Source organism: Festucalex cinctus, chromosome 18 (genome assembly GCF_051991245.1).
Source record: "Festucalex cinctus isolate MCC-2025b chromosome 18, RoL_Fcin_1.0, whole genome shotgun sequence".
NCBI classification, from domain to species: domain Eukaryota; kingdom Metazoa; phylum Chordata; class Actinopteri; order Syngnathiformes; family Syngnathidae; genus Festucalex; species Festucalex cinctus.
This window is the reverse complement of record NC_135428.1, coordinates 9249549-9317082: the sequence shown is the minus strand read 5'-3', so window position 1 is coordinate 9317082 and position 67534 is coordinate 9249549. Positions and strand designations below refer to the sequence as shown.

General features: G+C 38.9%; 2 protein-coding genes across 3 annotated transcripts; one reads left to right on the top strand and one right to left on the bottom strand.

Moving 5' to 3' along the window:
• Positions 1 to 32843: 32843 nt before the first annotated feature.
• LOC144006566 (SCAN domain-containing protein 3-like) lies at positions 32844 to 48690 on the top strand. Its single transcript, XM_077505466.1, has 2 exons — positions 32844 to 33480; positions 47236 to 48690. Exon 1 carries the CDS (start codon positions 33066 to 33068, stop codon positions 33477 to 33479), a length of 414 nt encoding a protein of 137 aa, XP_077361592.1. The 5' UTR covers positions 32844 to 33065; the 3' UTR covers position 33480; positions 47236 to 48690.
• gfra3 (GDNF family receptor alpha 3) lies at positions 38786 to 66617 on the bottom strand. 2 transcript variants are annotated; one of them, XM_077505464.1, is made up of 8 exons: positions 66095 to 66614; positions 49263 to 49529; positions 47679 to 47771; positions 47228 to 47597; positions 45879 to 45988; positions 45030 to 45164; positions 42853 to 42986; positions 38786 to 40586 (listed from the first exon to the last, which is right to left on the bottom strand). In XM_077505464.1, exons 1-8 carry the CDS (start codon positions 66513 to 66515, stop codon positions 40383 to 40385), a joined length of 1734 nt encoding a protein of 577 aa, XP_077361590.1. In that variant the 5' UTR covers positions 66516 to 66614; the 3' UTR covers positions 38786 to 40382. The 2 variants fall into 2 exon arrangements, with proteins under 2 accessions (XP_077361590.1, XP_077361591.1); XM_077505465.1 differs by lacking the exons at positions 38786 to 40586; positions 42853 to 42986 and adding an exon at positions 44321 to 44587 and having other exon boundaries at positions 66095 to 66617.
• Positions 66618 to 67534: the final 917 nt, after the last annotated feature.

Here is a 67534-nt window from a genome sequence, read left to right as displayed (position 1 = left end):
TTAGCTTTAGCTATTGCTCAACAATCTCGCTAACTCAAACAAAACAAAACAAAGGATCATTTCAATTTTATAAAATAACATAAATGAAGGAAAATTCAGCCACAAGAAATAATTTTACATTAACTTTTTTCGCTCACCCTTGTGAAACGGCACATCAGGTTCACCAGGCTGAGGCAGAGGCCATTTCTCAAGTTCCAAGTAAAGAAAGTTTTTGTAATTTCAGCCAACAACATTTTTAGGCAAAGATGACATCACTTTGTAGTCCAACAATTCATTTTATTTACCCCACAAGGTAAATATAAATTTCTGCCAGCTTTTACATAATATAATATAATATAATATAATATAATATAATATAATATAATATAATATAATATAATATAATATAATATAATATAATATAATTAGGGATGTTCGATACCACTTTTTTTCAGACCGATACCAATACCGATACGCACCGATACCGATACCAACTGCCGATACCAGTAGTACATTTTGACAAATAAAAAATAATCACTAAAAGATATTTTTAAACAAATATATTTCCTTTAATTTTGACAAAAAAAAACAAAAACAAAAAAAACGGCACAGTCACTCTTCAATAGACTTAAATTAACGTCTTCCCCCTCTGCCATCGGTCGCTTGTACTCGTCTGCATCACGAGTACACGAGTACTTGAAAAAAGGCTGGTATCGGCCCGATACCGATACCTGGTATCGGTACTCGCCCATCCCTAAATATAATATAATATCTCTAAATAAAAATATAAGTAGCTGTGAAATGTAGCTCAGTGTAAGAGAGTAAAAGTAACATTTATTCTCAAAATTATTAGTCAAAATATTACCAAAAATTGCATTTAAACCAGTCTGACAACTTGACAAGTATAATTTATGCAAAAAGTTATTTATGTAATGGAGTGTGTGAATGTAGCTTATTAATACCCAACTATGTTTGGTGGTAATTATGGTTAACTTATGTACTTACATGACAGATAAGAATATTAAAAAGTTATCTGTAAAGACTGTATTATGGCAACTATTATTTTACAAGGTTCATTTTTATTCTGAATTTAAATGAGAGCTTGGCCAGAATTGTGTTCAACCTGTTCCATTGTACTTCTGTTGGCCCACTTACATAAAAAAATAAAAAAATAAAAATAATAAAAAAATACAGGTTGTCACCTGTGGGTTCGTGTGACATTTCTTCGCTCGCACGTTTTTGCCTGCAAAGATAATATTTGATTGAGGTTAAACGGGGAGAAAGGGGCACAACAAACAGCAACATCCGCTGCAATGTGCATCCCCAGTGTCAAGGTGGCGTGTGATGTATACCAGAAAAGACGGCGGGCCGCGGGTGAGCGCTCAGACAGATGTGTCTCGTCTGTACACACTGCAAGGGGAGGGGAGGCAGAGATGGTTTGGCTACGGGATTAATTTGCCCTTTGAGACAGGTGCTGAGAGGAGCGCGAGCAGACACAATGAATCTAATGTTACGTGACCCCCTCCCCGCGCTCCACTTTAAGTCCATGGGACACTGGGAGCATAAAGCCAACTAATTCATATGGAAAATCTCTGTCAGCGATATGCTTTTACACCAGCACAATTATCTCCTGTAATGTGAGAGCCCTCTCCTTTGAGTAATAAGGATTTTCCTCTGCATTATAATAAGCTGTTATAGCATTCATGGCAACAGCTTGAAAACATCATCGTCTCATGCTAAGACCAATTCAATAAAAAACATGCATCTGCTACTACTAAAAAAAAATAAAATAAAAAAAATAATAATAATAATAATAATAATAATTAGGAATGGGTGAGTACCAATTCCGCCTTATTTTAAGGTTATCAGGATGCTGCTGATACCATCCACCAATGCTTTTTTTTGTTTTTTTTTAGACAAAAAAAAAAAAAAAAAAAATCTGACATCAAGTAAGTCCTCCTCAGCAGTAGTTGGCGCTATACTGAAGCAGTTTGACACAGAAAATCTTCATCTACGTCAGAAAAAAAAGGGTCTTTGTTCACATTTTTGTTATTGTGTTTATTGATTACATTTTATATCCCAAAATTAGAGGTATCAGTGAGTGAATGTGGAAGAGCAAATCACTCAAAAGATATGTAATCATAAAATAAGAGTCATAAGGAATGAAAAACAATTTGTGGCATGTTTAACTGTGACATCAACAGCAAAAGATGAAAATAATTTCTCCCTACCTTTTAGTTTCATGAATATTTGTTGATTCTATTCTTTGATGCTACCAAGAAATAGCAATGACCATTTGGCTGACAAATGCATCCTTTTCAACATCGCAAAAAAAAAAAAAAAAAAAGAAGAAAAAAAAGATATTTTGAATAGAATTGGGCACACTAGATGTAACTATTACTGCATCAAAAGCTATATAAATATATTATTCAGTGTTTTAAATGACAAAAATGATTTCCATTCTTTGTCTTCAGATGAGATGTAGCTAATTTCCAGCTGGACTTCATGCTCTTTGTTGGCAACTTCCATTCATACGTTAATGAATAGAAGCTATTGGCACCTTTTCCAGGTGGCGTTTTAATTAGAGTATTACTTTTTTATGAGACGGCTCCCAAAAAGAAAAAAAAAATAGACTCAAAAAAGCTGCTCTGCAGGAACAAAAGTCGAACATGACGGCGGAGAAAAGAATATAATGCATCTACTAGAAGACTAAAACTCAACAGTGGTTGAAATATTTGACCTTTGAAAAGATGCTATCTCTTTTTAACATCATGTATACAGTTGAATTGTAATCATTTTGCTGTCTAAAAAGCACACATCATGTGAGCAAATTAGTGTAGGCAGGCACAATGTATTTTTCATTCATTTTGTACTTGTGTACAGTGTGTCTATACCAGGGCTGCTGTCGGGAACTGTATGAACTGTATACACTCACAAGCCACATCATTAGGTACACCTCTTCCAAATATGTAAATAGGTCTACAAAATACTTGTCATTTTGCAGTGCTATTCCAAACCACTGAAAACAACCACAAATTGAAACATCAAACAGAGCCATATTAACCTTATATTGCAGTGATTCGGAGCCCATAAAGTTGCTTTATTTAAAAAAATAAATAAATACAGGTGACAAGATATGTTAATAATCAAAAGTGATCCATATATGTAGTGAATATAAACGTTTTAAATCACGTTGCATTGGTTTATTTCAGTACTCTGTTAGAATCACCCCCTATAAAAAATGGCTACTCCTAAAAAAAAACAAAAAAACAAAAGTCGCAGCGTGTATCACGGTTTATTGAAACTAAATTGGATACGCATTCTCAGCAAAACTGCAGGATTAAGTATGGAAGACCTCCACTGACACGTCTGTCAATTTGTGAAGGGAGGAAAGGACCAGCATTTTGTAATTTACATAAATTCAACATGGTACCTGAAATACACAAATGGAATGTGATTAAAAACCTTGATAACCACTGAGTGTACAAAGCAGATCAGATTAACATATTTCATCAATTTTTGGTGTATTAAATTAACAAAGAATTAAAGAGATATGGACTACAGGTGTATTACCATTTGGATGGCATGCTACAGGTGTCAAAAACAATCAATAGACACTTGAACAAGCTGACTCGAAATGTATATATCTTTGAATAAAAGAGGATGATGCATACATTTGTGGACACTGGGGTCAAGTTGTATTTTACAATTTTTAAAATGTGCAGAATTTCACTTCATGTTAAAGATTAGATAGCTCTTAATATGAAAAGGAAAATGCACTGAGCTGGCACCAATGTCTTACAAATGCAATTATGCCATCTAGTGGCAGAAAAATGACCTCAACACAAATCAATATCACACTCGTTTTTTGTTTTGTTTTTTTTAAATCAATTTTTTTGAATTGTTATGAAATTAGTGTATCAATGACTCAACGATGCAGCCATATTTCTATTACTTTAACATTTTTTTCCACGTTGTGTTAACAAGAGTATGAAAAAAAAAAATTGTACATTTTATTGTACATTTAGAATAAATTTACATTAACTACTGAAGCCATGTGATTAATTACGAAAACAAAAAAAAAAATAATCATCTGACACCCCTAATATTAAAGGGATACTTGACTCATTGACCAATTTTGTCCAGAATTAATTTGATAACTTGATGATTTTTCATGTACAATGAATACTTTTAAAAACTTTTTTTCCCCTCTTGCTGTCGACTGATGATGACATCACATGGCTCAGTTTGCAGACCAACCCCATAAAACAGGTGAGCCATGATTGGTCGTTACCTACTTCCTCAGCACGGGTGATGTCATCATCAGTCGACAGCAAGTAGAAATATTACATTTTAAAGGTATTCATTGTATAGTTACCACATTAATTATAAACAAAATATTAACTTTTTACTGCTAAAAATTGTTCAATGAGTCAAGTATCCCTTTAAGAGATAAAATGTTCAAGTATACAGAGCAGTAATGTGTGCTCATGGTGGAATAATCCATTAAATGACCCTTGAAGTGAACTACTATTATTTATTTTTACAATTTTCTTATTTGACAAATTTGCTGTGCACATTCCCCGTGCTGTTTTCCATTCCCGTGTAAGGTTCCCATGTCCAGCGCTGTTATTGTTTGGTAACATGTAGCACACACACAAATTTGCCCCCCGAGCGGCCTGTCGACAGGCAACAGTTGACCCGACCCCGCTGAAGTAACACGACACTCCAGCCTCATGTCGAACGTTGACGCTCGCCGCCTGTTCCCGCCGCCTCCGCGGGGACGGCCGCCACGCAAACTGTTCCCTCCACCTCCAGACACTTTAGATGAACTCGCTGACACCGAGATGACACGCAACGGACGCTCGAGTGTGCGAGGATAGAACGCGGACTGCTCTGCTCGAGATCAAGGCCTCGAAAGAAGCAACACGCTGGAAATCACATAAAGGCTTGAAGAAAAGCGAAACATCATTTGAGTCCCCATTGTGCCACGTTTTATCCTTTCCATTCAGACTGCTTCACACATTATTCATGCTTGTACATGCCAAACACAAAGCTTCCAAAGAGAAAGAAGCTATATTCGTTTGGAGAAATTAAAAAAAAAAAAGAAACACCTCTCCCTCGGTCTCTCTGATTTACTTTTAAACACAGTTGCCTTTTTAAACACAGTTAATTAAAACGAAAGCAGAGTAATCAAGTGGACGACGACAAAGGAGCCGTCAGGAGCTGATGTCAAAACAGACTCGACGCTTTGTGACTTTTATCTACATTTGCGAGTTACAAAGAGAAATTTGACTGACGTTTTTAAAACACGCGAGGTAAATTCTAAGTATAGCCACCAAGGTATACTTCACAGTCGAAGAGGAGAGATGTCAATTCTCATGTCTGTATTTCCTGTCAGGATCTATTGTGGTTAACCAAGCTCAAACAACAGCACACGGGCCAGCCTTTTGTTTTAAATCCTGATTTAATTATTGTACATTAGACATTTGCAGGCTCTGGATATGGATGGAGCGAGAGGCGGTGATTGAATTAAAGAGTTGAAGGGACTCGCCTGTCAATCAAAGAGGACGACGCGACAAAGGGAGAGCAAAACGCACTCTCCATTTATTCAGTACTGCATATTCAGGGTTGACATTGATATTATGCTGATATTTTTTACAGTTTGAAGGTTGGGGGTTTGAATGCTTGTGTTGCTTTGTGGAGTTTGCGTGTTTGCTCCAGCCTTCCTACCAACGGTCACGGACAAAACTGGACTTAATGAGAAACTGTTCTTTTTGCTCAGTGAAACAGAGTCTCCCATTCAGTGAAAGGAAATACCATTTTTTTCATAAAGAGGAAGTCAACCCAAAACATCTTTTAACACATTCACTGCCAGCCCAGCAAAAATGTATCATTTGACGTCTTTTTCCGTCAATGGCAGTGAATGAGTTAATATGTTCTATGCAGCCCCACTAATCTAAATATGGTATTCTGTTTATCTCAGGGGGCGGCCATTTTGCTCAGGTCTCAGACAACAACCAATCGCAGCACAGCTTCAGAATACAGGTGAGCTGTGATTGGTCGTTGCCTGAGCCCTGAACAATGAGTGTGCAAAATGGCTGCCCCCTGATATGGATATAAAAAAAAAAACAGCTTTGTAACGTTCCGACTACTGTCGGTGGAAAAGTGGATCCCAAAAACGTAGGCCCAGACAGGAAAATACAATTTTGATGTGGTTTATTGACAAACCCACACTACGCAAAACGCTGGCTCAGATGCCAGGACAAAAAACAACATAAAGCGCGAGTACAATACTCGGAAAAGTTGATAACAAAAAACACTTGCAAAAGGCAAGGAGAAACAGGGGTTAACAAAAAATACAACGCAAGGTAGTTCTATCTAATCACAATAACACACACTACAATCTAACTATATACAAAACAGAAAGCGCCGTGGCAGATACACGTGGAAAAATACTAATTTATCAAATCAAAACAAGACTATACAAGAAACACGAGACTAAGATTCAGGAACAAAAGGTCTAGATAATGACTTGAGCAAGGGCTGCGCACAAGAAATAATCCGACAGTGATCTGTCGCTCCGGGAGTCCTTTTAAAGACCTCTTGATTGTGGAAATGCGCTTCAGGTGTGGCGCAGGTGGACACTCCCCCTTCACTTGCCCACTGGAAAAACACCAGACACACAGACTGAGAGCAGGATCATGACAAGCTTGATTTTACTTCATAATTCATATTCCACAAATGTAATATTAATCAGAATGTCATGTTTAGACTAGTGAGGTCACATCTAACTTAATATTGTCAAAAAATGTTTACTTCCACTTTAAAACCCCAGGGGCATAAAAAATACAATGAAAACAGCAGGGGCCCCAAAATTGAACCTTGTGGAACGCCACAGTTGAGCAGAGCAGAACTCAGAGCAACTTAGGCTCACACAAGAAGTTATGTGCCATAGAAAATGGACGGATTGGATTTTGAGAAGTTGCTATCAATATATTAAAATAAAATATTAACACTTTAGCCTAGCATGTTAAAACAGTGATGAAATCTTACTACATACTAACATATATTTCCTCATAATTGTACAATAATGGTCTGTTTAAATGCTGCTGTGTTCAATATAAAAATTTGTTTTTTTCCAGTATAAAGTACATGATCTTGTTAAAGTATTTCCGATGTTTATTTTAGATTAAATTTAGCATAACTGCATGTTTAATCACACATTTTCACACGCAATTTTGACCTGGTGCTCAGTTCAGCAAAATTATATTTTAATTATTTATATATTTATGTGTTATTTTTTGGTCACTATTTTAAATTAGTTGTTTATTAAATCTAAATGACAAAGGTCAAATTCATTCCAGTGGAACTATCAAATCCGCCCTTATTTCAATTTTGCATACTATCCATTTGTGAGATAATATCAATAAGCCTACAGTGGGACAAAAAAAACAAACAAAAAAAACATTTGGCCAGTTTCCCATAGAGTTCCTATTGGATTTTGGCCAAATACGTTTTTACCCCACTGTATGCAGAAACATTAATCACTGAAAGGTCATTACATGTATAGCACACGATGAAGTCACATGATGTCATTCTACGAGGCAACTGTGATATAATTACAATATCTTTCTAATGCGCAGCAAAACACAAGACGTATCCTCCAGCTATAAATACATTACCGGAGCCAAACTGAGCTGCAGGCCTCATGAAGCTGATGTAATTATCATTCAATTATATTTCCAAGATTTAGAATAGCTCTGAGTGAGATGTCGCAAATAAATCAAAGACAAACTTGTTAAAATGTATATTATGCGAAAGGTGAAAGGAAGGGGAACGCGAAGTCCGCGTTGCGCTGAATGCTTAACAAGCTGAGCACAGCTCGGCTTGAAATGGCAAAAATGTAAATTATGTAATGAACCATCCTTTTCCTTAATATCCCGTCTCCAGTCAAAGGTAGGCCAAAGGACATTTCCTGTCATCTCCTGATTACACAGATATACGGATCAATTTTGGACTTCATCCCCCTAAAGCCTTTTTCGCTAACTCAAAGCAAATAGAGAAGAATTTGCCAAAGATGTCTTCTGTCTTATTCCGAGCTTACCACATGATCTCGTCTGCCTTTGTTGAACGAGTCCCTGAAAGACTGCTCAAATAAAAGAGCAGGCATCTGGAGTCGCCTGATTGAAATAGCAAATGACATAATCGTGGCTGATATGTAAAGTTATGCACGAGCCAAAGCACTGGCTGCCTGTCAACGTTCTCTACTGTCAAAGCCATCTTAATTGAGAAAGTCTCCCACTTATTTAATTGGCCTCGAAACACAAGATGCTTGACTTCTTCTTGGCTGACTCTTTAAATGTTTACTATATGATCATCAAATTTAACTGTGCGTTAGATTTATACAGCAAACGCAGTATATATTTGCATTTCTAATCAAACTTGATTTTGACGCCATACAGTAACAAGGCTGACTGCGTTTCCACTCGCATGTAAAACCAACATGTAGAAACGTTCACAAATGTCGTGTACAAGGGCGCACTTTGTTGCTAAGAATGCTTTATTTGATCTTTATTCATCGCTTCAAGGCTTTGGGTTCAAGGACGACGTTGCGACTGGCTCGCCTTCATCGTAATGCCGCTGGAATGCATCGCGCTAAATCGTCTTCATTGTGCACTGGGAATTTTGTTGCTTGAGCCAAAAAAAAAAACATCGGAGCAACTTCTAAGTGAGCATGACTAGCCTTGGACCGACAATACCTTCAAGGGGTTGAGAATGACAACAAACTCAGTTTTCTTCAAAGTGTATCAAAAAGTGAATCAATTGAAAAGGAGTTCGCTCTTTGTTTGCAAAAACACGGGTTGTTATACGTGATAACAGGACCAAAATAACCATCACAAACCTACATTTGCTTGTATAGACTTGAATCGAATTCTTCCTAACGTGTTTTGTTGTGGGAATGCTGAAGCATTCCCACATATGTTATTGTGATTTTTATTCTCCACACTCTTTTGCCACATAACAACTCCCACATAATACTTCCAATTTACACTGTTCAAATTTCAACTAGCTTCAAAAATTCCCGTCTGCCGGGGTATATATCATCTGATTCCACATTACTTACAGTATTTGCACAGTTTAACTTGTAATATCAACTTTTCCCCATTCATTTTCAATGGGACAGACATTGAACTTTTTCTAAGTATCACTTTCCACCCCCACTTCCATACATATAATTTATCATCATTACCAGGTGTGTGATACTGTTCGGTGGCACAGTTGGAAAAGTACATTGCCCAGTAACCAGGAGGTCATAATTTCATATTTTACCTCTCAATTTACCTGCGATTGGCTGGCAACCAGTTCAGGGTGTACCCCGCCTACTGCCCATAGCCAGCTGAAATAGGCTCCAGCACCCCCCGCAACCCTTGTGAGGAGCAAGCGGTTAAGAAAATGGATGGATGGCTCTTTCAATTTACTTCATAAGCATTCCACATGCATTCAAATCTTAGCATTCAGCTTTCAGATATTCCCATGCAATTTCTCCAGAAATTGCACTTAGTCTAGTTAGATATGTTATGACTCAACTAATAAACAATCCTGATTAGGACATTCTAAAAACAAACCTCTTAAAAAATGGACCGATCCACTACTCAGATCAATGGGTATATGCCACGGATTATTACCTTGGTTCCTCTGTGCATCGACACAGCCTAAGGGGGCTTGGCGTCTCATGATTCTCGATGAATTCTCATTGTTTCTCGGCTAGTCAAGTTTGTTCTACGCCTCTCGATGTTATGCGAAAAAAAAGAGTTAAAATCTTATTTGTGTCTGCGCTTTTGGGACCTCAGATCATAACAATTGTATCTCGACAAAATCAAATGTCATCATCGGATCATGAATCATTCAGAAAAGGGTAAATAATGCACAACGGATAAGATGTCACAGCAAAGATTCCATTAGAATAACTAATTATGAACCACGTCTCAAGTTTTAATCAATGATTTCAATCTGGAGAAGAGACAACAAACAAAGGTGAATGGAACTGAGTTGAGCTGAGCCGAGTGGAGTTTATATTTTGCAATGTTTCTCCACTATTTTCCTCGTATAAAAACAAGAAGACTCAGTTCCAGTTACAGAAGTGACAAGGCAGGTAACTTCAGCACGGCTCCGCTGGGATCCACGGGCCATTATTTCCTCTTTTTAATGATCTATGCAGCTCCTCGCTTTCACCGTTGTTTTGATTTACGCGGGTGGTGTTGAGTGGGTTGACGAGTGTGCATGCCGTAGATTATGGAATTTCATTGACAATCACTCAGCGGGATTACAATTCCTTTCAATATGGTATAGCTCAGTTCCCAAAAGATTTGATGCAATGACATTGTTGTTGTCATTTATATTTGAATGAACTTATCAGCACTATAAAATGTGCCGTTTCCTTCTAAGATATCGTTCCAATTAAAAAAAATTATTTGATACGTACCTTGATATGTTTCAAAATGGAACGATTCAATTTGGTTCGATTCGATGTACCTTTTCAATCAAAAAATGATTTTCTGATTGAAATTGTTTGTTTTTTTTGTGACACTCCGAGTCCTAATATAAATGTATTGTATTTTCTGATAGTAATTAACTATATTGGTAATTTCAAACATATATGTGACTATAAAGCAAAGCGTGGGGAGTCTGGTGGTGAAAATTGCCAACAACCTCTTAAAACATCAACACTTTTATTCTCTCTCGTTGTCTGTTTTTGTGGCAATCTGCCATGTTTTTGTGGTTAAAAAAAAAAAAATAATAATAATAAAGCAATGCAGAGTCACTGTTTTTGTTGCAGCCTGTTGTTGGGCTGTGCAATTAATTGAAATTCAAATTCAATTACAATTTCAATTATTACACTCAATTAACAAAAAATCAGCATAATTGTAAAAAAAAATATTAACACTAATTGTGAGTTGTTTAAATTTATACATTTGCAGCCATTTTATTTCATTTTAAAATAGCAAATTTAAAACATTTTGACTCATACAAAAGGAACTTATCATTATAGTGTTTCAAAAATGTTTATTCGTCTTCATTTTTTGTTGTTGATACGTTTAAAAAATTTTCTTTTTCCGTACCAAAAAATAAATGATCGTCCTAATCGTGATTTCAATTTTTAACAAAATTTTAATATAATCGTGATTAATATTTTCATCATAATCGGGCAGCCCGAGCATGTCACTTCAGAAATCCAAACTGAACAACATGGGAGTGAAAAATGAGAATTGGATCACCTGACCCACGAAGAGCAAAAAAAGTGTGAAATCCTCTACAACCACATATCAAAAAATTGATCAGCTGAAAGTAAATGAGCTAAAACTTAACAATCAATTTCCATGTTTGTATTATAGAAATCATGATTAAACAGTGTGCGTTTTTATTGACATTGTGTGTTGTCACGCCAGCGGCCACAAACGACACAACAATCAATCGTGCGCGCACGTTGAACGTTTGGCAGCATGTCCCGATACCAGTTTTTGTTTACACACAAATTTTGGGCAAATAATTGCTGTTTTCAGAGGGGAGCAGCAGTGTGAAAGACTCACTGATGCCCAGTCTATTAACTTGTTGACATTTTGGGGTCGGCCTGACTCTGGGCTAATGCGCAGTGTGACCAAGCAGAACCATCTTCATTATCCCGCCGCAATGTTTCATTGCTGGGGGCTTGTGCGCTGATGGCCAGCCACCCACTTGGCTGTCTCCACCTCTCATCTCCGATTGCACCGTGTCTCTATCTCTATCTTCTGTGAATGCATGGTCGCCAAGCGTACCATCAAGCAATTTTTTCCCTCTCTTTCTCTCTTTCTCTTTCTCGCTCCAAAACATTCCCGCCGACTTCTAGCTTATTTGGCCCTCCCCACATCCATCACTTCCTTCCAGTTCCATCCTTTTTTCTGTTGTGTCAGTGCTTTATTGCATCATCTTTCTTTGCTGTACTGGCGCTCATATTTCTTCTTCTCATTTTGGGCCGCCTTGAGATGTTTGCCATCTGTCTGCGGTGGCGCTGGCTCTGCTGTTCTTGTTTTGTTTTAACGTCGCAAATCACTTTGTGTGTTGGAAGTTTTGTTTTTTCCCCCCACCCGTTTCACCTATGTGGCATGTTGAGGTTTTGCGGCCATTTTTGATGGACCGCCGCCAAGGGATGATCTTCCGTGTCATACGGCATTGTTATGTCTTGATCCCATTGTAAATCACAGCACATCTACACCAGCTTTGGCAATTAAAGTTCAAGGAGTAAACAGCCTCACAATCATTATGCATTAGAGGACTCGCAAGCAATACGAAGCGGAGCTGTCGAGATTAATCTCCCGGTGTCTCCGCGCTCCTTTCCCCGCACTGTCATCTTGTCACTCGCTCTGTCAGGAACCCTTAAATCACGCACGCAAGGGTGCATGAAATAAAAAAACAAATTACCTTTTCTTCACTAAGATTAATTGACGCTGATGGGGAAAGGAAGAAAGTAGAGCAAACAAAGCAGGTGGAAGTGATGTGAAAAAAGTGACCTTTATTACCCTCCCCACTAGCGCATCACAGGATTTGCTAACGTAGCATAAACGCCGCATCTTGACCTTGGATTTAATTACTTTTTTTTTTTTTTTTTTTTGCTTTTAACTTCTGCTTCTTTCCTGTAAGTTAACGTGGAAGTCCACTCCAAAATGTAGTTTACAATGTTCTACGCAGCACCACTCCTTTAAACACAGTATTCTGATTAAAAATCTCTGGGGGCGGCCATTTTGTCACTTGCTGTCGACTGAAAATAACTAAGGCCTCAGGTAACAACCAATCACAGATCAGCTTGTGAACATCACATAACAAAACTAGTAATAATCAGGAGGTTTCTGAATCTAGTGAATTTTTAATGTTTTAAAATGATTTTACATATTTTTATAAATGAATATTAGTGAAAGGAAACATGATAATAGTCAAAAACAAGTTTGAGGATATAAAAATAGATTACGGGACAATGAATTGTTAATACGTGTATTAAATATGAATAATTTAAAATAAAATAATGTAAATATAACATCTAAAAACAGAATCACAAGAATAAAGCCCTCATTTTCCTAAACAAGAATTTGAATATGCTGCTTGTTTCAGATGATTTTAAAATTAGATTTAATTTTCGTAATATTTTTCCATCCATCCATCCATTTTCTTGACCGCGTACTCCTCACAAGGGTCGCAGGGGGTGCTGGAGCCTATCTCAGCTGGCTTTGGGCAGTAGGCGGGGTACACCCTGGACTGGTTGCCAGCCAACCGCAGGTCATAATATTTTTCCCCCTTATAATTTTATTATTCTACGCTTTTGTGTGGTGGTAATACACCTTTTGTAAACCTCTGTGTCCTCAAAGGTTTTGAAAACATACAGTCATTCCTCTTTATCAGGTATTATCAGCAAGTATGACCATTACGTCTGTAATGATGTCCGGCATTGATGTCCTGTTTGATAACACATCCTGCTCATTTCATGACAGTAGGGTTGCAAAATAGAAAGCAAATCTGCTAGTACATCTATGATTAATTGAAATTATTTTTTGTTATTTTAATCTGGCTTTGAGTGTGTTTTATTTATTTATTTATTTATTTTCATGTTTATGGTACATGGTTCTGTATCAAGAGTCTTGTATCTTGTCATGAATTCACTTTGTTTTAGAGTCTGGCCTTGAAAAAAAAAAAATGGGGTCAGAGCCCCGAGGCTCTGAAATAACCTACATCAGTGGAAAAAAAAGGCTTTACTTCAATTCAGGTTAACAAAAAAAAAAGTCTTCTGATTTTACCTCATTTTTCCAGTTGGCGTATTTTTCAATTTACTTAACAGTTGGTTTCTTTTTCGTTTTTGTTTTATTTTATACATTTACCTTCCGTTTCTATTTGTGTTTTATTTGTTTCGTATTACAGTCAAACCAACAAGTTTATTGCCTCCATCAAAATCATTTTTCTTGCTCCATTTGTTTTTCCGAGAGCTTCACTGGTCAGTTGTGTCTCCTGAAGTGTAAAACTGGCCTTTTAAAAACAGCTGCAGTGGATGTGTCAACAAATCTTTAGGCTGGCAAAGCAAGACCCAGTTCAGCTGGACAACAAAGGAAGCAAGATGAGATATTGTTTCTGATGCAATATTTATGAAGGGTTACATTGCAACTTATGCAGAATTTTGAATTAATCAAGTTTTTAATCATATAATATAAGTGCCAAAGGGTGTGCTTTGTTTATGCTTCCATATCAGTGAAATGTGCACCAAAGCTGCATCGTCTCCTATCTTAGACTCTGTCCTTCATAAATAATTCTGCAACTCCAGCAGTCTTAATGTCACAAAGTTAAAAGGTGATGCGTATGAAAGTCAATGAGGTGTGTGGAGTGTTGCACTGGGGGAAATGGGAAATGATGCTCTAGCTAAGATTCTAAAAAAAATCCTTATCTAAAAATAGACGATGAATGCAAAAAAAAAAAAAAAAAAAAAAAGTTTAACTGAAAACACACGTGGTGTTAGCAGCAACAATAAACAGATGAGCTGACAGATTGTGTTTACACGAGTACAATGATGACACCCGATGATGTAGGATGCCGACATACAGAGGTTGTTGTTTAGCTAGATAACGTGCAGGCGTCTCTCGCTAAAGAATGTTAAACACACAATAGATTGCAAACATGACACCAATGAATAAAGTCTTGTTATTATTTTATTTCCTAGAGAGCGCCAAGCGTCATTTTGCAAACTTAAATCAAATGTTTTCAGCATGTTAATGACTTTTTCTTTGGATGAAATTAACTAAAAACACTGCAATGGATGGACTTGTAGACTGTTGAATACTTTCTAGAAATTCTGTGTCAAAGGTTGGTGGTGCAGCAACATTTTACAAGAAAAAAATAATACATAAATAATTGAAGTAAGAGTGGTCGTTAATTTTAAATAGCACAACTAAAACAGAACAGAACCTCTGACATTACATGGGAAGGAAAAAATGTGGCCACAAGATACCAAAAATAGGTCAAATGTGTACATGTACAAAATAGATATAACGTGCGCATGAAATACTCATTTGTGTGTTTAATGCCATTCTTGTTAACTTGACTAATGGAACGTATCTTCACAAGAAACTGCAATCAGTGATGTAGCCATGTTTTTGTCCTGCAATTAGGGAGATTATTTAAATTAGGTCTAGATTTAATACTGTAACCAAAACATATAAGAATGACAACACAAGGATGAGAAGACAAGAGAGAGCAGAGTTGCCAGGTACAAGCTGTCAAAGATGCTCTGGCAATTATCTTGCCTCTTTTTATAGGGATTGTTCACTATCCGGTTACAAAAAATACCATTGCACTACTAAGGCGTGGGGAAAGCACAATAGTGCAACACTGCATTATCTTAAAATAACATATGTGTTTGCTTGGATGCAAGTGTGTTGCAAATAATCATGCGATTATCCATTAGCAAGGAATGTTCTCGTTTTCGCTTCTGCTCCAGACTTTGTGACACATTTTAAACACAGCCACACTGTCTGGTCCAGTTCATCTGAAGAAATGGGTGCAAATTAGTTCACTTAAAGTTCATATGACTGTGAAGCATTTTAGCAAATATATTACAACTTAGGTAAACATAACAAATGTGTTGTTGTAAAGGTTAGCCTATCTGCTCATATTGCCTGTGATTTTAAACCTTTGATCTTTATCTTGTTACTACGTTTGTGTGTGTGTGTGTGTGTGTGGGGGGGGGTGGGGTGTTTTTTGTGCTAACATGTAGCCCTAAACTCATTTTATTCTTGAGCTGTGCTTGATTTGATGATACAATTGTCCAGGAATAATAATGCCGGTCATACTCAATCAACTCAGGAAACATAACATTACTGGATTACCTGACACATAACAGCAACAATGAACTGATAAAGAAAACAGGGAAATCAATACAAACAAACAAGCGAGAAAACAAGGTACACCTGGGCAAGACAGCATGGTGGAGTGAGTGGATTGGTTGACAGAAGGGGCAAGCCTGACGAGAACGACACAAATGAGTATTTTATGTACATGTTTTATGTATATTGCGATCACAATTGAGTTCTCGTGTCATGTCTGGGTCTCCATATATTTCATACCCAAAACACTTTTTACACAAAATGCAATCAAAAATGCACACAAAAAGAAGACTACAATTGTCCGTCACTGAGATGATGACGTCAGAATGACTCAAAGCAAAGCAAAACACGTTTGTTGTTTCTGTTGCCGGTGAAACGTTTTACTTTGAGATTGCTTTGACCTTAAAATGCACCGAGTCTAGTCAGGGAGGACGGCACTTGTAAGCTTAAATATTTTTAATCCACTCGGGTTCAGGTTTGTGTTGGGTCGCTGTGCTATGATTTTCACTGCGTGGACCCAGCAGCTAATCAAAGCGTGCCTTTCGGCTTAGCAGTCATGCACACAAATTCCCAACAGCGCATCCTTATTAGCCTCCGGTTTCAAGCCGACTGATGGGACCTCCAGCCAAGAACTATTCTTAAACGTGTTTGCTTCTGTCCGCTCTTGTGAACATTTGAAGAGTCGGCTCCTCCCACATCAGCCTCACTTCGCTTGAGGTGTAATGATCACATTGGAGGCACACTTGGCAGCAGACGTAACGACCGTCTCCTGAGGCCATATCGGATCTTATCGAGAGAGATAAAGTCGGAGGGAAATGACTCTTTCCTCAGTGAGATTAATTGACACCGATGTGAAAAGTCAGTTAGTTATATGAATTTGCAAAATGACCTCAACTATCTTCACAAAAATCCTCACTTGCTCCTCATTGTACTTGCAAATGGGACACCTTGGACCTTGGAATTACCATTCCTTTGTTGCTGTCTTTTTATTGGAAGAAGAAATATGAACACAAGAAATATTAACATGCCCCTATTAGCCGCAAAAACATAATGTACGCATATTATTTTACAAACAGTAGGACAGTATAATACAGTCAAGTAAAGAAAAGCTTCAAAGTGACTGATCTACAAATGCTGATGAACTGCTTGTGTCCAAATATCCGTAACTGAACGTGCTATAACTCCACACAGATGCTATTTGTTAGCCTGTCTTGCCATTATGCGTTAGCGTTAAACTAGTGGTCTTAATGGCAAACATGTACGTGTGATTGTTTTAAACGCTCAACAAATTCCCTTCTTAGTTTTAGCTTGATAGTAAACTTTAACTGGTAATGGCATTAAACATCTTTTTTCAAGAAATGTTGCTAGCTATTTTGGGCGTAAATCAAGGCTAGTTTTGACTTGAATAATAGCTTGTAACCCAAAAAACTTTTAAGTCAGGACACTTGTATCTCAAGACACTATATGTCCATAAGATAATATACATTAGATATAATCTTTAGTGTTATTTATCTGTATTTGTGTATTTTATTTGTTAATTGCATCGTACTTAAGTGGTTAAGGGGGATTTAGATGAATTTCACAGCTCAGTGGTTAAAGCTGTTTTTGAGCCTTGTCGCTCGAGACTTTAATGTCATGTAGAGTCTGTAGTGTCAAGTCACTTTCTGGGTTGGGAGGAGTCTTTAATAATTCTGCCAGTGTAAGTGTCTCTGAGGGGGCGTAGTGAAGATCCAATCAGCCACTCTGCTTGCTGGTTTCACCACCTGCTGCAATACAGCTGCTGAACCAACTTGAAGCTCTCCATGGTGGATCTGAAGAAGTTTATCAGCAGGTGTCGGGGGAGCTGGGCGGAATTACGTTTTTTGGCGTGCTTTCCTTCCTGATGAGAGATGTTGGTGGACCAGCTGAGGTTTGCTGAGATGTGGACTCAGAGTAACTTAAAGGTTTCCATGCACCCTCTCTTACCAATTTGGACCAGGTCCAAATGGTTAAGATGACGCCAAACAATGGTCATAGTCTCTCTTATACTACTAGCACAATGAGATCAGGGCAGTAGAAAGGAACAGGTGTCAGAAAGTCTAAACCATTAATGTACAGATGGCAGGAAGATCAGTTAGCGGAATGATGATGTCATGGAGTAGAACCTGAACTCAGTAGAACAGACCACAATGTTCTGTGGTAATGTCTTTTATTGTCTGATTTGACAGTTCCAGAGAAAATTAGGCAAGTAGGAACACAGTTCAAAGGCAGCATGGAATCAGTTCCCACTCCGTGACCCTGAACCCAGGATTATGCCATTGATGGATGGATGAATGGATCCAATTCTGGTGATTTTCTGAATATTCAAACTGTCCTCTTAGGATCCTAGTGTGCTGTTTGCATCATATATCCGCTTTAGCAAACATAAACATTTGGGTACTGAGTTAAAGAATATCATCAAACAAGTACAACCATTAACGACTTATGTGCCTGAAATAATGCACGGTTTCATTTGTAATTTTTGTCATTTGTAATTTTAGCAACGTATCGATTGTTGTGTGCAAAAATGATAAGATCCTAGAGCCACATTAATATCACATCGTCAGTAAATGCCCCGCTTGTCCCCAGAATCTCAGCTCACGTTAGAGTGTTTTTACCGCCACTAATGTTTATGGATTTTTTTCCTCACCCTGGGCTTCAGCGAACTGATGTTGCTGTCACGAGATAAACACCAAAAAGGAACACGCACTCTTCAATGCAAAACACTCCAAACTTTTCTGCCGCAAGCGTTGACAGGTGACTGAAATGATGCTCAGAAACTGAATATTTCATTTAAAACTTAAACAGCCAGAGGAAAAAGCAACTTTGGTCCTTAACTGTATTGCATTGTTAAATACGAGAAGTGGCATCCAACATTGTTTTGTACTCTCTCTCTTTGGCGCATCTGACCTCAGGCAAGGCTGAATAATCTGGATACCCAGCCAGATTATATGAGTTCTTCTAAGGTTCTTGCAAAAAGAAAGCGAGGTTGGACCGAGAGTAAGCGTTTATAACGCCATTAAGCTGTACAGAGCAGAGAGGACGACAACAACGTCATTCATTCATAAAGTACAAATTATTGGTGCGATCATTTAAAAAAAAATATATTTTCAGAGGTTGGCGTGGGCGTACAGTATGCATCTGGCACGTAAAAATGATCGTAAAATGCCTCCCCGCCATTGCCGATCAGCCCGGGTTACGTTATGTGTCCTACAAAGAAAATTTCCCCCTCACTCTCCCTCTCTCTCGCTCTCTCCTCTCTGCGTGATCAGCAAAGTGACGTGCACCGTGCCACATGCACTGCTGTCATGATCCCGGGATCGAGATTGCGTCAGGTTAATACATGCTTTCCAAAAATGTTATTTACGTCACGCAAAGTCGGTGTGGCTATTTCCACTAGCATTCGTGAATTAGACGCTGTATCTCAATGAGTCTCATTTGCATTGGGGTGGGCATATTTTGCATCAAATGTATGCAAATTATCTAATTTACATACGCGCAAATAATACCGGCTCACCGTGGCGCATTCTGGTTGGCAGTGCATTTAGTGACGGATTTCCCCATCTGCGCGTGTTTAGTGAATTAGGCGCTCCCGGATTGCTCCATTTTTACCGGTTAGTGGGAGGAGACCGGAGTACCCGGAGAAGACCCACGCAGGCACGGGGAGAACTTGCAAACTCCACCCAGGAAGGCCGGAGCCTGGACTCAAACCCGATTCCTGAGTACTGGGAGGCGGACGTGCTAACCAGTCATCCACCGTGCCCTTGTTAATTTAAATTTTGCTTTTTTTATGGACTTTGTTTATTTATTTATAGATACTCCTGCTTCCTTCACATTACAAAGACCTTGACAAAAATATGAATACAACAAACTGTGCAATGTGAGATAGTTACGCTGCTATATTTCATCATAACGCACGATCAATAAAAGGTTCTAAAAAGGCTAAAAACAGGTGGATCAATCATGTACCAACCATGCACCCCGAGTGTTTTACATACATTTAATTTTCTACATTCATATCTTTCCAGTTCTATACTAGAATTTCCAGTAATTGTTTTTTTTTCCTTCTTTTTGTAACAGCATGCCCTCACCTCTCAAAGTCAGTTATATAACTTTAAAATAAATAAAGAAATAAATAAAAAATTCTTATTAACTGACGATGACGATGGCAGCCAGAAACACAAAATAGTATTGTTCACCGGAAACAAAAATAAGGATAATAGTGAAATACTGAAAAAAATAATAATAGTAATAATAAAAAAATATCCTTGATTCACTTGGTCTGTGAAAATACATATAATGGAAATGTCAAAATGTTTCCCCCTCAAAATCAGTCACGTCCTGTTTTTTTTTTTTTTTGTGATCCTGCTTGCAAACAAACGAACAAATGGAGATGAAAACATCGTCCCGGATGAAAGTAAACATCTGAATTGACCTCCTAAATGAAAACGTGTGATGTGACAAGTGACTCCGACACGGCTGCGACTGTGTTTACTTTCAAGCCTCCCTGCGGATCCGTCACTATAGTCTTTGTGTGTTTTGTTTACACCAAGCAAACGTATACCGTAAAGCCCTGTGTGGGTCTTCCTCCAGCGCGCAGCCGCCTGCACGCGTATTTGCATCACAGCTTACTGTGTCCCTCTGCTCTTGTGTGGCTGTGACAGATGGATTATTCAATAGTGTAATGAATGAGGTGCCAGAAACATTCAGCTCGGCTTTTGGGCACAATGATTTCTCTCTGTCTACCTCTGCATAGTGCCATGCATTGCTCATATTGATTATGATGAGGCCTTTTCTCCTCTCCAGTTATTACAATATTGATTTTAGTGTGATACAGAAAAGCTGAGAGTATATGGAGGGGCTGAATGAATTTTGGATGCAGGTAAACAAAAGAACACAGCGGTTGAATGGCAGGCCGGCTTGGCACTGACGTGACACCATTTTATCAATTGATGGCTTCATTCTTTTGGAGATTCTCGTTTCCACGCATGAGGGAATGTGTCTTGTCATGAGACGTTCTTATTCAGTACCAAACGGTCATCAATTTATATATTCACTCACTCACTGACCACAGCATTTGATACTTTATTCAATGCAAGAGCTGTATCAAAGTTTCTGTCTTGAAAATTCTACTGTCATACCATGTACAGTCTACATTATTTATAATCTTGTACAGTGGAACTTTCGGAACTCCAGCACAGATGATTCCAGGGAGGCTGCTCTAACATTGCTTTAGCCACATTTATTATTTGAATTCCTCTTTTGGTGGTATGATAACATTTTCAGCCTTTTGTGTTGCCACCACTGATGTGGTCAAGTTATGGTATGATGATAACCATTAAAGCAGAACTAGAACATAGGGAAGGATCTGCCGCTCAGCATATTATGAGTAATTCAATCAATGGAATAGCAATGATATTACACTAATGGGGTGGCACGGTGTATAATTGGTTAGTACGTCCGCCTCCCAGTTCTGAGGACTCGGGTTCGAGTCCAGGCTCCGGCCTTCCTGGGTGGAGTTTGCATGTTCTCCCCGTGCCCACGTGGGTCTTCTCCGGGTACTCCGGTCTCCTCCCACATTCCAAAGACATGCATGGCAGGTTAATTGGGTGCTCCGAATTGTCCCTAGGTTTGCTTGTGAGTGTGGATGGTTGTGTCACGCCGCCACCAGAGTGGCGGGTCATGCTTTTATTTTCACAGTCAGGTTCCCGGTTTATTTTGAAAGTACTAACTCTCATCTCACCCCAGGTCACTTGCCCTTCCTGCAGCCTCACTGATTACCGGTCCACGCCCATGATCACTACCACCTGTTCCCAATCAACCCGGACATAAAAGCCACCTGAATTCTCCTCTCAGTGCCGAAGTGTCACATCTCAGTGCATGGAAGCGTCCTCACAGTCCTTGATCCACAGTCCTTGTATGATGTCCTGCCTTGCCTTGCCTTGCCTTGCCTTGCCTTGCCTTGCCTTGCCTTGCCTTGCCTTGCCTTGCCCTGTCTTGTCTTGCCTTGCCTTGCCTTGCACCCTTTGTTTGCCCCTTGTTTTCCTCCCTTGTGGAGCCCCTTTAGTTGTCCCTGTTTTTGAGTGCCCTTTTTGTATCTCCAGTTTGGAGCTCTTTTTGTTAAGCCTTTTTTCCCTCTTTGAGAGGTGTTTTGAGTTTCGAGCAATTAAAACTGCAGCCTTGTTGGCCAACTGTCACTCTGCGTCTGAGTTCTACCTCCTCGCGTCGTGTCAGGTTGTTCGTCTCTGTGTGCCCTGCGATTGGCTGGCAACCAGTCCAGGGTGTACCCCGGCCGCCTGCTGCCCAGAGCTAGCTGAGATAGGCTCCAACACCCCCTGAGATTGCTGAGATCCTCATCAGTGAGTCCTGCCTGTCTCTTGGGAACGTCGCGCTCTGCAGTCCAAGAGTGCAGCAAGGAGTACTCCAGTGTGTGTTTGTGCATTTTTTAGAACTCAGCAAAGCAGAGAGACAGTCCAAACTCCTGCTGCCTCCCCTGGCAGACAACCTCAATTACAGAGACGGAGATTATGGGTCAGCATTAACACTACTCTTAATCTGTATACACTACGCTCCAACTCTCCTCTATCTGCTCTCACCCACCTGCCTCGCTGTCGAGATCCATTGCCTGTTTGGTTTCATGCACACAAGATATCCCTGCTATTTATTCTTCCTTTTCTGCTTCCTGTCCTATCACCCCGCCACACTCCTCCGAGCTCTTCACTCCGCCTCGGCGCCGAGGGATTTTCGCTCCCAACAAAATGTCATTAATATCTGGATGCTAAATGATTTTTGTCACATGTCCCGCTGACGTTTGAGAATATGTAGCAGAGATTCTTTGTGCAGCTGAAGCGATACCACATTAACAGGAATACAATAACGCACAACCACGCATTACTTTTTATACCGGTTTATTCATCATTAATTTTATTCATTTATTTGATTATATTTTGTTGCAGATACACACTTCTTCAGGCTGCTCTTGAGGTTTGATGCTAACTTTTTACCTCCAAGGTGGATTCCCCCCCCCCCCCAAAAAAAAAATGAATAAACTGTACAAGTAATGTTACACACATGTAAAATGCAGTAAACCCTGCAATATTATTTAATATGTTCAAACAATAAAACACACTCTACTAACTTTAATGATGAATGAGAGGGGCTTAATAAAAGTCGCATTGCGGATCATGAGCAGTTAACCACGAAAGTGGATTTTTTTTTTTAAACACAACTCGCTACCACCATACCTAACGACTCAGCAACTAGTATTTTTACTTTATAAAATAGTATTTGTACTATATAAAATATAGTAGCTCCTTAAAAAAAAGGTATATATATATATATTTATGTATATGTGTGTGTGTGTGTGTAAAACCCTTTCCGGGAATATTTCCGACAGCGATAAAGACAGCTCTACACATAAGACTTGAGTTTGCCAAACTTGATGATTGAGCACTATTTGAATTTCAAAGTCAAGAACATTTTAATATTGCTTTTCATATAAGCCAGTCTTTTACATCATTTAAAAACAGAAGTGCCTCTCACCGGTGACAATTTTGAAAGACATTTTAATTTAGTTTTAGTTAGAGTTTTTTATTATTATTTTTTTAATTATTTTACTAACAATAAAAGTTTTAGTCATAATTTAGTCATCTGATTGTATGGTAGTTTTAATCCAATCTTAATCAACTAAATGGACAGTTAAGGCGATATTTTTCCTTCAGCATACATTTAAACTTTTATACAGAAAATTATAACACCTATTTGTAACTGTAGTTTAACATACAGGACACATTTAATACAACAATGTCTTTAGTAATTGTTTCAATGAAATATGTTGAACCGACAATAATATGATTAGTTTTCACCTAAAAAAAAAAAAAAAAAGCATAATTGCTTGAGATTAATTTTACAGCTGCACAATGAATGTAAACATATTTCAACATTAAAAAAAGTGCAAGGAGTGGTTCTTTTCTCCCACCTGTGTTTCATTCCTTCTGATTGGATTGTGTGAATTTTCATCACTGTTGTTTTCATTTTCATTTTAGTCATTGACGAAATTATCAGTCAATTTTAGTTATTGTTTTCGTCAATTAATGGCTTTTTTTTAAGTTTTCGTTTAATTTTTGTCTGAACAATTTTTTTCGTGACGAAAATTTAATAGCTGCTCCGTTGCCAGCGTACGCGAGGGCTGTCATGCTCGCCTGCTCCTTATTTATTTTTCAGACAAATTTCCCACAATAATCATGTCATATTACAGCCAAATGTAATTAGTGACGCTCTGCTAAGCTACGTCTACAGCACTAGAAGCATTTACGCAAAATGAATGCAAAATAGTGGATTGTAACTAACGATTGTAGGATTATATTACATGAATAAATGAGTAAAAAAAGGATAGAATATCCTACCTTTTACCCATTGTAGCTACAGTGGTGGTTGGTCGGGTGATTCACTCACGTATTTTCTTTAATTTGGTCATTTTTAAAGGAAATATAATAATACACAGTATTTGTTGTTGGAAGACTGGGACGTGCAATTTCAATACAGCTCTTGTATTAGCTCTCATTTGAACCGGTTAGCACATACCTAATACTAAGGCTGGTCAGTGAATAAAATGTCCTTGTTACGTCATAGATGTTGCATCGTTGACAACATTCTGACTCGTGTTTAGCTGAAAGGCTTTAGTTCATGGTCAGTCCCCAAGATGAATTCTTGCTTTTAAAAACAGATCTGGCCACTCTGTTGTTAGCATAATGCACATACGTAGCGGCGTGCTAGTGAATGGCTCCACTTTGTGAGAGGAGCGGCGTTACACTGAAGTGTGTTTGTGCATTTATGTAAGTGTGATGTGTGTGTATTTGGGGAGGGTTGAAAAGGAGGACTGTAAGAAGATGAAGAAGAAAAAAAAGTGATCTTTTAAAGAAAGGAGGATTTACAGCTTTAAAGCCCATGGCTGCATCTTAACCTTTGAGATATCCCATCTGCACTTCTCCTTCCTCTCTCTGGTCTCTCTCCCTCCCCATTCTTGCACTGCTTCATCCCGTCGTATTTCTCCACATTCCTGCAGATTTGCCAGTGTACTCTCCATCCTATCTGTGGCGGCAGAAGGGAGCAGAGATGAATCCATTAAGTGGAATAATTTACCCGCAAAGCAAAAGTCTCAAAAAGCGCCTCCGCCATTGTGCGTCTTTCAATGGAGAGGACAGCTTTGTGTAAAGCACATCCCGCTAGGACTGTTTACTCTCAAACATTTGGACACTCTTCCTGTTGGAATCAAAAGGGAGAAAATCAGCCCACGGGTGGCCTCAGCTGACCCCGGAAGAGAATAAAAACAGAATGCGCTCGCCAGGACATTGCATGTGCGTAACAGTTTGCTTTTATAGATGAGTGTGTAACAAATGGCAGTCGTGTTGATCCAACAGGAATAAAAGCGTGCGGTGACATCATCGTTTTCGCACTCTGACCGACATTTATGGCATTGTAACGTTTACACTGTGTGTAATTCATGTCGTGGGGACATGTCGTATATCAGCATGGAGGCTTCACCTCCCTTTCGGGGCCAACAAGCAAGTCGCCGTAACGTAAATCAGCAAACTCTCGGGTATTAAGTCTTTTCCGAAGGTGAAGTTAAGGCCAGGGTAAAGGTCAGGCTTGTGGAGATGATGACAAGGGGTCGGCAGCACACTAATGTGACTCTAGGGAAGCGTGTGTGTATGTGCAAAATAGTAATGTGCAAATAGAGGCACCTTAAAACTCAAGGTGGATTATAAAAAAAACCTCATCCAAGGAACGAGCTCAGCTCAGCTCAGCTGCCATGTGCTTGACAGGCATGAGAAGACATACAAGCCCCCAAAGTGTGCCTTCTATTCTTCTTCGATGAAGAGCAGCTGGATAAAAAAATAAATAAATAAATAAATAAAAAAAGCACAATGGAACCACACATGCTATTTTCATTCAGACAGGCAATTAGGCACTTATTTCGATGCGTTAAAGTGAGCGAAAAGATTCTTTTTTGTCAGTGTAAATTTCCAGTGATGCACTTTAGCATTAAAAGCTTTTTTGTAATATTGATCTATACAGACTATTCATTTTGGATGCTAATCAATTCAAGGTGTTTGGCCTCGAGATCCTATCAGGATGCTCCATTCCACAATTTTCAACGTTTCATTAGAGAGTAATATTCTTCAAACATCCATGGATCGCTCCATAAATACAGATTAAGAATGATTTTTGAGATTGCTATATGAAAAAGAACTACATGCTGCCTTCTCTTTTGTAGTTATTTTAGTACTGTGTTAGCATGAATAGCAGAGTTTTTATGTGCATTTCTTAACTGATTTGGGAAATGTTCCGCTGGTCTAAAAAGCACTGACCGACATTTACAAACTAAATGCAATTACTTGTTTCATTAAAATGTCACAAGTTAATTTCCCAACAGTCTATTCTGTTCATTTTGCAGAATCTCTTTTGGCTACATTGCTTCAGTAGCGTATGTTGATGTTCGATTTATTTTTTTTTTGCCCAATCAGATTTCAGATTCTATGTATAGCTATGTCAATTTGAATCTACCCAGGACATTCGGAATCAGTACTGTACAGTGCTAGTTGATGTCATTTGAACTAGATTACATATGCTTTTTTATTTTTAGCTAATGGATAATCCTGCTCTCATTTGCTCTTGTGAACTTTTTATCCTGTTCCGTCCCTCTCCCAGTCCTCCTCCTGTCCTGTCCTGCCCCAACTCCTGTACAGCTCCCATTTTGGAGGTCAGCTACATTAAAAACAAAATCAAACACAAATTGAACAGTATCCCCCCATCTTACTAGATAATGCCACCCCTGTCTACTTGTGTGAACTTTTTGTTCTGTTCTGTCCCCACTCCTGAAAAAAATGACTCCTGCCCCGTCCTGCGACCAGAATGATTTTCACTCTCATACCACTCCCATTTTGGAGGTCAGCTACATTAAAAACAAAACACATCAGTCCAAGATTTTATTTTTGCAAATGGATGATCCCGTTCCCATTTCTTATCCTGTCCTGTCCCAATCCTGTGAATAAAAGTAAAAGTAAAGTTGACTCCTATAATATATTTATTGCGTTCCGTCATTGTCAAGTTCCCACTCAAGGTCCAAGTACCAAATGCTGAATTTGTGGATCGCCGTTTCTGTCTGATGGGAGGCCATGAAGAGGGAACATTGAAAATTTGGCAGGGTCCAATCCATTTTTTTTTTTTTTCACTTTACAGGAAACACCTGCGAAGGAACAGCTAGCGGAGCGTGAGCCGATATTTGCTGACTTTGACAAAAAAAAAACAAAAAAAAAAACAATCACTGAGTGCACCTTTAATTACAACTATGTTTGATGTTCTCAACCCTCATCTGTGTCTTCGGAGCTGTTCATCGTGGCGCGTGAAGGTTTAACAGTGCAACGCTCTCACCCATCACGGTTTTATGCTTACACTGACAGGCTCGCTATGTCCACTGCCAAACTTATTCATTGCCTGTGTTTTATCATTAAGGCCACGCTTGTTCTCAAGACATACATCAAACACTTCATCATCACTTCCTCCGTCGCCTTCCTCACGCTTTCTGTCCGTCCTCGTTTTTGTGCGCGACCACAGCCATTTTGCCTGCACATTGATGCTGAAACAATAGCTGAGCAGATGACAAGACATTTTGATGGGCACATTTAAATGCAACATTTTTTTTTTTTAACACTGAATTAAATGGTTGTTTTCTAGTCGCAGTAAAATCCACCACCTCATTCATAGTCGGCTCATACAGTCGTGGCCAACACTATTGGCACCCGTGATCTTTGCCAAAATGTGCCTGGACAAACCAGAGTCCATCTGGGAAAACATTCTGTGGACAGACAAAACCTGTGATTGGCTGGCAACCAGTCCAAGGGTTGTACACCCCTCCTCTCGCCCAAAAGTCAGCTGGGATAGGCTCCAGCTCACCGGAGACCTGAATGAGGACAAGTGCTATAGAAAACGGGCACGCGGAACAAACAAAAATGAAAATAAAGATATCTTTTGGGCAATGCACACCAGTGGTTTGTTTGTATCAACAAAATGAAGCCTAAAAGGTAAACATATCAAAGGAAACATGAAAGTCCTGATTTTAATCACATAGAAAATCATTCCAGAAATTGAACAAATTACAAATAAAAAAAATAATAATAATTTAACAAATACAAGAGGCTTATGCAATAGTGTCCAAACTACAGCCTGGGAGCCATTTGTGGCCCATTTTTTTAGGGGGCCCGCAGCATATACTAAAAATAACTTTTGACATAATCTGCAATGCTTTTATAAGCAAAAAGAGGGATGGGGGCACTATTACTAATAAATTTGTCTTGACAAACACTTACAGACACTTACAAGACACTTAAGACACTAAAGACACTTACATTTACATCTAAAATAGTAACTGAAGCTCTCGTCATAATGCTGTGTAGAAGAAAAACTAAAACAATTTTCATTCACTTTCTGCTTAGTGTCAAAGACCGATTAATGTTTTAAATTAATGGTAGTCCATTCTTACTACAGATTGCTTTTGTTTTGGTTCTGAATGTGGAAATGGGATTCAGCTGCTGCTCAGTCGAGGGGCGATGCAGACCCTGGGCCACAAAAAAAACAAAAAAATTGATGTATCGCCGTTAATAGAAAGCCTCGGCATAGCGGTATTTAAAAAAAAATAATGCATAATATTGATTGCTTGATTTATTTGCGAAAGTGAACTTCTTTTTTTTTTTAAATCAAAGTTGCATCTTTCCATTTTTCTTTATGTTAAGTTTGGACACCCCTGGATTAAGGTCTTAAAGGGATACTTGACTCATTGAGCCATTTTCAGCAGTAAAAAGTTAATATTTTATAATTCATGTGGTAACTTCTTTATTTTTCATGTACAATTAATACCTTTAAAAAGTATTTTTTCTACTTGCTGTCGACTGATGATGACATCACCTGTCCTGAGGAAGTAGGTAACGACCAATCATGGCTCAGTTAACTGACCACACCCAGAAAACAGGTGAACCATGATTGGTCGTTACCTACTTCCTCAGCACAGGTGATGTCGTCATCAGTCGACAGCAAGTGGAAAAATTATTTTTTAAAGGTATTAATTATACATGAAAAATAAAGGAGTTACCGCATTCATTCGAGATGAAATATTAAATTTTCAATGCTGAAAATTGTTCACTGAGTCAAGTATTAAGTCAAGTATCCAGGGACATTTGTTTTTGTTTTTTTAGTTGGAAATCTAATCAGAAAATCAGCTACCTAAATGTCCTTGCCTTGCTGCATCATTTCGTCTGCTTAACATAAGGAATGTCATAGCTGTGAACATCATATATAAACCTGGTAGAAAAATATGTGCCTTTGCACTTGGTAAAAGTAGACCTTGGTCCTTGGGCGCCAGTCGTACGAGGCAGATGCTAACTGCCTTTTCGCGTGCGCATGCTGACCTCGCCTGAGGAAAATTAAGCAGACGCTTAACAGGAGCAGCCATCAGGTTGCATCTGAACCGTCTCCTTCCTTATTAGATTGCATCTCTCCTTAAGTGCTTGTCCTGTCTGTTGTCTACTACGGTGATAATCTGGATTATCTTCACCATTCGAGTCACTCCTTCATGAACCGGGAGCTGCTGACGAACAGATGGAGCAGCAACAAACACAAATACGACACAAATGTTCTCACTTTTGTTGACAGTCTGACCTTAGCAGAGGTCAGTTAGCGGTCATTATGGTATCGATCCAAAAACAAATCAACAATCAAAGACTTTCATCCAGGAAGCAGTTGAAATAATTCAGTTAGGTCAACTCTGTAGATGGACATCTGCCTCCTATAATGAGAATAACAACTGGAGGGCATCGTCTAGCGTAGGACAGATGTGCTATCATAACGCAACAATGTGTGATAAAAGTCAACGTGTTTCCCAAACAATTAGGCAAAAAGTATGCCGCTCGTTTTGGTCAATACTTTTGATAACCTGACGTGTTTCTGTGTTCACGACAACGTGCGTTTAACTGTTTGAGCAAAAATAAATAGCTTAGGTGTTTTCGGCTGATTGGATTTCTTTACTGCATGATCTCTGCGAGAGCTTTGCGTCGTCGGGGGAAATACGCTTATTCCAAAGTAATTGAAAAGTTCAAAGTTTGACAGTTGGGCTCATACAATATATACACGCTGTAATTTTCACTGAGTGGAAGCACACAGTTGCCTTCTTGCAGAGCTTTAGAAGAAGATTAAGGTGATGCTATTGCACACAATTTAGGGCACTCTTCTTCAGAACAATCGCCTGCAAGACAGAAAGAACAACAAAGCTCAAGACAGTGATTTGGATTATTTACTGAATATATTATATATATGATATATAGCCAATGATTCTCCAGGCACATTTTTCAGCAAGACCACAATGCCGAGGTGCAATCTCGCTGAAGTGAAAGGTGCAGACTTGCATCGAAACTGAAGGCCAGAATGGAATTTGTTGTCAGCCGCGTCATGTTTTATGGGTTGTAAATCCCTTCCTGGAAAGCCTCTTTAAATTAAAGTGTTCTACATCATCACTTGCTATCTTTTGTCTGTTCCAACTAACAAAGCCGGAAGCCACTTTATCATCTTTTTTTTTTTTTTTTTTTTTTTTTTTTTTACTTCTTCAAAGAAGAAATTCCAAATTTCTCCTCGAAAAGAGCCAACTTTGTTCTCAGTGAAAATCTACACCACCACTTGCTCAATGACCCATGTCATTGCAGCGCCTGCCTATATGGTCAATAAAATCAGATTGCCTTCAGCTTATAAATGTACTATTGTCAAACTGTCCAATTTATGGCATTATCATATAATACGTTCACGGTGGGATGAGCACAAATGTTCACATAAATCTGTGTCCCCAAAACAAAATCTGCATTTTACCAAATGTGCAGACGTTGGCAGCAGTGTAATTCAGCCTGGCAGGCGTTGCGCGCACTCCTTCAATACAGCATCACTCTTGTGTGAGCGGTGCCTAGGTAGCACTGCAGGGCATTGTTTATATGCACAATTGCTGCAGTGGGGGCTGCTAGTGTCCGTATGGGGGGAAATTGTGCAAATTGCCATTTTGTCAGATGCAGTCTGCTAGGCCTTTTATGACAGCTTTGCAAGAACGAGTCAAATTGAAGCAAATGGGAAGCGGCGACTTTCGGCATTATCGGTAATGTTATTCATTCTGACAATTAAGGGAGGTGGGAGGAGGACAGATAAATGTCAGAACAGGTGGACGAAAAGCTCAGTGACATTTGAACAGTGAAAACATGCAAACACGAGCGTTATTGACTTGTTGTGATGGATCGACTTTAACGATAATTACCTTTTTTTTTTTTTTACACTCATAACCTTTTTGTCAAGTCAAAAATAAACCCCAGCAGCTGATTCAAGCCAAGTAATAACAATCGTAGAATTAACCCAGTTTGCCTGTCAACCAAGACAAACTCGTGTTGCTTCTTTTCGTCCCCTTTTATAGCTTCAAGACAACGGAACGCAAGTAACAATTTGTCAGTGCCAAACAACAAATAATATTAAACTGCGCTCATCAGCTTGAAAACCAAACCCTCTTCGCGGCCAAGATTGATGACTATGAAATTATAAAACTGTCATAAAGGTCTGCAACCGCGAAGGCCTCGGAGGCTTTATTCAAAGTGATGCATGCGTCTATAGTCAGTACAGTGTAGGAGTTGCATGCAGATGATGAAAGCGGAGATGAAAGGAGCACATTTGAATGGATGAACTAGTAGAAAATATACAGTAGACCACATCTGCAAGTTGAATTTAATAGTTAAACATTTACATTTCAAATACTGAAGGAAAAAATATGGATAAGACATGAAAAACGTAATTAAAAAGAAACAAACAAAAATAATCATTTGGAACGTGAGTTAGGTAGCAAAATCCACCTGTTTTTATCCACCTCAGGGGGCGGCCATTTTGCCACTTGCTGTTGACTGAAATGACATCACAGTTGCTCAGGGATCAGGTAACGGCTAATCATGTTTTTGAAGGTCACGTGACCAAACTCAAGAAATAGCTGAGTCATGATCGGTAATTACATGAGACCTGAAAAACTGTGATTTCATATTTAGTTGACATTAAGTGAAAAAATGGCCGCCCCATGTGTTGGATTGAGATGAAGATAGTTTCCCTTTTAATTATTTTCCAAAGTACAGACAACTACTTGAGGATATTGACTGCATTTTGGTTTGTTTGTCAACATTTTGGAAAATTACTATTTTAATAAATGCAAGCACATAAGACATCATCTAGCCACAACATATTCAATGTCCTATTTTCCCTTAGTAGAATAAATGCATACAAGACTCATTCTTGGCTATAGCTTAGGAGTGCCCAGTCGACGGACTGATCGCAAGTCGACCGCAAGGAGCGAGAGAGAGAGAGAGAGAGAGAGGGAAAGAGAGAGAGAGAGAGAGAGAGAGAGAGAGAGAGAGAGAGAGAGAGAGAGAGAGAGAGAGAGAGAGAGAGAGAGAGAGAGAGAGAGAGAGAGAGAGAGAGAGAGAGAGAGAGAGAGAGAGAGAGAGATTGTTTGTTATATTATTTTTATTATTATTTATTTTTTGTAAGAACTGCCCGTGCGGACCATATTACACATTCAGTCAAAAGAGTATTTAAAAAAAAAATAAGAAATATATATATATGTAACCCAAAAGTGCTGCACCGGCCCCTGCGCACTGGCGACGTGCTTGACGGAAGTGGGTAGCGGTCAACATTAGCAGCTAGCAGCCAAGCACAACAGAGCACTTACATGACGCACTAAAATGGCGGTAAAACGAGCCAAAACATATCATTTTCATCCAGAGTGGGAGGAAGATTATTTTTTTGTTTATTATAATTTAAAACCCGTCTGTTTAATCTGCAAGGGAACAGTGGCGTTGGCGAAGAAAGGAAATCTGAAGCGGCACTTTAAACTCTACACGGGAGCTACGACAAGGAAGTACCGACCAAAACCGCATTAAGCACTGCAAAAGTGCGGGATTTGAAAGCACAGCTTGTAGCAAAGCAATCAATTTTCACAAAACCGAAGACCAAGCGGCAACTATTGCTTCCTATCGCATAAGTCACGTTCTTGCTAAACACAAGAAGCCATTCAGAGACGGAGAAATTGTTAAGGAGCCTGTCGCCAGCTATATGTGTTTTCCATTTGCTAAAAATATTGATGTTGGCGACATTGCTGCCAAAGTGAAAACACTTTTTGACATGGAAATCTCTGCACTTGAGGATGAGATTCTGACCTTGCAAAATGACATTGAGATGAAAGCCAGATCAACATTTGCTCAACCTGGAGAGCATGTCAAGTTCTGGAAACTGCTGGTGGAGGAGAAGTATCCCAACCTTAGAAGATGTGCCTTGAACCTGACAGCTCTTTTTGGATCAACTTACCTGTGCGAGTCTGCATTCTCACACATGAAAATCATCAAGTCCAAGTACAGCTCAGTAATGACCAATGACCACCTTGTTGCCTGCCTACGCCTTGCAACCAGCACCTCGACTCCTGATTGCGAGAAGCTAGCTGCCTCCTCCCAGTGTCAAGTCTCCCACTAAGGTAGGAAGTGATTAACTTTTTTTTAAAAACTCAGCGCTATACTTGTCTTTTATCTGTACCCCCCTCCAGTTTCTTTCATATGAAGGTCAGTTATGGTTATTATTCATTATGGAGTTTGTGTGTCCAAGTGTGTGCTGCATGAGTGAGATCAGAAGAGCGCTATCGAATGTCTAGTGGTGTGTAAAACAACACAAAAAAGTGATGTCAGGTTACACAGCAGGCTGGAAAAGATGTGTGAGAGTTTGCGATGTTGACACTGAAGTGGTAGATCTTTGGAGCTTGGCGAGTTGAAAAGTAGATCTTGGGTCAAAAAAGGTTGGGCACCCCTGCTGCTGAATCTTCAGTGTGAAAATTAATCACATTTTTGCATTATTGTATTAGAGTCATGACACAAATAATCATCATTTAATCATAATTTAGCCTAAGAAAATGGGAATTTAAGATTAGTATGTACAAGTGAAGTTCCCAAAACTTATACCGGAACAAAAAAATGCTCTTCTCTGTCATATTTGCAGTTCCTGCCCAAAGAGTGACGTCACATCTAGAATGTGGATTCATTGGCCCAATTTGTTTTTTCCTTGCAGACTAGCGCAGGCTAGAATGGAGACAAGATATTATTTAATGCATCCATTGATAAATATTTGTATTAAAAGAGACTCAAATCTACTAAACAATGAAGGCACATTTCAATTTTTTGACATTTAATTGGCAAATGTGTCTCATCTGAACTGAAAATTTGCCATTTTTTATCATCAATGGCAAAATCAAGTTAACGTAGCCTTTTTACAGGCATGATTTTATGTTCATATTTGAAGACCGCAATCTAATAATATCTTATTTTATATACTTGAAGTAAAATATAAAGTCACATGGACAGAAGTGAGAGGTTTTTGCTGTTCAGGGAGCAAGCAATGGGTGGGAGCAAACACCTCTAATGATGCAAATTAGCGAAATAATGACTCATGAGGAAGCCTTGATGGGCAAATGACTAACTTTGCTTACATTCGCAGTACTGTAGAGTAATTACCCTTGAGAGTATTTTCCAAAGTAATTTAGGAGGAATGAAAGTACACCTCCGGAATGTAATGAGATCCAATATAGGAGTCTTTGACTGACAGTCAACAATATGTTTATTATTGCTGTGCTAGCAGTGTGTGCCTCCAGATTGACCCCTAAAGCCAGACAGACTGCAAAAAAAAATATATCAGAAAAACAAAACAGAGCTTTATTATCTTTTATAAAAGGCAGAGCTACACAGTTCATGCGCTGGATTTCATTAAACTGTGCAAGGGAAGGTAATAAAGTCTATACTGAAGCACCTCATGATCAAAGACAAGTCATGTACTGACCAATGTTTTTAATGTGAACCTGCTGCATTTGGGTCTGGAGTTGTGTTCATTCGCAATGTTCTGTAACTAAAACCAAAGCCATTAATAAACCTAAAGGCTGGTGCATAAAAGGGGAGGAAATTAAAACGCAAATGTTTATGAGGAATAAAAAAAACAAAACAAGTAGAGACACAAAATAGGGAACAGATTTAAGGGGGGAAAAAAAAAGGATACTTCAGTAGATGGAAAAGAAAAAGGAATCGCGACCACATGTGCTGTCTTTTCTCCCTAATGGGGGATGACATTCAGGTATATGGTAAACACCATTAAAAATGTTCTTGTCGAGTGCGTCAGTGTTCCATGTCAGTGTGACAGCCAACTCGTGTGCAGCTAAATGGGATCCGAGCATCTTTCATTTGACTACTTACACGTTGCTTTCTGGAACATGACACCTGTAAGAAGTTCCCGCAAGAAGTACTTGTTAGCGGCGGAGCACAAGGACTCAAACGAGAAAGAGGACAGGTGGGATTTGTAACAGGCACAGATAATTCCTGCGGGCGCTTTTGTAAGCAATCAGTTATGCGTCTCAATTTATGCAAATTGCAGTTTACTTCCTGACGTTGAATGGCATGTGCTGATATGAAAATGAAAGGCGGAAGGTCTGGCTTTGCTCAGAGACAGAGATGCCCTTATTGTTCAAGCAGTTGTCATAATTAATTGTTTATTTTTGTTTTGTTTTCCCTCCCATGGGCCTATCGTGATTACTAACTGTGGATATGAAAAGTCTACACACCCTTGTTTTCTTTTGGGGGGTTTTTCATATCAGGCAAAGATTAATCCCTTTTTTTCCCATCCTGAATGTGACCTGCGCACTTATAACTGGAGTGTGTCTGATCAGAATGAACCAATCACATTCAAATTAATGTTAAATGGGGGTCAGCGCTCACTTGCCATTGTTTAACTCTTTGAGAAATAGAAATATTAATATAATAATATAAAGAAATATTCTTTCTTGAGTATGTGTCTGACTTCCTGTTACTGCTGATACTCCCTGTGCTTTCTTTGTTCTCGGTCCCAAGATGGCAATGAAATTAGGATGTGTGTGCGTGTGCATGTGTGTGTTTTTCCATTTGCCCGTGGGGCACGAATTTTGCCTAGCAACAAGTGGCCACTCAACCATGTCCGTGTGATATGACTAGGAAAGCAGGTTTCAAGCAACTCTGTTGATCGGTTGATAGTGGTCTGTGGTTTGACAGAGATGCCGTTCTGTAGATTAACTACACAGAGTGTCGCTTTTTTTATGATTTTATTTGTGTAGTTTTAATGAAACCCACAAAACACCATCTGGACAAAGGAGAAGGAATTGGCCTTTTGAGCACTATTTTGTTTAATAAATCTGTATAATATGAGTATTTAGTTCAAATAATGTATATAATTACAATATTATCTTCAATTGTCAGCAATTTCAAAATATTTTGTTAATACTTGCCCAACATTTTCGCCATTAAAGTGGCAGTAAGCTCGTTAGCAACACTTCCATCCATATTTGCTGTTGTTAAAATCTCACAAAAAACACTTTGGCAAAACACAGCAGTCATTTCATTTCCATCCAATAATGTCCTATTGGATATGGAAGTTGCCGATGTGGCTTTTATTCATCTTTTAACAAACTGGCATACAGTTCTGTTATGTCACAAAAATTACACTTGTTTAAGTTTTCTTTTACACATCATCGTCACATTTTTTTTCCTGGCGTGATTGATATGTCGTTTTTAAACATGTGGAACATATTTCTGTACATTATTTTGTGGGAGGATCTTTAAAAGGATTTGTTGATGCAATTAAAGTCATGAATACATCAAAAACGCCAGCTACTGGATGGTAACGTGATTCTTTTTTTTTTTCTTTTCTTTTTTTTACATAGTTTACAAACATAAACATACATTGTTGAAATGTGAAGACACATCATTCAAAACGCATGTTCAGTCATTAAGGCCGGCGCCACAAAACGGCAAATTAGCAGCATAATTGCTACAACAATGAACACTTTATAATTCTTCATGTGTCCAGGTTACATATTTTAACAATGCCACTATTCCATGTATGTTATTATGTTTTGGTTTTTTTTGCCTGTTAGCTTCCTTTCACCTCAATTAAAACAAACTGGCGACTGGCCTGTGCCAATGTAACCCTTCATTAACTCTCTCAATGGAAACAAGTGAAATAAGTGCCGGTCCATGCTGCCTACTCAAGTGATTACATACAGTCATATTTACAGTAATGAGAATGTATAGCAGTGCTCCTCCTGCGACATTTATAACAAGCTAACTCTTTTTATGTACCTATTTTTATGATACATCTTTGGAAAAGGTCCAGCCTGCTTAAGTGCTCAGTGAAATCTCGTCATTAGGATGCTCATAATAATGCTTTGTAATAGTGTGTGCGCATCTTCCTCCCAAAGCCAATTACAACTCTTATTTTCCGAAAACTCATCGTTAAGTTTGCTCAAAATAATGCTAAAAAAAAAAAAAAAAAAAATCCCATATGCTTGTCTTTACCTACAACCCTGCAACAGTGTAATTTCCCAGGAAAATGAGCCATAGGAAGAAAATCATTAACATCAGCAAAAGTTATTCCAGGCAGAGAGAATGGCTCAATGTGCTGCTCAATGAGCGTTGCAGCCAGCAGCCTTTGCAGCCTCCAGTGTCCGTGCCCGTCTCCGTATCGTCATCTCGCAACATCTGCCCGACATGACAGGGAAGTGCCACTAAAACACATCTCCTCGGGATTTAAAAAAAAAAAAAAAAAAAAGGTGAGAGGCTATGACAGCTGCAAATTGCCTATTTCCTCCCCTGATCCGCCCGCCACATTCTCCCTACATGTTGACTTTGAATTGTCCCGTAATTGCTTTAAGTCGCTTTCCCGCCACCCTCCTCATTTCTGGTTTATCTCATTGCCGTTGCCCTCTCTCATTACTCATCCTGCTCGGAATAATTCGAAGTGACTGGAGGTGTTTGGCTGTGAGAGGAGCCAAAGGTTGTAAAGACGTAATATCTCTTCTGGTGGCGACTCCACTATAGACGCTCTCCTCGCTTTTGTCACCGCCGTTTCATTTTTGCGCCGCTCACGGGGAGCACTTAATGCGTTGTTGTTGTTTTCAACACGCGTGCTGAGGAATAAGAGTCCATTTATGACCCTTCATCTACTCTAATGTGCTCCATAGGGCTAATTATTGGACTCCGAGGTAACTTTTCCAGGGCTATAAAATGAACTCGCGTGTTCCCAAGATGCAAAAGTCAAATAGCAATAGCTGCGACTTTAAAGGAACAAAGACATACAGTGGAGTGGACCCTTGGGACTATGAAGAAATGTGCATATGCATTAATATAATTGTGAAAATTTGACTCATGGCAGCCAGTCCAATTTGTAGCCCACCTCTTAAAAGTACACATGCTTGCTCACAAATATATACAGGGCTGGATTGGCCAATGGGCATTTGGTGGGCTGGCGCTGCTATTTAATGATTATTTTTTCCTCCATTTAGAGCATCGGTGTCCAAACTACGGCCCGGGGGCCATTTGCGGCCCGTCGTCCATTTTTTAGTGGCCCGTGGCATCTGCTAAAAATGGCATTTGACTCAGTTCAAATATTTATAATCCATTTCATTTTAATACAAGTGCTATTGAAGGTTATTTAATTAACGAAATAACTCAAACTAAAATACAAAAAACTATTTCCTTAACGAAAGAAAATAAAAACGAAAATGCTTTTTTAAAACGAAAACTAACGGAAATTACATTTATTAGAATTTTCAAAAAATTTGAAAATGAATGGAATTATGAGAAATTCGGGGGAGGCCTAAAATTTGCACAAAAACAAACAAACAAACATTTTGAGGAATGGATTTTCTGCATATCAATAAAACCAAAATGCAAATTCTGGTGATGAGAAAAGGTTTTGTGAATGAATGATGACAGGATATTACGTCACAACAAATGGCGGCGGACGATAAAGTAAGGTATATTATAAAAGAAGCAAGCATTAATCTTTTGTTGACAATCAGCCAAGTGTCAGATTTTTGCAACCTCACTAATGTCAATTGTATCCATTATTCATACACCTTAACGAGCAAACAACTTTGCTGAGAAGTCATTGTTTATTGTCCACAGTGATGGTTTCACAAAATAAAATGCACACAAATCCAGAACCTCTCTCAACACATTCATAATACCAGTACTAAGTTAAAAAATATATTGTTTACAATTGTGAAGAACTAAGAGATTTTTCTTTCATTGTGCTTTTTAGATATGATTTGAATGAATGGGCTATTAATGGCGGTATGCGACATGGTGACAACTCTGATTGGCTGTTAGCTAGCAAATGCTTGACAGAGAAGTACACTATAAGAAAAGCAACACAAATAAAATAATATTAGTAAATTAAGCTCAGAAGAATGTTACTTAAAGGTGATCCTGCTTGTATTATGAGCGTGTTGAGGAAGGTTCTGGATATGTATGCATTTTAGTTTGTGAGACTGACTATGGATGGTATGAGAAACAACGTTACGGAGGGGGTGAAAACCAGCTGCAACTCAACATTTACATTGACTCAAATGGAGTTTTTTTTAGTGCCACTTTAGTGATTTGTTTTCAGTCAAGTCAGTACCATTTGGCTTTAGCAGAGTTCTGATTAACTGATTAAACTGGAAGTCAACCTTACACATTTCTTGATAGTAATATGTTCTATGTGACCTCATTAGTCTAAACATAACCTGATTAATATTACATTTGTGGAGTAAGAGTTATGATGCAAAATCCAGCCATTTTTATGCATCTGACACCACAGTTGCTCAGGGCTCAGGCAACGACCGATCACACCTCACCTGTTTTCTGAAGCTGAGCTGTGATTGGTTGTAATGATGTCATCTTCAGTCGACAGCAATTGACAAAATGGCCGCCCCCTGAGATGGATAAAAACGGCTAATTTAGCTGCTTATCGCTTATTCCACTAATGCAATATTGACCAGAATGCCATATTTAAACCAGTGGGGCTGCATAGAACATATTATTGTCCACAAAAAAATGGGATTGACTTCCCCTTTAACTCATTGAGAGCATCATGTGATGGATGCGGAGGAAGAGCTGACAGTAAAAAAAAAAAAAAAAAAAAGCCGTCATGCTTCCTGAAAAAGAAATCAGAAGGTTGGCCTGTCTGGGATGCAGTGAAGCACGCTGCTTCTGCGGTTTTGTCTTGGAGAGCACGTACATTTGAGTGTGGCCTTTGGCAATGTGCTTCTTGTTAAAAGAGGGGATGTACTTTTGAGTATGAAGCAGGCTCTGGATGGACTGTTTGCCCAGACAGCACTTCTCAGTTCAGCCATGCACTTGCTATCTGCTCTGGAGCTAAGACACAGATACTGCTGCACTACTGATATCTTTTAACTCTTAAGAAGGAGAGGAGTTTTCTTTTTCAACGAAAGCCTTTGCAGTTCTTTCTGGCAACTTCTCTCGGGGAGTTGGCATGGGTTTGAATGTAGAAATGACGGGGGGGCGGAACAAGCAGAAGATGGATATTTTAGTTGCTCCCACAGTCCCAGTCCAGGATGAGTACAGACAGCAGCAGCAGCAGCGGACAGAGCGGCGCCACCGAGCTGGCTGCTCCTCGCTGCCTCTCGGTGGCCCTCGACTCAGTGTTGGAGTCCTTCTCGGAATATGGCGGGATGATGTTAAATTCCTCACTCTTCACCTCCTCCTGCTCCACTTCCTCGCTGGTCTCAATCTGTGGGTGGAAGTGGTTCAAATTAGAAGAGGAGGAAAGCAGACCGGATGAAGTTCTCTCTGTTTGTTCAGGTTCATATCAGGGTTAGAATTGTTTTGGATTTTTCAGCACAGTTAGGTTGTATTTGTTTTGTTTTTCCCATCGGCGGCCATTTTGTCACTTGCTGTCAAGTGACATCAGAGTTCAACCAACATCAGGTAACAACCAATCACAGCTCAGCTTCAGAACACGGGTGAACCGTGATTGGTCGTTGCCTGAGCAACTGTGATGTTATCTTAAGTCGACAGCGTGTGGCAAAATGGCCGCCTCCTGAGAGGGATAAAAACGGCTGGATTTTGCTTCATATCTCATATTCCAAAAATGTGATATTAATCAGAATGCCATGTTGAGACGAGTGAGGTCACATATAACATTATTGTCAAGAAATGGTTATGGTTGACTTCTACTCTAAAACCAAATAATTTTGTCATTGTGGTGGTTTTAGTCAATAACATCCATCCATCCATCCATCCATCCATCTTGTTTTACTTAGTTTTTAGAATGGGTATGTTAGTTTTTTATCTTTTTTTAAATACTAGATTTTAGTTTAGCTTTTATTAGTTTTAGTATTAGCTTTACACCCATGTATAAAATTTATTCACAAAGGCAAAAATATTTTCACTGTATTTATAGCTAGTTTTAGTTTTATAAATGTATAGTTTTTTAATTCTGTTTTGTCAACTTATTTTACCTTCAATTTATTTTGTTAATTTTGTAGACTATAATAACCTTGGTTCAGATATTGTTGACATTTTATGTGATTTTTATTTGCAAAAAATATTATTTCATTAAAATCTTTAATATAGCAAATTTTATCCTAAAAAAAGCAATTTGAAAAAAATCTTTCTCTTTCAGCTAAAATTAAATATTGACTTTTCATTGCACATCATATATGCATGGGTTCGGAGGAGCTTTTATCTTTTCATCACTAAAATAATATCAAGTCTAATTTAAAAGGAATTCCCTGAAGTAAACAGAATCTCTTCAGGTAAAGGTCAAAAGTCGCATTGTGCGGTCACATCGACCTTGACAGCAGAAAATAATCAGCTCATCCTTGAGTCCAAATGAACATTTGTATCAAATGTGAAGAAATTGGCCCCCGGCAATATAGACTGCAATCATAAAGATGGAACGGATGAGTGAACAACCTGGAAACATAATTTTTTTGTCCATCTCTGGATGTTGCTGAGGTGGAACAACAACAGGTTGATACCGCACTTAAATTGTTAGATGTAGGTAACGTGTTGTTGGCTGATCGGAAACATTGACGCACGCTGTAGCGTCAAAATTGTTTGTTTTGCTTCTGCTTTTGTTTTTGATCGTTGAACAAAAGAGATGATTTGATGTCAGCCAATCAACAGACTGATCTGCGTCCAGATCTTATCGCTCTGGTATTGTTACTACAATAAGTAACTCGGCTCCAAAACATTTAGTCCACCAAAATAACCAATTCACGAAATAGTTTCCTTTCACAAGTCTTATTGGCCACTCTACTTAAAAGGTTCTATCTATTTGCAGCTGTAGCGGATGAGCCTGTAGTGTGTACACTGTAAACACATTTGCTGCTCTGTGAAGTGAGCAGGAAACAGCTGTCACCGCGGAGAGTCACTCAGCCAGCTGTCGACCTATGTCATGACACTTTCTTCAGCCCCAAAAGCGAGGATGTGCACTTTTCTCCGCTAATGATTAATTAAGTGAATTGATGCATGCTTGCATTCATATGGTTCGCACATATGGCTGTCATTGCGCCGTACTGACCATCACAAACGATCATCTGTGATGCTGGGCACCCTCGCGGATCACATTCAATCGCTTCCCAAGTTATTCGGCTCACATAAGTGTATCCCACAATGTCAAATAAAAATAAAGTACCTCAAAAGGGGTTTATTATTAAATAAACTGTGTATGAATGTTGAATGCATCCCACCAGTGGCAGGTTTTGCAGCAGTGGGAGGATTATCAGGAAAGAAAGGGAATATAGAGTGAAGGGGTGTGCATACATGAATATTAAAAGTTGAGGGCTGAGCCTATAACGTTGCAAACACCTTCAGCTAATCCGTGACCACAAAGAGCAGGAGGGGGTTTGGGGTGACGGGGCGTTCCACTAATCTGTTGTTTCAGAGGCGGATGCTGGCCACAAATGACTGTTGCAATCCCTGCAGGTGCCATTTTAGTTTTAGTTTGTTAGTATGGGTTCAACTCTCACGCGGCGAGAGGGCTTACTCACGGTGGTAAATTCCGGGAGCGAGTTGACGGCGTGAACCTTCTCCTCGCGTACTCTCGGGGAGGGCTCGGGAGCTGGAACGGGGCTGGTCTCAGCGGGGGGTGCCACGGAAACTCCCATGGAGCTGATAGCAGCACCTGAGGCAGAGTCAGCAGGGGAGGTCTTTGCATGGTTCATTATTCATCATCACCAAATCATTCTGACTTCTCTACTCTGTCCTATATTTGAATACATGTGACGACTGTGCTCTGTGGGTTATAAAACTGTGATTTGACTGAGGCATTGAACTTTTCTTTTTTCTTATTCATTACTCTTTCTATGAACAATTTTCAACACATAAATGATTATGACTAAATCATAAATGATTGACTATTGTGATAGCTAACTTAAACCTAAGAGGTCTGTCAGATCACCTCTCTGGCACTCTTTATAAAATGTGTTGGTCTTAGCTACAAAGTCATCTTCGACATTATTACACTGAAGCTACCCACCAGAGAAACGTAGCAAGCTAAGCTACAATAAAATGAGAGAAGCAGCTAAATTACATCAAAGAACAAATGGTTAAACTTGCTATCCATCCATTTTCCGATTTATATGAATCCAGTGAAGTTAAAATGTCAATGCACTTTGAGTTTTTGATTATTTTTTTTTTTAATGTTACGATCTAGATAGCGTGTGCTCGCTAACGTTGCTCATTAGCCATAATGTAAATCTTTAACTACACAACAGAAGTACTCTAATTACATAACAATAAAATTACAATACAGAAATAATCAAAACAAAGTACTCAAATCGATTATTATTTTTTTCTTGCTCTTCAGTTAGAAAATTACTTTTGATACAATGAAGCTACCATTAGGTAAACGTAGCAGCTAAATCAAAGAACAACGGTTAAAATAATTTATATGAATCCAGTGAAGTCAAAATGTCAATGTTACTTTAGTTTATATTATGAGCTTGTTTGGGTATATGGTTAATGCTACAGTCAGGCTAAATTGTGCTAGCTAACTTCGGTCATTAGCCACGATGCAAATCATTAACTTTGGTATGCAATTGAAGTACACTCATTACATGAAAATAATAAAAAAAATCAAATAAAATAAAATAAAATATATATATATATATATATATATATATATATATATATATATATATATATATATATATATATATATATATATATATATATAATGTGTGTGTGTGTTTGCTTTTAAGTACATTTAATGTTAGAAAATTACTTTTGATACAATAAAGCTACCCATTAGAGAGCAAGCTAAGCTACAATAAAATGACAAAATTAGCTAAGTTTAATCAAAGAACTACATTTTGTAATTGTACTATTTCGGACATTTAGAGGAATTGTAAAAGGTAGGTTAAATTAATTTGAATCCTGTGAAATCAAAACACCAATACTTTCATAATCATGAGTAATCATGTAATTGTTGGTGGGCGGCACGGCGGCTGAGTGGTTAGCAGGTTAGCACGTCGGCCTCCCAGTTCTGAGGACTCTGGTTCGAGTCCAGGCTCCGGCCTTCCTGGGTGGAGTTTGCATGTTCTCCCCATGACTGCGTGGGTCTTCTCCGGGTACTCAATTCTCCTCCCACATTCCAAAGACATGCATGGCAGGTTAATTGGACGCTCCGAATCGTCTCTGTGTGCCCAGCGATTGGCTGGCAAACAGTCCAGGGTGTACCCTGCCCAAAGCCAGCTTAGATAGGCTCCACCACCCCCCGCGACCCTTGTGAGGAATAAGCGGTCAAGAAAATGGATGGATGGAGACTGTTGGTTAATGTTGTGGTCAGGCTAACATGTGCTAGCTAACGTTGCGCATTACCTACGATGCTAATTTTTAACTAAACAACTCGGGTACACTAACTGCATGCAAATAGAAATATTAAATATTTGTACTTTTAAGTACATTTAATGTGAGAAAATTACTTTTTATCATTTTTACAAGACTAGTCATTGCGATCCAATCTGAACCCTATTACAAGATTGCTACTCAAACTTTTTCAAATAGATGAACAGGAGGAGCATTTTAAAATCTTAGCATAGTAACATGCTCCTCAAACGTACTATAAAACACCTTTCAATATTATTTGTGGAAGATTTATATTGGAATGAAGGTGATTACAGTACAGCCAGAAAGTGAATTGTTTTGGCCACCAAATGACACTTACGCAGACAAATATTGTTTTTGAACATGTGCAGGATGCGCTGACAGCCCTGCCATTCGTTGCCGCTGCCGTCACACGTGCACCACTGGGACACTTCTGTACTGCTGTTGCTCACATAGTTGGGAGTCATAATGGTGCCTGCAAAAGACAGCAAACATCCATTTTAAGTTAGCTAAGACATTATTAATGCTCTGTGCCTCTGTTGAAGAGACCAAGCAGACTACCGACAACACTCACGCGTTCATGCAACAGGGTAAAAAAAAAAATGTTTTGAAAGATACAGTGAAGGAAAAATGGGAGAAACAATAAGATGTCTTGATGAGCTGCCAGTCGAAATACAAATGTGAGGTTCTTTTTGGGGGTACTTCTGACAAAAATCCCAAAGCAGCAGCAACAAAAGGAAAAGTAATGGCAAGTTTTTTGTAAAGAATTGTGCATAAAGTTGATGGAGAAAACAGAATTTTTCGTGATTGTGTCTGCCTATTAATCTAATCTAATCTTGAAAAAAAAAATTACAAATAGAGAAAGAAAATGACAATACAGTATATGAAAGGCCTCGAGAAGTATTTTAATATCATTATGAAGTCAATGTGGTTTGTTTTTCAAATGGATTGAGAGTAAAAGCCATTGATCGCGGACAAACAAACTTACTAACAGAAGAAGCAACACACAGCCAAAAGCCAAACGCAATGACTATTTGTGAAACTAGTAAAAAGTCACATTCTGGGGTAAAAAGGATTATAAAAGCCAAATATCACTGCAAGACACCTGCTGATGAATTCTAATAATCCTTCACGCCGCGTTCTGACTTTCCCACAAAACGATTCCATCTCTTCACTTTCATTTACTCACCTATGAGTCCGGCGTAGGCCTTGAGGCACATCGCTCTGCTCTCTCGCATGCAACCAGAAGCAGACAGCGGAGCTGGCTGACAGTTGTGTTGGAAATCAGCAAAGCGGGATCTGACGCACACACCCCCCCCCCAACACACACACACACACACACACACACACACACAAAACAGCTTCAGAATTTTAAAGGCGCCTTAAGGGTGAAATGTACCGATTCTGCTTTGAGTTGCAGACGATCACAAAGTATCCCAGCAGACGTCTTCCTTAGAGTGAGATGCTCAACCCAACTTTTCTTTTACTGGGTAAAATAACTGCTTTTCCATCACTCCCACTAACAGACACATTGTTGCTGCTGCCCAATGAAAGTGAAAAGCTTGTTTATAAGGGGTGAGGGACCAAGCCTTGTTGCTAAGAGTTGGAACATGATGGGTCAAAAATTGGACCAACCTGCTATTTGGGTCAATTTGACCCAACTTTGGGTCATTTTGTTGTTTTCATAAGAAACAAAATTGGGTTAATTTAGGGTTATGAATGTCATGTGTTAGGTTGTTAGGTTGTGTTTGGTTTTAGGTGTTTGTAGTGTTTTGTCCTGAGTTCTCCCCGTGACTTGTTATTGTTAACCTTGTCCACCTGCGTTATCTTCCCTTCCCAGTATGCGTTGCTAATTAGTGCCCTCTACCTGCTGTGTTTCCCAGGTGTGTCTTGTTAGAGTCTCGTTAGTGTTGTATTTAGTCAGCAGTGGTGTGGTCATTGTCTTGTCTTGTCCTGTTGAGGTGTGCTGTGTTGGTAGTGTTTACGTCTAGTCAATTTTCTCCTCGTCTAGTCAAGTTTCTCCACATCTAGTCGTTTCTCCACGTCTACTCGAGTTTCTCCACGTCTAGTCAAGTTGATCATGGTCACATGTCACTATTTCAATTATTTTGATCCAGGGCTGTTTCATGAGTTTGCTTTTTAAAATAATTATGATGCACAACAATTCAGAAACACTGTAAAAACAATTGGGTCAAATTGAACCCAATTTCGGTCAAAAAGTCACTTATCTACTACTTGGGTCAATTTGACACAATTTCTGGGTTATTTGGATTAAAACAAGAATAACTCAATTTGGATCTAAAAGTGAGACATCTGCAATACTTGGGTCACTTTTACCCAACTTTCTGGGTCATTTTAATACAAACAACCCAGAAAGTTGGATCAAATTGGCCCAAAAAGTGGACCCAAATTGGGTTATATTTGACCCAACAATTTTTACACCCACCATTCTTTGCATCAATTCTGCCAAATGACTGACAGTAACATTCACCTCTAAAAATGTCCTCAGCTGTGTAATGAGCATGCAACCGTTCTCACCTACACAGCTCGTCCCTGGAGCAGTAGTTCTGCAGACTGAGGCAGTTGGGCTTGCCAACCCGCTCCTCCCCCTTGGCGTTCTCCTCATAGGAACACGACGGAACGATGGTTTTCCTGCGGCGCTCCCCGCACAGGGTATCGGAACAAGGGCAGAAGAGCAGGGCGAAGCTGTACTCCTCCGGGACTCGCTCCAGGAAGCGCCGCAGGGCCCGGTGGCATTTCTGACGGTTGCAACTGTTGTCGGAGGCCGCCGCTCGCTTAGTGCACGCCACCACGTACTCGGAGCGCAGGGAGCCGCATTTCTCATACAGGCCGCAGTCCTGGGCCGCCTTGAGACATTGATTGTGGCCGTCCACGGACACAGAGGAAGCTGGTGGGAAAAGGAGTGTATCATTACTACAAGGAAAGAAACTTCAATAATAAATTCATTGTTTTATATCAGTAGCTCTACCTGCCATGATGGAGGCCATGTGAGACATCTCGATGTTTCTCACCAGGCTGAACTCCAGTTCTTCATATGGAGACACTTCATACTCATCATATGCTAAAAAACAGAAGTGACGTCTTCTTTTAATTGCACATGAGAGTGGACAAACGCTACGTATCCAGTTTTTGAGCAAACCTGCAATCAGACTACTGCTTCATAGGCTCTGCGGTTTAGAGTAATGGGCCACAGGCCAAAAGAAGAGCTTATCCAATTTTGGCATTGGATCCAGGTAAAGTTGCAGATCCAGGATTTTTTTCTTTTTTTTTTTTTCTTTTTTGCGACACGGCAATATCTTTTTGCATTTTCCTCAATTTCTCAGTAAATGATGCGTGACAGTGGTGGGCTGTGCATTTGCTAGCGAGGCCTTCAGTGGGGACTTACCTGACTTAAACTGCTAATACTGCCACTATCATGATGCAATTATAGAGACCATCAAGACTATATGAAAATGTAATATAACAGCACGCATTCACCATTTAAATCGCAGATGTAACTGCTTATCAATGAAAAAAAGATGTGTTGAATTTACTTGATTTTATTTTGTCAAGTGGTTGCAAAATAAATAAATAAATAAATAAAATCATCTGGATCAGATACATTTTTAAAAGTAGATGTATAGTCTACTATGATGTATAGCAGATGTTTCATCAGATTTTTAAGTAGATGTCTACCTAAAAATATATCTGGATGCAGATGATTTTACAATTTTTTGTGCCACCGCTTGAAAGTTGAGTAAATTCAATAAAAACATTTTCAGTGTATCATCACATGCACGTTTCCAATATGTGCACATAGGTGTGCAAGAAAATTATTTATTTATTTATTTTATGCTATAAATGGTATAAAAATGATAGCTAACTGTTCCACATGCTGTTTTTGCGGAATTCAAAATGTAATAAATGTTATTAATACTAAAAAACAAAAGACCTTAACGTCTCAATTTGTAATTCTGTCTTGTAAAGAAAGCATACTGGAGTAGAATGAAGGTTTTTTTTTTTTTTTTTTTTTTTTTTTTTTGCACATTGAAGCTAAATCATTGTCAGTCAAGTCATTTAAAATTGAAAATCGATCCTGAATCATATCGTGAGACAGTCAAAGATTCCCACCCTAATATAAATGTACCTTTGGCTAAAAAGCGAAGCATGGAGAGTCTTTGTCATCAAACAGCATGAGTGCAGTTCGGTCTTCCTTGACACTCCTCCATGTTTTTTGTGTGTGTGTTTTTTGTGGTTCAATATAAAAAAAAAATAAAAAAAATAATAAAATAAAATAAAAAAAAGAAAAAGAAAAATCAAGTGTCACAGTTTGTTTGTTTTTTTGGTGCGACATGATTTTTTTCCCTCACTAGATTTTGTACTTTGGCTCATTAAACGTTGATTTAAATTGATATATCTATGAAAGTTTACGGTTAATCTTTGCTTACTTGAGTTTATACAGGCAGATTTTTTTCATCCAGCTCTAGTGCTGGATCTCGTTACATTATGCAGGTGTGCATACTGTCATGGTCTGTAAGCAACACACACACAAATGACAAAGCTTAAATCCCACCTCCAAACCTCACAGTCCAGTAGACCCTGAGGCAGTGTTCCTCCCTTCGAGATCCGCGCTGACATTTGCAAACTTGAAGTGGGCGATGGCGCTGCAAGGAGTTCTGAGCCTCCAGGCACTCGGTGCGAGCGTCCGGACCGAGCGGCGAAACCGCCTCCTCTGCCGAGCAGTACTCCAACAGGCGGTACAGGACCATGCAGGACTGCTCCTGGATGCAGCCCTGCTCTGCCAGCAAACAGTCCAAGGAGGCCGACACCGGTGCGCTACCTGATGGAGACAGTGATGTGTTGATTTTGCGAAAGGTGCTTAGCTGCGGGCCTAATTGTCCCACTGTTTGCTGTTGGGCTAAATAGGTTGTAATTAAGACAACAGATCAAATGAATTGTTCTCTGCGGACACACCGGAGAACTACTCATGATAATAACCACAAGGAAGATTAAATTGAAAGCCCACAAGTGTTCTTCATTCGCAATATGGCCATAAAATACTGCAGCGGGTGGGCTGATTGGGTTGATTGACATTCGGGGGGGCCATGCCAGGTGTTGGACCGCTTCCAAATAACCAGCCAGCTAATATAGAAACACAGAAGCTTTATGCTAAACTCTTATGACACCGCAATGCAACGTGAGCACGTTCTTATCAGGTTCGAAACACGCAACTCGCATTACACAATATCCGCCAATCTACGGCTTTTTATCGTTTCCACCTCCGCTTTCAGTTCTGAAGCCATCCTCGTGTCACTCCCAAGAGTGCATATTAGATACATATTTGTGTCACTTGCTGAATAGTGTCGCATTCATACGGCAGAACATTGGCCTGCGTCAAAAAGGATGTTGTCGCACAGCCAACTCTCAGATGCCACATGCCCAATCTTTCGCTTTGCACTTCAACAACCTGCAAAAACGTTTCCAAAATATAGTCAATTTGCCACAGCGCACATGGGAATTAGTGCAGAATTAAGCAAAAACACACCAATGGCTGTAGAATCTGAAAAAAAATCTAATGTTTGTAGTCACGTATAGTTGCTCACAAGGAGAAATGTTTGCAAGGGGCTCAAAAGTACACAAAAAAAGACTAACTTTCAAGCTGTTGTATTCTCTGGTGAATTCTGTGCTACTTTAGGAGGTTTAAATTGGTGTAATTCTGGATGGTTGGTGGATAGACACCATCTAACAAGGCAATGTTAGCAAGGAGTAAAATATGTAAACGTGAGAAAAACAGTGCCTTGCAAGGGAAGAAAATTCACATGCAACGTCATCAACCCCTGACCTCACCTCATTCAAAGCTTGTGGGGCATGTTAAAAGGATAATCCATGAGGGTGGATGACAGTGTAACTCCAAGCAGGCATTTATCACAAATTTAAAGAGGAAGTCAACCCCCTCAAAAATGCCTTGACACTAATATGTTCTGTGCAGCCCCACTAGTCTAAATACAGTCTTTTGGTTAATATTGTGTTAGTGGAATATGAGTTAAGCAGCAAAATCCAGCAGTTTTTATCCAGAAGGCGGCCATTTTGCCACTTGCTTTCAAGTGAAAATGACATCATAGTTTCTCAGGTCTCAGGTAATCATAGCTCAACTTCAGAAAACAGGTGATTGGCTGTTGCCTGAGCCCTGAGCAACTGTGATGTCATCTTAAGTCGCAAAATGGCCGCCCCCTGAGATGGATAAAAACGGCTGGATTTTGCTTCATACCTCATATTCCAAAAATGTAATATTAATCAGAATGCCATGTTTAGACGAGTGAAATTACATATAACATTATTGTCAAGAAATGTTTATGGTTGACTTCCACTTTAAAACCAAATAATTTCGTCATTGTGGTGGTTTTAGTCAACATCCATCCATCCATCCATCCATCCATCCATCCATCCATCCATCCATCCATCGTTCTTTCCTTCCTTCCTTCTTCACTCGGGCCACAAATGAGCTTGAACCTATCCAGCTGTCATTGGACTGGAGGCGGTGTGCACCCTGGAGTCAATAACATTCCCACTGATTTTTTTTTTTTTTTTTTTTTTTTTTTGTAAGATGTGTTTCAATCAAGCAGCAACAAATATTTGAAAGGATTGCAAGTCCACTGTAAACAACTAATGCAAAAAGCCTTTACATCTTCACCTCTCTGAAAGGAATAAATAATTCAGTTTAAAACAAAGACACAATTTATAAAAATATAAATAACGTAACTCTAAAAGCAAGCATTACTAAGTTTTTTCACTTTGGTGTCATTAACGCTGATTACATATTTTTATGAACATCGTCCCAAGAAGACGAATAAAAAAAATCCAGAGTCATGAATTAATGTTTGCTCTGACAATCGTCAAACCAATAATAATTGACCCTACGACACATTATGGGCCCAAGTTTGGAAAAACTGTACATTGGGATGTATCATGTCTAAAGTGAAAGAAACAAATGTATTTTTCAACAAACCACAAAGAAAGATCTATTAACACAGATCCGTTTGTTTGCACGTGCATGCGAGCTCACGTACATTAACATATAGATTACACGCGCCCGCACTCAAATACACGGCATTGTGTTTAGATCGGTCACACACTTTGATTAAGCTGCTGGCGACTGGCGGGGCAAAGCGCAGCTGCCAACCCGTTCGGCTGCCGCCTATTTGGTAATCTCAGACGCCACATGAGGTCCACGTCGCACTCACGCATGAAATATATCATAAACAGAGGCTACGCTTTATTGCCGCTGCAGGAAACCTGCCGCAGCTCCTGCCGCGACTCCACAGGCCAAGGCGGGGAAACGATCATCGGCTCGTAAAAAGGAATGCTTATCTTATCCAAATGGTTTGGATTCCGAGATCATTACATCTCATACGGAGCTGTTAAATCTATAAAAACATGGAGTATGTCTGATATATATAAAAGCATCACATAGTACTGAGTTGTGCTCATTGATTAACTAAAGATCTCTTAAGTCTGGAGGCAACAGTGGAGTGAAGAAGAACTGGGGATGAATTATGGTGATATGTGCGCCATAACACACTCTATTGATTTCTCACTGGGGTGATTAATACGGTGTGTGCAGGAAAAGATGATGAAAGTTCGCACCGTTCATGAGAGACCACACGCCAACGTTCACAAGGAAGTGATTGGCTGTGGCCAATTTATCTTCTAGCCATTCAAAGGCGTGGGACGGATGGCCGACCGTCCACGCTGCCGGCCAGTAATTGGAGATGAGAGGAGAGTGTGGCGAAAGGAGTGGGAATTCTGCTGGGAGACGGGGAGTGTGACGGAAAGAAATTCCTGCATGGAAGTCACAGCAGTGAGGAGGCGACGGAAGGGCCAAAGGCACTCACCGGACACAATATTAGGTGCACCTGCTTAAGGTGCATTTGAGACGTTCCCATTTCACCAGCGAAAACAAATGAAGAGATTTCCCAGTGAACATTATATTCACATACAAATGTACACATTTTAAGTACAAGCAATGTGCAGCAACATATATAAGTTAGCTGACAGGACAATGACAGGGTGGACATTTTAATTTTTCAGGAAGACATGCCAGCCATTAACTTGTCTGCTCTTCAACAAATACTTTTCACATTTTTGAAAGGTTTTTGTCTCAATTTACACTTCAATAAGATGGTGGATACACACATAATATAATGAGAAAAAATACAAACCACAAGTTGAAATATGTACTCTGAAACTATCCACAGTTTCAGCTCAATTGAAGACAACAAAATCATGGTAGCAGCATCACTGAAATCATCAGAGAGTTTCTTAAAGGAGCAGTTATCACATAATGACAGGGTGGACAGATATTTTCGGGGCATGCGAAATGTTCAATATGATAATGAAAATAGATTATACATAATCAGAATAACTTGTTTTATCAAATGATGATAAAACCATGTTTGCACTACTTTTTCATGATTTTCATGATTTATTCACGTTGATGTGGTATGCTATTTTAAGCAATAGCTAAGCAATGTGCAACAAAATGTTCTTGCTGACAGGATGGACAATGACAGGATGGACATTTTTGGCTAATGTTAGTTTTTCATGAACACATGTCAGCCATTAACTTCTCTGCTCTTCAACAAACATTTCACGTTTATAAAATCTTTAGTATAAGTTTACATTTCAATATGACAGGGTGGAAAAAAAACAAGAACCACAAGTCAAAATATGTACTCTGCAATTAGCCACAGTTTCAGCTCAATTCAAGAAAACAAAATCATGGTAGCAATGTCACTGAAATGATGAGAGTTTCTTAAAGGTGTAGTTACCACATAATGATAGGGTGGACAGAATTTTTAAGGACGTGAAATGTTCAAAATGATATTGAAAATAGAATATACATAATCGAAATAACTTCTTTAATCGAATGATGATAAAACCATGTTTGTACTACTTTTTCATGATTTATTATTGTGGTTGTAGTATGTTCTTTCAAGCAATAAGCAATGTGCAGCAAAATACAAATATATGAGCTTGCTGACAGATTGGACAGTGACAGGATGGACATTTTTGACTAATGATAGTTTTTCATGAGCACATGCCAGCCATTAACTTGTCTGCTCTTCAACAAATACTTTTCAAATTTCTGAAGGCTTTAGTATCAGTTTACATTTTAAAATGACAGGCTGAACAAACATATAATAATAATAATAATAATAATAATGATCACAATAATAATAATAATAATAATAATGTGCAAAATGTTCACTATGATAAGGAAATAGAACATGCACAATCAAAATGGCTTGTTTTACAGAATAAAACTATGCTTGTACCATTTTCATGATTTATTATTGTGGTTGTATGCTATGTAGTACGTATGTTGATAATATGCTCCTATTATGTTATAATCACATGCATATAATGATGTGTATTGTATAAAATGAAACCTCCTGTATATAAAAGTGAGGCCAACCATGTTACATATTATGTCCAGCATTTTGTGCAAATAAGACGACTCACTTCATGGATTATCATACAAATTAAATTGAAGTACTCACATTACTGTACAGTTAATGGAATGTTAATGTAAGGACAGCGATTGACCTGCACAGCAAAAAGGCCACACTGGAAAGCAGCAAAGAGGCACGCCCACAACGTGTAACGACCATTTTCCTGCCAAAACTCTTTTTTTGGATGTCATTCAACACAGTAAATTAAAAGACATATCGTGAAAAAAAAATTATGTTGAGCAGATGGCAAACGACGGATAAGTCTAGTAGTCTCTCCAATCACCGTATGACTGACCTCCATGTCATTCCAACAATTAAAATGCATTTACTCCCCGTGGTATTAAGGATTAAAACATGGCACCATCACTTTTGGAGTGTGTGAAGGCTTTTCACTTTGTGTTAAGAGCCGCGAGTGAATTAACGAATGAATTAATTGTGTATTCTGGCTTGTGCGATGCACTCGCCCCTGGACAGAGTTGTTTCCTTAAGAAGGACACAGTTGGTTAATCAGCCATAATTAAGGCTGGTGTTAGTCCTTGCTGATGCAGCCCTTTCTTGCCACTTTCTCCACCAATCAGCTCATTGTCCTCCAACATCTTTTAAAATTAAACATATGCTTAGCCAGGAAGACTGCAGTGACTGCCGTTGGGCATCCTCACACAAGCTGAATCTAAACTTGTGTTTTTATCATAAAAGCTCATCTGATTTTCTCCCTGTGTCATTTCGAGTCCACATTTTCAGAATAATTACAAACTACTCTCGTTATGATGCAGAGGAGTCGTACACCAGTGCAAACTACAAACGCAATTTATTTTTAACTATGATAGTGACAGCGTCAGTCAGTCACGAGCGAGAATTATAATTGGATAATTGGATCTTGTTAGATTGAGTGGTCGTACCGAATGACACCTGCTACGAAAGGGTATCGGGTCCACACTGAAAATATACAAAGTGAAAATTGTCATGACAGTAAAGTCGTTATGAGCACAACTATTGAGTTTCTCGCTTTAAAGGCCTTTTCACACTGCACTTAGTAATATTCCGTTGTCGAACCAGCTCTCCATTTATGTGCGGTGACGTCAGAAGGCGGAGCGGGACTGGCGGAGTGATTTCAAAGTGCTAGTAGCAACAGACCAACAAGCATGATCAATTTGGTTCTATGCAAGCACTTCCAAATATGGGCAAGCTTGAACGAACTGGGGTGCGCTGTGAAAAGGCCTCAAGGCTGTAGAGCTAAGTGATTTCTCCAGAGGCGGTAAGTAATGTGCTCGGCATACTCCATTAAATTTATTTAAATAACTTTTGGGATAAACCGTACTTGTCTGTTTAGTTTTAATACATGTTATTGAGTATTTTTGTCAAGAAATGTTAATGTTTCTATGCTATGCTAATGCTAATGTTAAAATGCTTCTGCTCTGCTTTATCGAGCGACCTTCCGCTAGCTACTTTAATTTTTGTTATATCAGCAATCTATCCGTTCACCACGCCAACGTAACCACTCGTGATGTTTGACTCCATTTCAGCAATCAAATGGAGCCGAGCAGTCACGTGACTTCCTCTGTGGCCCCGCACAAGAGCGACGTTTTTAAAGTGAGGCATTTGCTGAAGCACGGAAGAAACAACGGAGGAATCAACAGCTCAGACTCGCAGTCAGAAGAGACCGAACACATCTGGCATTTATATATACTTTTCACTTACCGACTAAAAATGGCATCTGCCTAAAAATGTCTACATTTCAGCCTACAAGAGTTCCGCTTTGAACTTGTGCTGTTTCATGAGTGTAAATAAAGTTATTTACAGATGTGACTTAATTTATTTGACAAAAGTTTTACTTATTAGTTTAAGACACCGGAGTTTGCACATTCCTATTTGATATTTTTGCCTAGTTGGCTTCCATGCTCTAAATATATATGTATATTGTTATAATTGGCCTTAAAGCAAAAATAAAAAATAAAAAGAACTTTGGCTATCACCCAGACTGCTTGAGAGTCTGCCTTTGTTGGCTTTCCCTTGATGTTTTGAGCCGTCAGCCTTGACAGAACAAAGGCCCCCGCGTGGGCCCAGTGTACAGAGGAGGATGTAATGAGGTTCTTAATGCTGCGGATTGCCTGACTGCCCTCTAACATAACACCTGAGAGAAGGACATTGTGGCCAAATTGATTTTGGAGACAATTAGGTCAAAGCCATAGATACTGAAATTGACCCATCTGCCAGGAACAAGCAATCTCATCTTGGGGGGTGTCCAATCATGTGATCACCATCCGTCAGCGACCGTGTCCACTTTTGTCCGCTGACCCCACCACCACAACCAGTATGACACCATTGACGATAAAGTCTGCCGGCTATGCTGCTGAGTATCACCATCATGTTCATTTGCATGAGTGTCCTAATGGCCTCCACATTCTTCAGTTTAGATGTTCTTTCGATAGAAAGTATGAATTAGATTGCGCTTATTGGGATTCTAAGGGTGCATCAACACTGATCGAGTAAATTCTGGAAGATGTTTTCTTTGCATATTTAAAAGGTTCGCAAACAGATAATAATGTTGTAAAATCCTGGTTTACATGGACCGCTAAAAATGCAGGCCAGAGCAGTAGTTGGGGAAAAAAAAAATTGCTTGTCATCCCAGGTCTACTTTGAATCCCCTCCATTGGCGTATACGCCGGTATAAAATTTTAATGATTAATGCGTCTCCGCTTGAGGGAAAGGAAGTGCTAAACAAAATGCTACAACAGCGCTGTGTTCCATTATGTACTGGTTAGGATGTACAGCACTCATGCACGCCCTCAAATAATTACCGAAGATGTATGGGCGTGTACTTTGTTTTTGCCGACGACTGTTTTCAGTATTGTTTTTAAGCTAAGCTGTTAAATTCGTCTTTGGCAAAATTAGCGAAGTCCGATACTTTTTTTTTCTCCACAAGTACTTGTGACACATAAAATCCCCACCACCAAAAAAACCCCAAAACAAAACAAAACAATGACAGCTAATTTTACTAAAGAAAGACCTATATATTATTATTATTATATTAATTACTTAATTAAAAACGTTTTTTATCAAAAAAAAAAAATTGCCTGCCAAATTTTTCGAGCACCTGTTATGTGTTAATTATTTCGACATTTAATATTATGAGGACGTCTTCAACATTTTTGATCCACTGCAAACTCATCCTCCTCTTTTTCTCATCAGTTAACTACTTGCATAAATTAAAATGGGGAAAAAAATAACCCCGATAGTTTGACATAAACAAATATTCTGCATGTCATACGCAAACATTTATTAAATGCTTTACTTCAATGCATGTTGTAACTTAGCCAACCGCTGTCAAGCTAAAGGATCATCTGTGGTCAAAATTAATAGTGTGATTAATCTGCATTTACATGATTAATGCGATAATGTTTTTGTGATTAATCACATAGTTAATACTTTAACTTTGACAACACTATTTTTTTTTTAAATATAATTGCACGTAACGAATTGCGATTTTCTATTCGTCACATTTCTAGGTCTTGATCATAAAACGGCCACAAGAGGGCGAGCAATACTGGTATCGGGCACTAATGCGAGGACTGATAACTTGAAATAAATGGTAAATAAATGGTAAAAGACCTGATATCTGTACTCGCCCATCTTTTGTCACAGTTCATGTGTGCATCCAGATAATCATTGATAATCTTGTTCTTAATAGTCCAGAGACATGGAAAGGATTTTGATTTAAGAGTCCTTAGCAGCAGCACATTTTTGCCGGATAATAATATAGTTTCGTAATGCACATTTATAAAATGATGACGCCCTTATTCATATAATTGCACTTAAATGTGCAGCAATAGTGTTGAGAGCCCTCGGCAGCCTGCAGACGTAGTTCATCTTTTTTTTTTTTTAAGTCCTTATCTATAGAGAAATTATTTGCTATTTAGTCCTCAATTTGTGCGAGCAAAGAAAATTGTATTTCTGAGCGAGTGGATCTTTGAGAGGTAGAGCACAGTTGCACTCGCTCTAATCAGTTTTCATGCACATAGCCCACAGAGACAGCTCCAGCAGAGACACGACGAGCGGAGTGGAGCGGCCTCGCGAGCGGCAGCGGCAGACCGCTCTCAGAATCAACAATTGCCTCACGAGAGCGCACTACATGCATCCAATGTCTTGTTTTGATGAACTGTAACCCTGGAATGCGACGCCACCTCATCACTCGTCTGGCCTACAGCAGCCTGCCTCAGGTGTCACATCAAGCGCTCGCCGTTTTCTCCCGCAGCTTTGTCAATATTTCAGGCTCCTTCACAGCGCCAAACTGTGATGTGCCATATGGTTTCTTGGCAGTGACGGAGATTTCCTGTTTGGCAAATTGCATCAATGTGGGGAAACTTGCAATCAAAATGCAAAGTGCTTTGGGCCACAAACATCGGTCCTTTGTTCCGAATCAATCCTCAGCTATTCACTGCAAAACTCTTCTTTTTTTTTTTTTGTCCCTATTATGTCACAGGATTGTGCCAAAGGTAGCAAATGGTGTCAAAGAACCATATAGTAATAATTTATCTCAGCATAGTGACTTTGTATGACGGAGAGAGTCTTTGCCACATGTGCAAATACACTCAACTCCAAGTACATTTTTGTAAAAAAAAATCATTTGTAAGCCACTCCAAGCCATGAATGCAAACATCTAAAAAGTTAATGGTTGCATTAGATGCCAGGGGATGGGGACAAAGAGCTACTAATGAAGGTCCTCAACTCACTCCAACATAGTACCTTGGCATTCCAGGGTCAAACTGTCTTCATCATCATCCTTGTGATTCACATACATTTTTTTTTTTATTTTAACATTCTTGGTTGTCAACAAAGTGTAATCTGTGTAAATTAACATTAACTCATTTACTTGAAGCCATTTTCACTGAAGCAGCCATTTTACTGGATTTTGACTACAGCAAAGGCTATTTGAGAGCGCTACATAAATAAAGATCTTGACTTGACTTTGCATTTCTATCTGTTTCCGTTTTGCAGCAATCAGCATTAGAATGTAGCTACGTTTCACCATTATTCTCAAATCTGTTAAAACTGTAGGGGAAAACAGCTTGTTGCAACATGGCCCTCGTTGATCTCTTATACTCTGCTGCCATCTGCTGGCCGTTCTTGTAATAACTACCATTGCTTCAACCGTTCTCATCAGTTCAGAGGCTGCATCCAAAGCCTTCTGTATGCTCTAGCATAAAAAAATTAATAAATTAAAAAACAACAACATATAAATACGTCTTTGGGAGCATGGTAACATTTAAAATAGAACGTATTTATATGTTTTGGGGAGCAAAACGTCACATTAAGCTCATGCTAAATTAATAGCTGCTTAGTGTCGCAAGCATTTCTTTTGTTTATTTTTCTCATGCCGTATCTGCATCGAGGTGGGTTTGACCAGATATTGGTAATTTTTCAGAGGAGTGGAGGCTGGTGGATCGCGCCACTGTGGCAGCGCTTACAGCCGACTTCAGTCACGGCAATCAAAACGGCTCCTCCCATTCCTTTAAATACAATGTGGCAGTGGTGCACTAGAGTCTCGATATGGCGGAAGTACATTTGTGCTGTGTAGACTGCCCCACCCTCCATCGTTTATGTGCTACCCCCATAGCTGTGCAGTCGACTGTACATATGTTTTCAAAGAATATTTGATCTGTTTTTAACAATATACTTTCTTTCCTGTTGTTAATGTATATAAAAACCAACTCATAACTTGGCAACAATAGGCAAATGCGGGTCCCAGAGTACAACAGTTGAGAAACTTGCTCTAGTCTAGATGACCAACACAGCGCACCACCCCACGCAAATCTGTTGTAATACCAAACACACAAGAAAAAACACACTAATGTAACATTCAAAGAAGAAGAAAAGTCATAAGAAAGGGATTTTTCTTTTGAATAAAAAGTTGTCGGTGCTTGGAGTTACTCGTTTTCTCAAAATGTATTTTTGGCCTGAATAATGAGAACCCCACAGTTGATAATAAAGGCAGTTTTGCCGTTTTTACATGATTCTGAGCTAACGTCGAGGAATTAAAGAGGGATGAAGGTTTTGTTTTTCCTGCTGTAACCCCTTCAGATCCGCATTTGTAATGCTGTGCAAAAAAAAAAAAAAAAAAGTTTGCTGGTTTTGACTCTCTTTTTTTTTTTTTTTTTTTTTTTTTTTTCCCCCCACATAAGCACGACATGGGAAAAATTTCGACTTATCTCATGTTTTTATTTGTTATAGTGGACGCCAGGATAGTTTGGCTGTAACGTATTGTAAACATACCAACCTTATATGAACATTTTAACACAAACAAATCAACTTGCAATTGTGATTGATTAGCTAGGATCCAATCATGAACCAGAAGTGTTGACACCATCCAAATAATCCGTTTTTATTCACTGCAATCATCTATGGGTACGAAGGGATTTTAAATTACGTAGTAACTGAACCATAATCTCTGAGGATGGCAGTGACACGCCAAGTAACATCTACACTGCCAGAAAAATTAAAGAAGAAAAAAACGAAGACGTAGTAGTAGTCGTCGTCATCCTCATACTAGTAGTAGAAGAATAAGTCATAGCCATATTGGTAGTAGTAGTAGTAGTAGTAGAAGTAATGGTTGAAGTGAAAGTAGTAGTAGAAGTAAATGTAGTTGTCGTAATAAAAGTAGTATCAGAAGAAGAATTACAGGAAGCTAGCTGTTAGCTTATCTGGTAGCTAAATTGAGGTTGTAAGGCAGCTCGACTTCTTTTCATTTCTATTGTGATAAAGGACTTGTAAGACACATTAACAGCACAAGAAGTTGCTCTTCCATTTGAGTTTCAGGTTGCTTCCTAAATTGTCCTTCATTCTGTTTCATGTCACAATCACAAAGTCTGTGAGCGTGCGTTAGCTACGCACAAAAGGATGTGACAATGAAAATATTGAACAGATTTAACGTTTGCAGTTATTCATTATATTCTTGTCATGTCGACGTAGTTTTAGCTGACTTTGATCGCAAGGGAGGTAAAATTCTCAAATTTGGCCCGATTGTCGGTGTTTCTGTACACCACTTTAGCAGTGACGGTTCAATTAAATCCCCCGTCATCCACAAAGTTGCGTTTGGCAATTTCGTTTTCTCGATACAAGCACTATAATCCAAATGATCTTTTTACGACATCAGATGCTTGAAATGATGAGCCATCCTTTTATTTTCTCTCATCTTGGTGATGTCCAGTGGGCGTGATGCCAGTTCAATCTTGGTGTGCAGTCGGCCAAAACACAACCGAGTTGCCGGCCCGCACTTTGGAAACAGACAAGGAGAGTACACCGAGAACAGTGGGCGGCCTTGTTGGAAAGGTAAAGAAGTAAAATGCTCACAAATAAAAACGACTTGAGCAGTGTATATGATTTTACAGCAGACAGAAATGAGCTCTGGGAAATTCTTGAGAGCGGTGTTAGACCACAATCAACGTCCACTAAATGAAGAACCAAAATAGCCACAGTCCATCTCACACCTCAGGTCATGTGAATAATTCCACAAGGGCTTTGCAGTTCAGGGGTCAAAGTCGGCTTTAATGTTATTTAACAATGACTGGCTTCCAACGGATTTGATTCAAACACATCTTTTCATTTATGACAACAAGAAAACATAATTTGTGCAAACAATACACAGCGGGTGAGCAGTTGTGAGTGCATATAAAATTGTGTTTTCCTTGTTGCATAGAACAACAGGCTTGCTGCATTTGCAAAATTGGAATGGCGTGTTTTTTTTGTTTTGTTTTTCCATAGGGCAGAAAGCAAAGGCTGCATCTGCTGTGTACAGACAGGTGCGATCCTCCTCCTCCTCCTCCTCCTGCTTCGATCTTGAATAGACACTTTAATGACGACTTTGGCGAGCTTTCGCCCGCGGCTCTGTGGCTTGTCAGCGGTGACAGACATTTTTTGGGAAAGGCTTCCTCTAAAGCGCCACGCTGCCATTGTTAAGGTGACAGAGTTGTACACGGCCAAATGTATTCAAATCTAAAAATAACATTGCATGAAATGTGATTTCCCCGCTCCATCTCTTCTACTGTTTTCTCTAATACCTGTGAAGGAAATTTTAAATCAGATGGTTTCTTTTTTTAAGTCGGCATGAAAGTCTATCGCTGACAATTTGCATTTAGGTTGAAAGAGATCACAGTTGAAAGAGACACAATAGACAATCATTATATGGCATTTTACACTTAAACTACTGATGAGCGAGGACTGATACCAGGTTTCGATTCTGGGCTGATACCAGGCCTAATTTCAAGGTAGCTGTTTTGTGGCCTACGGTTTTAGAAGAAGAGAAAATTGTCATTATTTTCATGCCATTTTAAGGGGAAAACTCTATATTGAGTTACCCGTGGGTCATTAAAAACGTTTAAATTGATTTTTCTAAAATTAAGGTGTTACGAAACATTAGAATTATACAATGTGGAAAGGCATTCAAATGTATTAAAATTAAAATTGTTAAAAAAAAATTATTAAAATTGATCTTCAGCCTTTATTTAATGTACAATGTAAATATAAGTCAATATATATGAATAAATTTACAATAAAAAAAAAAGCCCTATAGTCCACAAGTTACTTCATGCTCCAAATACCAATTGCTATGAATTTGAAAAGAAAAATGTAGCGTTCCTGTCCCCAATGTCCAACATGAAACACTAATGCCACCTAGTGGCAAAAAATAATAATTACCTCAACACAAATCTACAAGTGAAGTTAACTGTAACATTATGAATTACTTACTGCATAAATAAACTAAAAGATACAAGCATGTTTATTTGGTTACCGTACTGTCTACTTTTATGTTATAATGAGTATGAAAAACTTGAAAAAGATATTTTATTGCACATTAAGAATAAGAACAGATATAACGTGTGACTATTTTACGGATAACCGCAGGTTAACTTTGGAAATCATGTGATTAATTATCAATAAATGTAATGAACCGACATCCCTAATATATAAACAGTATATATGTGTACTTATGCATCTGTGTAAGTGTGCTGTATGTGTGCGTTGATGTTTATATGCAGTACAACGTGGGCATTAAGTTAGTTTTAAGTGGCATAAAAAAAAAAGTTGCATTAAAAAGCATCACATTAGATTTGATGATACTTTCTTTAAATGTATCTGTCATAGTTTTTTTTTTTTGGGGGGGGGGGTTATGTATCAAAAGCATTAGTGGTATCGGTACTTGGTATGACTCAAGAGTTGAGTAATTGTACTGGCATCGGTTTAAAAAAAAAAAAAAAAAAAGGTAAGCAGTAATCATAGCACTCTGATTCAGACTGCTTTAGAATTTTGTCAAAAATGTTAACAAATATTTAAATGTCTGCCATGCTTTTAGACTGACACACATTTGGTGGGAATTTATCACTGTCAAACATAATAGAAATTCAATCATAAACTTTTGGTGTGTGAAAGTTTCCCACACGCAGGATAAAAGTTCTAGAAAAAGTCACAAATGACTTCTTTAGCATCATTATCCCAAAACCTGATAACTGATCATCTGGTCAATAAAGTCACATTACCAGATCAATTTGCGCACTTTCAGAAGACGATATGCGGATGCGCAGCCTGAGGACAACACACGCGCGCGCACAACCTCATCAAATTAATGAGTCTGCTCGCCTTGAGCAATGAAGAAGACCCATAAAGCAAAATAACATCATTTTTTTTAATGTGAATATTGCAGATCAACAAGCATTTATGCTCCACTGGAGGGCTGCTTTCCAGCCATGACAATTTTTACCGACTTGATGATTCAAATTTGGATTTTTCAGCACAAGATCATCCAAAATATACGTTTGTATATCACGTTTTAAATTACATTTCATCCTGGAAGTATATTGTCCGCTTTAATCAAGCCAAGTGCGCCAGTTGATGACGCGTCATAAAGCGCTCTCTTATTTTACTGCCATTAAGTGGCGAATCCTGCAAATTTCTGACATCATATCAAACCCTCGCGGCAATCAGCATCTAATGCACATGTTATGTACCATGTCGTTGATTTACATGTGTGCTAATGGGAAGAAAAGCCTCCTCGTAAAGGGGAACACCAGATAAGTGAGATGTCTCCATGATGTGGGACAGTCCAATCAATATGGACTGGATGAACCCCCCCCCCACCCCAACATCATCCCCTTTTGGATCACATCCAAAGAAAGAAAGAGCCTATCCTTCCCTCCTTCCTCTCTTTAGTTTTTCCTCTGGTCACTTGAGATCTTAATTTATTAGAAGTATGAGGTTTCTGGGGTTGGCATAAGACTCCGGTTTTGTAACCACGCAGGAGGGGTCTTGTTGGTGCTGGACTTCACTTTGATGGATTGGATGTACTGGCTTCTATTGATCTCACTCTGCCTTATCGATCCTTCCCTCCTTCCTCTCTTTAGTTTTTCCTCTGGGCTCTTGAGATCTCGCTAAATTTGCTGGAATTTAGAGGCTTCCGGGGTTGGCGTAAGACTTTGATTTTGTAATCATGGGGAAGGCAGGAAGTGTTTGGTCGGTGCTGGATGTCACTTTGATTTACCTTTCTTTTCTCTTTATTTCTTTTTTTTTCTGACCTTTTCTCTGGTCTCCTGACCATTTAAATCTCACGACTCTGGCAAGATTCTGAAGTACCTGGTTAAGGCGAAGGGTAATGGGATATTTATAAGGTTTTAGGTGAATGAATGAGTATAAATTTATACGTATTTGCACGCACGCACGCAAACGCACGCAAACGCACACACGCAAACGCACGCACGCACGCAAACGCACGCACGCAAACGCACGCACACATACACACACACAAAAAAAAAAAAAAAAAAAAAAAAAAAAAAAAAAAAAAAAGGAAAAGAGCAATGATGACAAGACGTTGAATCGGTAAGACTACCGAATGAACAATTCTGAGCTCTTCAAAAAAAGAAAAAAAAAAAAAAAAAAAAAAAAAAAAAAAAAAAAAAAAAAAAAAAAAAATAATAAAACGCCTTACTATACATGGTCGTTTTTTTTGTTTTTGTTTTTTTTTGTTGTTTTTTAAAAAATAAAACGCCTTACTATACATGGTCGTTATTAAAAAAAAAAACGGCTTACTATACATGGTCGTTTTTTTGTGTGTGTGGTTTTTTTTTAAATAAAACGCCTTACTATACATGATCGTTATTAAAAAAAAATAAAACGCCTTACTATACATGGTCGTTTTTTTTGTGTGTGATTTTTTTTTAAATAAAACGCCTTACTATACATGGTCATTTTTGTGTGTGTGTGTGTGTTTTTTTTTTTTTTTTTTTGAAAAAAAAAAAAAAAAAAAAAAAAAAAAAAAAAAAAAAAAAAAAAAAAAAAAAAGAAAGAAAGAGCCGACCCATGATGTCATCCACATGTAAACTCCGCTGCCTGGGAAATTAATTGCAAATGGACTTAATGGGATCATTTTGTCAGGCGAAAGGGTCCACTCCAACCTGGGCTGCCGAAGTGCATATATCAGGTGCAATACAGATAAATAACGCGGCTAGATGTGATTAAACAGGCTTCATTTTTCTTGCCCAATTGTGTTTACATGTGCCAGACGGTCAATTTCACTCCTGGTAAATAATTTCCCTCCCCCTATACCTCACCCCCATTAAAAGCATTTTTCACCAACCGCATTCACATGATGCATTTACAAGAATGCAGATAGCAGCAGTTCTTAATTACTCTCGTCATAAAAGCACTCACAGTGTACACACTATTGCAGTGTTAGTACTCTACAGTAGTCAGATTTCCTAATTTGCTTCCATTGATTTTTTTTACGTGTTGCCATATAGATAGATAGATAGATAGATAGATTCACAATCATAAACTTTATTTTTAATTGACAACTAATTGAAGTCAAATAACATTTGCCATTTCAATACCACTAGAAAAAGATGCTTACCGTGTGAGAAGACCTGAAGAAGGAGTCCGATGAACATCATCCTGTGCGCGGACATCGGACACTTTTTATTTGTATTTTTTTTTTTGGAAGAATTGGTTGGAACTGTCAACCGGCTGCAGCTCACTCGGCCGTCTGCCGCTTCCACATGCAAAGCCTCCCGCCCTGCGAGGAAGATGACGATGAGGATGCGACGGGACGGCCAGGTAAGGTAAGAGACGCGCAAAAGTTGGCCAACAGCAACACCGCGGACGCGACCGAGCGAGTAGCGACCGTGCGCGCTACTGGTGGCGGCGCGCGAGTTCTCGCGAGCGTTGCTGCTGCTGCTGCTGTTGCTGCTGCTCCATCCGCGTCGCTTACGTCCGCGCTTCGATTGATTGAAATGTCCGAAGGAAATCCCTCTGCTCCACTCACGAGTGCTCATATGTGTGGCTCCACAGTTGACCGCTCGGAAAAGTGGGAGCACACAAAGCTGGCGTCTCCTGTTATTATAGGGGTCACGTGATTGGCCCCTAGGAGGAAAAAAAAAAGAAAAGAGGAGGAATAATCCCAAGAGCTGCTGCAAATGTTTCCTGCAGGGGGGGACAGCTGTGCGCGCGGACGTGACATGATGGACAGCAGTGGGTGCTCAATGACAGGGAATTAGGGAAAGTAGATCTAAAAGAAAATATTTACCTAGCCTTTTGTTGTTTATTTATCGGAATGACATTAGAAGTTATTACCACTAGAAATGTATGAAGACATGCTTGCAAGGAGGTGGAGAATTATATATATATATATATATATATATATATATATATATATATATTATATATATATAGTGTGTGTATATATATATATATTACAAAATAAAAAAAATAAACTTGAGTTTTGCATGTCATCTAATGGTGCAAAACATCATGAAATGAATTGTCTTTGTTGCATTTCTTTTTTATATCGCAAAAACCTGGAATTTGAACAGGGGTGTGTAGACTTTTTTTTTTTTTCCACCCTATTTAGTGTGGTGTGGAGCTCAAATCTCCTGGTCTCTGCATTCTGTTGTGTATTAACGACAGAAGCCGTGGCTGCTGTTGACTCATCGTCGTTTACACTCCCTGAACACACGACGTGCACTGGTCAATGTACGAGGCCTAATCAGCAGTTTTACCACATACTCGGCAATGACAGAATTCAACTGAGCAATATACCTGTATACAAAATGCAAAATCAATGAAATACAATGAAAATGTACCTGAACACACACGATGTGCACTGGTCAATGTGCGAGGCCTAATCGGCAATTTCACCACACTAAGAATAAAGTGTTAAATTTGTATTATTGGCTAAATAAATAGCTAGTAGCAAATGCATCGTGCTCCCAACTCACCTGGCAATGACAGAGTTCAACTGGCAGCCCGGCTGCACACCCATCTAGTTATATCCGCCGTATGCATGAAGGGGGCG

Bases quoted from the DNA above. Each gene is read 5' to 3' on its own strand.
- LOC144006566 (XM_077505466.1), top strand. From the start codon at position 33,066: ATGTGTTTTCCATTTGCTAAAAATATTGATGTTGGCGACATTGCTGCC.
- gfra3 (XM_077505464.1), bottom strand. From the start codon at position 66,515: ATGAGCACTCGTGAGTGGAGCAGAGGGATTTCCTTCGGACATTTCAAT. The intron at 45,165-45,878 runs GTGAGTAAATGA...TGTCTTTTGCAG, and splicing joins GGCCTACGCCGGACTCATAG to GCACCATTATGACTCCCAAC. The intron at 42,987-45,029 runs GTAAGTGTCATT...ACTCTGCCTCAG, and splicing joins CAAAAACAATATTTGTCTGC to GTGCTGCTATCAGCTCCATG.